The sequence below is a fragment of the Rhinoderma darwinii genome, chromosome 12 (genome assembly GCF_050947455.1).
Source record: "Rhinoderma darwinii isolate aRhiDar2 chromosome 12, aRhiDar2.hap1, whole genome shotgun sequence".
NCBI classification, from domain to species: domain Eukaryota; kingdom Metazoa; phylum Chordata; class Amphibia; order Anura; family Rhinodermatidae; genus Rhinoderma; species Rhinoderma darwinii.
Genome location: NC_134698.1, coordinates 25,092,600 through 25,164,688, shown reverse-complemented (window position 1 = coordinate 25,164,688; position 72,089 = coordinate 25,092,600).

Below are 72,089 nucleotides of genomic sequence, written 5' to 3'. Positions count from 1 at the left end.
TGAGGACTTCTTCTTGATCTGCCGAGAGAGGGAAGGATGAAAGATTTGTTACGTTGGAATTTAATAATGCTGGAACTTTCGCGACCGGAGGTGACGGGTTGGTTCTTGATAGGGTCGATTTGTGCTTCCTCCCGCCCCTCCTGCCTCGTTTTTTGACATATGTACGGTGGCTTCTTGTCTAGGGTAAGGACGGGAAGAAGTTCCAACAGGTTCTTCTTCTGATAAGCCTTCTGCAGAGTCAGGTTCCGTGGAGCTGAAGCTTACCCTGCTCGGTATATCTCTATAGCGTTTGTGTTGTTGATTGCGTTGTTTTAGAATGGGTCTAGGTCTGGAAAAATTGCGTTCCTTTCGATTCCAGTTGTATACTTCTTTGTTCATATAGTCTCGTGTATCCCGCTGGAACTTTGATTTCTTTGTTTCAGCTATGGATAGGTCTAGTTTGTCGATGTAAGAAGACGTGCGTGAATCCAGCTGTGAAAAGGCAGGTAAGCTTGAATAGACATCCAGTTCTTTTTTGATGTCAATGATTTTGATTTCCAATTCTATTAATTTTTGTTCTTCTTGTCTCGTGATGAGGTTCATTAGCTTGATGGAACAGTCAGAGAGAGTTTGGTTCCATTCTGTGTGGAAGTCTTCATTGTATATAAAGGAGGGCATCTTCTTCAAGCGTAGTCCCCTAGGAATCATATTTTTTGAGACGTAATTTTTGAGGGTAGTGAGATCCCACCATAATTTTGCCTGTTGCGCCAAATGTTTCTCCAAGTTATGAAATGAGGCTTCCAAATCCGGGTTTCTTTCAGAGGTGTTGCCACTGCTGCCAAAGACTTTTGCGGCCAGTTCAGATCTTGTTAACTGAGCCTCGTTTGACATGTTGAGCGTAGTCTCAAGAATGTATATGAGTATAATTATTGTAAAGTATATTTCTTGTGGCACATATACATTAGGTGTCTCTCCAAATGTACAGGAATTGGTGAGGAAAAGTTATAAAAACAATGAGAAAATATATTTTGAGCCAGAGTATGGTATACAAAAATGTTTTGAGAATCTTAATTTGCATAGACGATTGGTTATATCCCTGTAGACATATTATCGTGACAGACTTGCATAAAACTTCTCCTGTTGCACCAGAAATCAATGCAGGACGGTTGTACACATGTGTAGAGAAATAGATTCTTTTAGTCCTGAATAGGGCATGTGTAAGTAACAAGGGTGAGCACGTGAGGCAAGGCCGAAAGCTCAGGCAGAAGGTAAATACAGAAGGAGTCCTCCAGCTCACCTGACACTTGCTGTGTGTGTCGCGGTCATCGCACGGGCTCTCGTGTCGGCTCACGATGGGTATAGACAGGCAGAGGCAAAGGGGTTGAGTCCAGCGCTGAAGAGGATAAAACGGAAACTAGTTCCAAGTTTACTGAATAATCGATTAAAAGGTCCAATGAGTTGGAGTCCTGGTGTGCAATCGGGAGTAAATGACGATCCAGTCCTGAAGCCTACGCGTTTCAGACGTTAGGCACGTCCTTAATCATGGCTGTTGAAGTTTTTGATACTAGGGCCCCGGTTTTTATATGCGTGAGTTCCGGGTTGTGCAGCTGATTAGACTTGATTGCGTGTCAGCTTACAATGAATCATTGGAACGCACGCCAAAGCGTCTCCAAGATTCTAAGTGCAAAATTGCTATAAAGTGGAACGTTATTAAACTAAACTTGTAGGAGAATGAGGGACAAAGTCTGGGGAAACATAAGACGTGTGTTTCTAACTGCAGGTTTTTGGTTGCAATTAGGAAATGTTAGGACATCGCTTCTATGTGTTGCGTAACATTGACTTCTTTGTTTGTATACTAGAACTTATGTGTGTAATTGGCTGGCCGGATAGGCCAATGGGGAGCAAGGGAACCTGACAAGCCTCCTGGAGACAGCTGTTGATCCAAGTGCGATGTTTATCTGGTAAGTAACTGTATCGAGCTAGCTACAAACGTTCATTGTGACATTGTTTCGACTTTACGAAGTCTATAAATGTAGATTTAGATTAGATTTTTTGCTGTGGAGCAACGTGATATATTAATATATATAAAAGATGACATGTGGTTATAACGGGCGGCGTCTTTTTGAGAACTTGTGTTAGAGTTTGTCAGGATTTGATTTGCGTTACTGTGGGCCGGCAAAGATAAGTGTGAACTAGGAGTAGGTGATATCGTGGGTCTATGCAGAGGGTGCTGCTCTTGAATGTCCCAGACTAAAGATTATTATGTAATGAACGGGTTAGGTACGTATTATATTTTATTTTGTGTAAGATGTTGGTAGTCTTGTTGTCAACTAGTGAGGGAACTAAAAAAATATATTGCAGTTGGTTGATGGGAATATTAATCAATTGGGGAGGGCCCTTGGTATCTGTACGCTGGATCAAAGAATAAATGTAGAGTGCAGGGAGTGTGGGGAAAAGAAAAATAAGCAAAAAGATTTTAAAACATGTGGTGAGGGTGAGTGACTGGCTAAAAAAGAAAAAAAGTCAAAATATTGTATCGTTTGCATTACAAAAAGCACATGTTATGTATGCAGAAGAATTTGATTGACTTTAGGGACAAACGGAGAGATATCATTGGTTTGAGACTGTTGCTCATAGAATTAGTTACTGTGTAGATAGTATGATATATCCTTTGGAATACAGACTATAATATTAATACTGGAACATAAGTTCTTTCTTAAGGTTGAGTCCCTGTGGGAACCTTGTTTTTAGTCTGTATATCCAGAAAGCTTCTCGCAGGTGAGTTTTATGTTTTATGTCACCTCCTCTTTTGGGGAGATGGATTTTTTCTATGGCAAAACATCGGAAAAATTTAACTGATCGATTGTGATGATGGATAAAATGTTTGGAGGCACTAGAAATGTTTAAGATATTTGCATTTCTTATATAGCTGAGGTGTTCGAGAATTCTAATTTTAAATTTGCGGTTTGTGCAGCCTATATATTTTAGTTGGCATTCTGTGCATTCGATGATATAGATAACGGATTCAGAGTTGCAATTGATGTAATTTTGAATAGTGTAGGTCTCTGATTGTGTAGAGTCGCTGAACATTTTGGTGGGGTAAGCATATTGGCATACCTTACAGGGGTGCTGTCCGCATTTGTAGAACCCTTTAGTCTCCAGCCACGTTGATTTGGTCTCCTGGGATGTAAATAGGGATGGTGATAGTGTGCTGCCTATTGTTGGAGCCTTTCTTGCTATAATTCTACAACCTTCCTTCAGGATGGACCTTAAGTCAACGTCCTCCATGAGAACTGGTAAGTACCTATCCACTAGGTTCTTTATTTCCTCAAACTGGTTACTTTGCTGTAGAACCAGAGTTGGTTGATTGGATTCTGATTTGGTAGTTTTGTGTTGTTCTAGAAGTAGGGTTCTTGGTTTTTTGGTGATGATGTTTCGGGCTCTGTTGAGGGACCACTGTGGATAGCCTCTCTTTCTCAATCTAGTTGTGATGCATTCTTGCTCTATATTGAACTGGTTAGTTGATGTGCAATTTCTTTTAGCGCGATGAAATTCTCCTACTGGAATGGCTTTGATTGTATGTCTAGAATGATTACTTGTAGCATGCAAAATGGAGTTGGCTGAGGTGGGTTTCCGGTGCGTTTGAGTTGTAATGATTTGCCCTATTTTTCCCTCGAGTTCTAGGTCTAAAAATACTATTGACGATTTGTCATGGTTGTGGGTGAACCTGAGATTGTAGGGGTTCTGATTTAAATAGTCAACGAAGTTTGAAATATGATCAGTGGGTCCCTTCCATATTAGCAGGAGGTCGTCGATATAACGTCCATACCACTCAATGTTTGTACCATGAGGGTTGTTGATGGAAAAGATATATGATTCCTCCCACCACGCCATTACCAGGTTTGCAATTGACGGGGAGAATTTGGCTCCCATAGAGACGCCTTTCAGTTGGAGAAAAAATTTTCCATCAAATTGAAAGAAATTGTGCTTCATTAGAAACATAAGTACATTTAGGATATAAGTTTGAAAATTTCTATCATAAGTACTGTGTGTCTGAAGATGACTTTCTAGAGCACTGTGTGCTACATGATGAGGAATTGATGTATAGAGTGAAACAACGTCACAGGTTAACCAGATGTAATTCTCGTTCCAAATTTTATCTTTTAACGAGATAAGGACATTTTTGGTATCTTTTAGAAAACCTGGAGTTTGCTGGGCCAGAGGTTGTAGCAAGGTGTCGAGCCATTCTGATAGTTTTTCTAATATGGAACCTATCCCTGAGACTATAGGTCTCATCGGTGGGGGATTAGTTAGTTTGTGGGTTTTAGGTAGAGCGTGAATTATGGGAGTAATGGGTTGTTCAACATATAGATAGTTAAATTGTTTCTGATTAATGAAACCCCCTTCAAGACCTTCGTTCAGCAAACTTTTCATTAAGAATTTTATTTTGTCTGTTGGATTTGAGTCAAGTTTTTTGTAGGTGTTGACATCAGATAGCATATCGATTATTGATTGTTGATAATCTGATTTATTCATGATGGCAATTCCTCCGCCTTTGTCTGCCATTTTAATCGTGAGTTCTTTATTGTCTTTCAAGGTTTTCATTGCTTTTTTCAGGCGGTTGGGCATGTTGGGTTTTGGATGGTTAGTTTTGAGTCTGTCTGCTATACTTTGTAGTTCTTGTTCAATGATGAATTGAAATCGGTCCATAGATTCAGTTCGTGCATTAACAGGATAGAATTTGGAGTTGGAGGTTGTGAAGTTTGAAGCCATCATGACAGTTTGGTCTGTTCTCTCAGGTTGCAGACTTTCCAGGCATGCTAGAGTTCTGAGTTCTTGGAAGGAGAATTCAGACATAAGTTGGTGTTTAAGGTTGTTGGAATCCCTATTGGGTTGGCTTGTGGGAGTCGTAGCAATATTGAGGTCTTCTGTTGTGGTAGAATTTTTAAGAAAGTATTTTTTGACAGTTAAATTGCGAATAAATTTGTTTATATCTAATAATGTATTAAATAGATTGAAATTATTGTTGGGGGCGAAATTAAGACCCAAAGTGAGGACTTCTTCTTGATCTGCCGAGAGAGGGAAGGATGAAAGATTAGTTACGTTGGAATTTAATAATGCTGGAACTTTCGCGACCGGAGGTGACGGGTTGGTTCTTGATAGGGTCGATTTGTGCTTCCTCCCGCCCCTCCTGCCTCGTTTTTTGACATATGTACGGTGGCTTCTTGTCTAGGGTAAGGACGGGAAGAAGTTCCAACAGGTTCTTCTTCTGATAAGCCTTCTGCAGAGTCAGGTTTATTCAGTAAACTTGGAACTAGTTTCCGTTTTATCCTCTTCAGCGCTGGACTCAACCCCTTTGCCTCTGCCTGTTTGGAGCTCTGCAGTTATTGAGTCAGCAGAGCGTTGGTGACTTTCATGCACTATGTGCCTCAGCCCTCGGCTCTGTAACATTACGTGGTCCCCACTTCGTGGCTGATTTGCTGTGGTTCCTATAAGCTTCCACTTTACAATAATATCACTCACAGGTGATGGTGGAATAACTTGGACGGATAAAATTTCATGAACTGACTTGTTACATCGCTGACGTCCTATTGCGGGACCGCGCTGGGATTCAGTGATCTCTTTACAACGACCCGTTCTATCACAAATGTCTGTAAAGACGACTCCATGGCGAGTGCTGGATTTTATACACTTGTAGCAATGGGACCGATTTGAATTTAATTAATAAGAGGTGTGTCCCAATACTTTTGTCCATATAGTGTATCTTACGTCTTGCTGCCAGATACTACAGGACGCCTTCAGATGTATTTTTGGTGTCCATGCATGACATGCTTTGGCAGTATGAGAGGAATTACACAATATTCGGCAGGTGGTTTTAATGTTCTGGCTGATCGGCGTCTGACCCCACATGGAGCTGTAATATGAAGGTCTGAAAAGCCCTTTATCATATGTAAGGATTCATGTAATCAATAGAAAAAGGTTTGGTTTCACCGCATCTCATTCTAGATCAATATGGTAAAAGCAGATATCCAGTTGTGATCTGAAAAATAACCTGAGTGACTACCTAGGGGTAATACCCACCTGCTATATATAGATATGTTATTTATATGTATGGAGCTTCTAGCTCTCCTGGAATCCCCATAGTCACTTGGTTCTACTGGCTGCCATTCTTCCTGATGTTGAATTTCAATATTTTCCCATAGGCACACGGACATAAAAAAGCCTTCAATTATGGCCCGTAATTACGGCCCATAATTACGGGCCCATAGACTTCTATTGGCCACGGGTATGCGTACGGGAAGGTGCCCGGGCCATTGAAAAATATAGAACATGTCCTATTTCAGGCCGTAATAACGGCACGGGCAGGCCCATAGAAGTCTATGGGGCTTCCGTAATTACGTGTGACGTCAGGTGACGTCAGGGGATAGTCACTGTCCAGAGTGCTGAAAGAGTTAAACATTCGGCAGTAACTGTTTCAGCACCCTGGACAGTGACTTCCGATCCCAATATAGATCAACCTGTAAAAAAAATAGACGGTCATACTTACCCAGAACTCCCTGCTTCTTCCTGCAGTCCGGCCTCCCGGGATGACGATTCAGCTCATGTGACCGCTGCAGCCAATCACAAGCCAATTACAGGCTGCAGCGGTCACATGGTCTGCCGCGTCATCCAGGGAGGTCGGGCTGCATGTCGAAAGAGGGACGTGTCACCAAGACAACGGCCGGGTAAGTATGAATTTCTTTTACTTTTACTATGGAAAGGGCTGCCCCTTCTCTCTACCCTGCACTGCTAGAGAGAAGGGGCTGCCGATTAGTGCAATTTTGAAGCGAAAACGTGCCCATAAATACGGGTGGAAAACTGGTGTCCTTTTGTACCAGTGACGCTTCCGTCGATGAAAGGCGCTGACTGACTGACAGGGAAAGTCATCCTGCCCAGCCAATCAGCGCCTTTCATAAACGCTGCGTTCAACCCCCTGGAGACCTGTGCAGGAGAGAGCAGATCTCCATGGCTGCCGGACGGCGTGGGAGCGGGAATAAGGTGAGTTTGAAATGTTTTTTTTTTTTTTTTAATTGTAATAGAAGTGTGGCTGTATCTGTGGGGGGGGGGGGGACTTTGTCTACACAGGGGACTTTATCTACGGGGGGTGTCTATCTACAGGGGTACTATATCTACAGGGCTGGGCTATATACAGGGGGACAATATCTACAGGGCTGGGCTATATACAGGGGGACTATATCTACAGGGCTGGGCTATATACAGGGGGACTATATCTACAGGGCTGGGCTATATACAGGGGGACTATATCTACAGGGGGTGGGCTATATACAGGGGGACTATATCTACAGGGCTGGGCTATATACAGGGGGACTATATCTACAGGGGGGCTATATACTGGAGTGGGCTGTCTATAGAGCACCATATACAGGGGTGGGCTATATAGTATATAGCCCCCTGTAGATATAGCCCACCCCTGTATATGGTGCTCCATAGATAGCCCAGCCCAGTATATAGCCCCCTGTAGATATAGCCCAGCCCTGTAGATATAGCCCAGCCCTGTAGATATATTCCCCCTGTATATAGCCCACCCCTGTATATAGCCCACCCCTGTATATAGCCCCCCTGTGTATAGCCCACCCCTGTAGATATAGCCCCCCTGTGTATAGCCCACCCCTGTATATAGCCCCCCTCTGTAGATATAGCTCCCCTGTGTATAGCCCACCCCTGTAGATATAGCCCCCCTGTGTATATCCCAGCCCTGTGTATAGCCCAGCCCTGTAGATATGGTCCCCCTGTAGATATGGTCTCCCTGTAGATATGGTCCCCCTGTAGATATAGCCCACCCCTGTATATAGTCCCCCTGTAGATATAGCCCACCCCTGTATATAGTATCCCACAAATAGCTCCCCCAATAGTGCTCCACAGAAAGCCCACCCCTGTATATAGCCCCCTTGTACATATAGTCAACCACTGTATATAGTGCTCCACAGATAGCCCACCCTTGTATATAGTATATACAGGGGTGGGCTATCTGTGGAGCACTATATACAGGGGTGGACTATCTAGTGGAGCACTATATACAGGGGTGGACTATATGTACAAGGGGGGGGCTATATACAGGGGTGGGCTATCTGTGAAACACTATATACAGGGGGGGACTATATGCGGAGCACTATATACAGGGGTGGGCTATATCTACAGGGGGGCTACATACATGGTTGGGCTATCTGTAGAGCTCTATATACAGGGGTGGGCTATATCTACAGGGGGCTATATACAGGGGTGGGCTATCTGTAGAGCACTATAGGGGGAGTTATTTGTGGGACACTATATACAGGGGTGGTCTATATGGGGGCACTATCTACAGGGGGCTCTATGGCAGGCACTATCTACAGGGGGCTCTATGGCAGGCACTATCTACAGGGGGCTCTATGGCAGGCACTATCTACAGGGGGCACAGTGTGTGTGTGGGACACGGTGTATGGTGCTATTATAATTAGAGGTGCAGTGTTTGGCGCTATTATATTTAGGGGTGTAGTGTGTGGTATAATGATAACTTTATATTTATTTATAGGTGCAGAAATGTTGGAAAAGTGAGAAGCTGAAGACATGTGAGCGGCAAACTGCAGAAATGGGCTGTGACCGGGAGAAGTCATCATAGAGGTCTGGACCGGATGGAGAAAAAGAACTAGAATCTGAGACGTCACCGGTGAGTCACCTAATGTAAATGTTCACTCTGCCTCTAATCAGCACTGTAGTCACTGTATGATCTGCAGCGAGATGATGGTGGTGTGATTATGATAGGATTTATTTTTTGTGAAACAGCATCTCCCAGCATATCCTCACCATTGTTCTGGCCATGCTGGGAGCTGTAGTTTTACGCCGTACACACCTGTACGGCAGGGGTTGCACTGAATTGAGCTGTATTTGTGCTGGTGTTGTATATATGTACTGAGCTTGGTTCTGGTGTTGTGTATAGAACCATATTGCTTGTGAAATGTACAAATAATTTTATGCTTGCGTTACATAAAAAGAAATGACTCGTTGATTGGTAGAGAAAACAAACACGGCGAGGGGGAAGGAGATATCGGGAAAGAGGTTGAGGGGGGGGGGCGCCAAACTGAATCTTTGCCCCGGGTGCTTGAGAACCTAGCTACGCCTCTGCTGTATGGCACTATTCACCTGGGCAGTGTGTGTAATATGTATGTTGGGGCTATGTGATGTTATCTGACCGCTGTATCTACTGTCTGATTGCGGTATACACTTATCTGAAGGGAGCCGCTTGGGTAAGGATCTGTAACAAGCACTCTGGTGGGCGATCAGTGGCAGGCACTCTGGGGGGCGGTCTATGCCGGTGTCTGAGGAACTACATGGAGCTTTTGAGCCTGTTGTCCTGGGTGGAGATCTCCTAAAATTTGAATCACCATTCCAGGGAAATTTTAAGCCCTACCTCGATCCACCCAGGAACACCCACAGACCCTCCCATAAACGCCTATTTTGGGTCACAATTGCATAAACCCTTGAGAGCTGTTTTGTGGGATAACAGGGGTGGTATGAACATCTTCTGGGTGTGGGCCGATTTGCCTTTTAAATCTTTGCCACGGGTCCCACAAAGTTGTTAAAATGACCCTGCATGTGGCAATAGAGCCTAGTGTAACAGTAAAGTAGTACAATAACCAATTCATAATGTATCTGTAACATTTATCTATTGAATGTTGTAACGGGGCCTGTGGATAGAGAGACTGTCATAGGGCCTACAGAGGATGGTGGGAACCCACTGTGTCATCAAGGGTCACATGGGGCTAAACCAGATAGCGGAATCTAAGGGAACCCCAGGTATTCACTACATCCCAGAGAAGTCACCCTTAGCGATGGCCGTCGTTATGGTAAAGGAACAGCAGACGAATGCCGGGTTAGGTATAGCATAGACCGGCAGACGAGCACGGTTGGTAAAGCCAAAGGTCAGGGCAGGCGGCAGAGGTACGCCACGGGTCACTAGGAAGGTCAGGACAGGCAGCAGGCAAGGAGAGTCAAGGTAAAAGCTGAGGTCAGACACAGGAAAAACAAATAATTGATCAGATATCACTAGCAAGCTAGGAGGATCCAAATTGCTCAAGCAATGGTGGACAGGGGGAGGTTCCTTTTATACCCTGGGAGAATTAAGTAGTAGGTGCACGCTGGCCCTAAAGACCGGCGGAGTCAGCAAGCGCACGCAGTAGGTAGTGTATGAAACACAGAAGGAGAGAGCAGCATGGGATGCCGCAATTAGAAGAGAGTGAGGCAGGAACGTGGTCTCCACCAAGAGCTAGAGGATGCCATGGAGAGGTCAGTATATGACGACGGGGAACAGTGGGAGCGGCGGCCATTACAACTGTAATCCCCATCTACTATACATATAGATGTTAGCGTTTTACTCTTTACAAACATAAAAATCCAGCATACACTTGTATAACTTGGAGATCTTTCTCCTTATCACAGAACTATAACCTAAACCTATAACTCCTGTCCAGAAGCGGTATATGGTATTACAGCCCATTCCCATTAAAGTAAATGGAACTGAAGTGTAATACTAGATACAGACCATGAACAAAAGTGGCGCTGTTTCTGGGCTGTGTCTGGTATTACAGCTTATTCCCATCCAAAAGAACGTATTACCGGATAAAACCATTAGACAAGAGGGGCGCCGTATCTGGAAAAAATCCAGACCCTTTTTCTAATCTTGGACAGCCCCTTTAAGGGAACACTTCAGACAACACTGATAGACTGTGTTAGACTAAATCCACACCCGTCGCATATCCAGAAAATACTGGTGCGAATTTGCTACCCAAAACAGTGTGCATTAGCCGCTGCAGATTTTCCCGCAAATTTCACTTAGAAGCTAAAATAAAGTAAAACACTTTAGACTTTGTAGCTGCTCGGACCCCGTGCCATGAAGCTCCTGGGGCGTAGTGCTTGTGCAGATATTAATGCCAGAGGAGGTTTCGTACTCTGCAGTTATTGAGTCAGCAGAGCGTTGGCGACTTTTATACACTATACGCCTCAACACTCGGCGCCCGGCTCTGTAACTTTACGTGGTCTGCACTTCGTGGTTGTGTTGCTGTGGTTCCTAGAAGCTTCCACTTTACAATAATATCACTCTCAGCTGATGGTGGAATATCTAGGAGGGAAGAAATATCACGTACTGACTTGTTACATCGATGACGTCCTATTACAGGACCGCGCTGGGATTCAGTGATGTCTTTACAATGACCCATTCTATCACAGATGTCTGTAATGGCGACTGCACGGCGGGTTCTGGATTTATACACCTGAGGGACTGAAGGAAACACCGGAATTCAATGATTAAGAGCTGGGTCCCAATTTTTGTCCATATAGTGAACCTCCGATTACATATTTGATGTAGACTCAAAATATACATGTTAGAGATGAATTCCAAAAATACGATTTATTGGTAATTCGCCTTCCATTACTCACCACTGATATCATCTATATTATCCGTCATTACTTCTATGCCGAGAATCAGATTTATGATTTCATTACTTGGGATGGGAAGTAATGCTCAAAAAAAAAAGCTGTGTGAACATGTCCTAAAGGTTCCCAAACACATAACATAAAAAAGTCTGACGACTATCTAATGTGTATGGGGGTATCGACCGACAGCCATTGTATGTGTTTGGGCAGCCAGAGGTATTTTTATTTCTTTTTTGATATTCTCAACACCTATAAAATCTAGATTACTGGATTTTTCATGGTTTTGGTTTTGGATTATCAAATTGTCATGGGTCCTCCAGGGACATTTCAAGGATATTTTTCCCATGACAGACCATATTGATTATACAGGATATAAAATAAAACTGCTCAGCGGGGTCTGACCACCCGGACCTCCAACAATCTTGTTGATGGGAGTTAATGAGCGATAAGGAAACAGGTTTTGTTTGGGTTCCCAATGCCTGGAGCAACACTGGAGCGGCAATTTTTTTGGTGATAAATCGAATCAATAAGCCATAAAAGTATGTAATGGGAAAAGAGATAGATAGATAGATAGATAGATAGATAGATAGATAGATAGATAGATAGATAGATAGATAGATAGATAGATAGATAGATAGATAGACTTGTTGTTCTTGCACTCCTCCCACTCTGCCCTGGGTGATTTTAATCAGTTCAATGCTGGATCCTACCATCCCCAGGTATATATGTAGGCTTAGTCCCAGTTCTGGGTGTATGTGCAGCGTAGGTTCCCACCTTACAGAGGTCGCCTTGTCGTGGCAGGTGGGCTAACACTTTTTGATCAAAATGTGCACTAAGAACCTCCCTATTTGTAGGTAGATTTAGCTTTAGTGCATATCTATTTATATTTAGGGGTTTAGGTGGCATTAGTGTTGCAGGGTGCTGTCGCCATTTTTTTTATATCTGCTGTATATCTGCAGTCATAGGTGTTCTTGCACCTGCGTATTTTGTATCATTTAGTTGGATGTGCTGTTCAATTTTTGTTGTGTTTATGGTATCCATATATGTGGGGTTAGTGACTGCCTCCACTTGTTGTTCTTGCACTCCTCCCACTCTGCCCTGGGTGATTTTAATCAGTTCAATGCTGGATCCTACCATCCCCAGGTATATATGTAGGCTTAGTCCCAGTTCTGGGTGTATGTGCAGCGTAGGTTCCCACCTTACAGATGTCGCCTTGTCGTGGCAGGTGGGCTAACACTTTTTGATCAAAATGTGCACTAAGAACCTCCCTATTTGTAGGTAGATTTAGCTTTAGTGCATATCTATTTATATTTAGTGGTTTAGGTGGCATTAGTGTTGCAGGGTGCTGTCGCCATTTTTTTATATCTGCTAGATAGATAGATAGATAGATAGATAGATAGATAGATAGATAGATAGATAGATAGATAGATAGATAGATAGATAGATAGATAGATAGATAGATAGATAGATAGATAGATAGATAGATATGAGATATAAGATAGATAGATAGATAGATAGTTAGATACAGGGGCGTAACTAGGAAAGACTGGGCCCCATAGCAAACTTTTGACTGGGGCCCCCCCTCCCCTGGGAGTCACACAACCCCCCGCCTTGTAGATAGTGCCTTTTTTACAGCCCCCCCTGTAGATAACGCCATACAGACCCCCTGTAGATAACGCCATACAGCCCCCCCTGTAGATAACGCCATACAGCCCCCTTTGTAGATATCTACAGTGGGGACTGTATGGCGTTATCTACAGGGGGGACTGTATGGCGTTTTCTACAGGGGGGACTGTGTGGCGTTATCTACAGGGGGGACTGTGTGGCGTTATCTACAGGGGGGACTGTGTGGTGTTATCTACAGGGGGGACTGTGGCGTTATCTACAGGGGGGGCTGTGTGGCGTTATCTACAGGGGGGACTGTGTGGGGTTATCTACAGGGGGGACTGTGTGGCGTTATCTACAGGTTGGACTGTGTGGCGTTATCTACAGGGGGGACTGTATGGCGTTATCTACAGGGGGGACTGTGTGGCGTTATCTACAGGGGGAACTGTGGCGTTATCTACAGGGGGGACTGTGTGTCGTTATCTACAGGAGGGACTCTATGGCGTTATCTACAGGAGGGACTCTATGGCGTTATCTACATGGGGGGACTGTATGGCGTTATCTACAGGGGGGACTGTGTGGCGTTATGTACAGGGGGATGTGTGGCGTTATCTACAGGGAGAGGGCTGTATGGCGTTATCTACAGGGGGGTCTGTGTGACGTTATCTACAGGGGGACTGTGTGGCGTTATCTGTGTGGCGTTATCTACAGGGGGACTGTGTGGCGTTATCTACAGGGGGGACTGTGTGGCGTTATCTACAGGGGGAGTGTGTGGCGTTCTCTACAGAGGGGGCTGTATGGCGCTAACGCCATACAGCCCCCACTGTAGAGGACACCATACAGCCCCCACTGTAGAGAACGCCATACAGCCCCTCCTGCAAGGAACGCCATACAGCACCCCCCCTGCAGGGAAAGCCATACAGCGCCACCCCCCCTGCAGGAAACGCCATACAGTGCCCCCCCCCCCTGCAGGGAACGCCATACAGCGTCCTCAACCCCCCCACAAAAAATGTGTCCTACAGTGTTGTTGTGTCCTACAAATAACATGCATCCCATATCCACAGGATAGGGGATACATGTGCGATCGCTGGCATTGATAGGGAGAACGGGGGACTGAAAGTCCCCCCAAGTTCTCCATGACTAACCTCTGACTTACGGTGTCTGTGTCGGCAGCTCAATAAAAATGAAAGGAGCGCTGGTCACGCATGCGCACAAGCGCGACCGGCGCTCCATTCATTTCCACGGAGCTGCCGACACAGAACCCGGAAGTCCGAGGTTTGTGATAGAGAACTTCAGGGAACTTTCAGTCCCCCGTTCTCCCTATCAGTGCCAGCGATCACACATGTATCCCCTATCCTGTGGATAGGGGATACATGTATTTTGTTAATGGCAGAGATACCTCCCTGCTCTGCCGTAGTATTCAGTGGCGTCCCGCTGTAGCAGCCATAGCGGCTGCTAGCGGAGGCTGCGGCAATGGTGGGGGCCCGTGCCGGCGGGCGACACGGGCCCCCTCATGCCACGGGCCCTGTAGCAGCTGCTACGGCTGCTACAGCGGTAGTTACGCCACTAGATGGATGGATGGATGGATGGATAGATACAATGAAGGAAATAAGTATTTGATCCCTTGCTTATTTTGTAAGTTTGCCCACTGTCAAAGACATGAACAGTCTAGAATTTTTAGGCTAGGTTAATTTTACCAGTGAGAGATAGATTATATAAAAACAAAAAAGAAAATCACATTGTTAAAATACTAGAAAAGAAGAAAAAACACACGGCGCCACATAGTGCAATTATCCGGAGGTCAAAAAACAACAATAGATGCTAGGGTGATTTGCACTCACCTAGTTGGGTTATGCTGACCAGGCATAACACTGTTGGAGGGTGTGGAACGATCTCCAGGGAGCACACTGCTATAGAGATGCGAAGTCAGGAGACACACCCAAGGTGTGTCCAGCCAAATGCGATCTGTAGCTGCTGCCAAGGTCCAAGGGCCGGTGAACGTAGGTTCATGGCCTGATGAAGACGCAATTCCTGCGTCGAAACGCGTAGCCTACCATTTTCCCATCGTTAATAAACATCCTTATTGATATTAGCAGCGCCTTGCATCGGTCCCCTTTTTTTCTATACTTTACATTGTTAAAATGATATATATTTATTTGCATTGTGCACAGAGAAATAAGTATTTGATGCCTTTGGCAAACAAGACTTAATACTTGGTGGCAAAACCCTTTTTGGCAAGCACAGCAGTCAGACGTTTTTAGTAGTTGATGGTGAGGTTTGCACACATGTTAGATGGAATTTTGGCCCACTCCTCTTTGCAGATCATCTGTAAATCATTAAGATTTCGAGGCTGTCGCTTGGCAACTCGGATCTTCAGCTCCCTCCATAAGTTTTCGATGGGATTAAGGTCTGGAGACTGGCTAGGCCACTCCATGACCTTAATGTGCTTCTTTTTGAGCCACTCCTTTGTTGCCTTGGCTGTATGTTTCGGGTCATTGTCAAGCTGGAAGACCCAGCCACGAGCCATTTTTAATGTCCTGGTGGAGGGAAGGAGGTTGTCACTCAGGATTTGACGGTACATGGCTCCATCCATTCTCCCATTGATGCGGTGAAGTAGTCCTGTGCCCTTAGCAGAGAAACACCCCCAAAACATAATTTTTCCACCTCCTTGCTTGACAGTGGGGACGGTGTTCTTTGGGTCATAGGCAGCATTTCTCTTCCTCCAAACACGGCGAGTTGAGTTAATGCCAAAGAGCTCAATTTTAGTCTCATCTGACCACAGCACCTTCTCCCAATCACTCTCAGAATCATCCAGATGTTCATTTGCAAACTTCAGACGGGCCTGTACATGTGCCTTCTTGAGCAGGGGGACCTTTCGGGCACTGCAGGATTTTAATCAATTACGGCGTAATGTGTTACCAATGGTTTTCTTGGTGACTGTGGTCCCAGCTGCCTTGAGATCATTAACAAGTTCCCCCCGTGTAGTTTTCGGCTGAGCTCTCACCTTCCTCAGGATCAAGGATACCCCACGAGGTGAGATTTTGCATGGAGCCCCAGATCAGATTTTGTATGTCTTACATTTTCTTACTATTGCACCAACAGTTGTCTCCTTCTCACCCAGCGTCTTACTTATGGTTTTGTAGCCCATTCCAGCCTTGTGCAGGTCTATGATCTTGTCCCTGACATCCTTAGAAAGCTCTTTGATCTTGCCCATGTTGTAGAGGTTAGAGTCAGACTGATTCATTGAGTCTGTGGACAGGAGTCTTTTATACAGGTGACCATGTAAGAGCTGTCTATAATGCAGGCACCAAGTTGGTTTGGAGCGTGTAACTGATCTGGAGGAGGCTGAACTCTTAATGGTTGGTAGGGGATCAAATACTTATTTCTCTGTGCACAATGCAAATAAATATATATAATTTTGACTATGTGATTTTCTTTATTTTTTTTTATATAATCTATCTCTCACTGGTAAAATTAACCTAGCCTAAAAATTCTAGACTGTTCATGACTTTGACAGTGGGCAAACGTACAAAATCAGCAAGGGATCAAATACTTATTTCCTCCACTGTAGATAGATAGATAGATAGATAGATAGATAGATAGATAGATAGATAGATAGATAGATAGATAGATAGATAGATAGATAGATAGATAGATAGATAGACATCACTAACAATGAAAAGACCTCAAACCCCACACACCTCACTACACCCAGGAGAAAAACCCCTTTACCCAAGGTCAGACCAACAGAGGCAAAAGCCATGGAGGAAACCCCCTGCTTCACACAGAGACATGCAGGGGAGAGACATGGAGGAAACCCCCTGCCTCACACAGAGACACGCAGAGCAGAGACATGGAGGTAACCCCCTGCCTCACACAGAGACACGCAGAGCAGAGACATGGAGGAAACCCCCTGCCTCACACAGAGACACGCAGAGCAGAGACATGGAGGAGATAAAGACCCTGCTCAGCACTCTATGTAGAAAACTAATGTGACTGTACAACACGAGAACATCTACAACACATCCAGCAGTCACATCTCCAGCCCGTCCTACACAGTGCCGCTCATTACAAGGTATATGGACACACAATGACGTCCTTTATAATTAGCAGCTGGAATATTCAAGGCCTCAACGCCTCAGCCTTTGGATGCAAAACTAACGATCCCAGACTTCAACCAAAGACTGAAAAATATTGATATACAAATCCTCCTGGAAACATGGACTAGGACAGAGAATGAGTCCCTGGTGCCCACTGGATACAGGGAAATCTCTGTCCCCGCCCTGAAAAATAAAAACATCAAGCAGGGCCGGTGTTCAGGAGGAATATTAGTCTGGTACAAAGAGGAGCTCCATGAGCAGATCAAAGCCGTGAAGCGAGGAGACAGCCACATCTGGATAAGAATAGGCAGCTCCATCCTCACCTCTCAGTCTGACATATACCTCTGCGCAACGTACATCGCACCGCCAGAGTCCCCGTACTCCAACCCAGACAGCTTTGAGATTATACAAAGGGAAGCCGCCCATTTCCAGACCCTGGGCAGCATTCTCATCTACGGACTCCTCAATGCAAGAACGGGGAGAGATAAAGACTACCTGACCAATGATGGAAACATCTTGATCTTTGGAGCAGAGGCCGACTGTCATAACTCCCTACAGAAAGAGAAAAACAGCTATGACAGCACCGTCAACAAAAGCGGGAAAAACTACTGAATCTATGTCGAAGCTTAGGTTGGTTTGACCGTGAGTGCAAAGAAGTACGGAAAACCCTAAGAAATGCCTCAAATAAGAAACACTGAGACCCAAACAACACCGGTCTGAAGGAGGCCTACAGCAACATACAGAGGCAATACAAGACCATCCTCCGAAAGAAAAAACAAAGGCACATCTCCATCAAACTTACCCAACTCCAAGATGCCCTCCATGACAACTCGTTCTGGGAATTATGGAAACACATGGGCAAAAATTGCAAGAAAAACAACCTTCATATTCAAAATGGCAACATCTGGCTCCAATATTTCAAGGACCTCTACAAAGATATCCCGAAAGAAGAACAAAGCCAAGAACAAAAACAAATAATATCAAAATTGAAGGCGATGGAGGAAACACTGAAAGATTCTCAAAACCCCCTGGACGCACCAATAACACTGCAAGAAGTAACAGAGAGAACCGCAGACATAAGGTGTAAAAAATCCAGCGGCCTAGACGGAATTTCACCAGAAATTATAAAACACAGCTCGCCAGAAATACAGGCCGCAATAGTAAAACTATTTAATATGGTGCTGAATGCCGGCTACTTCCCTCAAATCTGGAACCAAGGCCTTATAACACCAATCCACAAGAGTGGGGACAGGTACGACCCAGCCAACTACCGAGTGATATGTGTCAGCAGCAACCTGGGGAAACTGTTCAACACCATCCTGAATAAGAGAATCCTCAGCTTCCTCACCCAGCACAATGTCCTCCACCAAAGCCAAACTGGGTTCATGCCAAACCACCGCACCACTGACCACATCTACATCCTGCGCAGCCTCATCAAGGGCCACGTCCACAATACAAAGCATGGGAAGATTTACGCCTGTTTTGTGGACTTTAAGAAGGCCTTCGACTCAGTGTGGCACCCGGGCCTATTCCTGAAACTGCTGGAGAGCGGAATAGGAGGTAAAACCTATGACGTCATCAGAAGCTCCTACACAGAGAACAGATGCAGCGTGAAGGTGAACGGGAGAAGAACGGCTGATTTCCAGCAGAGCCGAGGAGTCAGACAGGGCTGCAGCCTCAGCCCAACGCTCTTCAACATCTACATCAATGAACTGGCCACAGCTCTGGAATCCTCCTCAGCACCAGGTCTCACCCTCCATGACACCCAGGTGACATTTCTGTTGTATGCAGATGACCTTCTGTTGCTATCGCCAACCGAGAAAGGTCTCCAAGACAACCTGCAAATCCTTGAAAAATTCAGCTCCACGTGGGCACTACCCATCAATGCAAAGAAAACCAACATCATGGTGTTCCAGAAGAGAAACTCAAAGTCCCCCAGGAACCCGACCTTCACACTAAATAACGCCACACTCACAGCGACAGACAGGTATACCTACCTGGGCCTAGAAATCAACCAATCAGGAAGCTTTAAACAAGCCATCGAGATTCTGAAAGACAAGGCGTGCAAAACCTTCTATGCCATCAGAAGAAAACTCTATCACCTCAAACCACCAGTAACGGTCTGGCTGAAAATCTTTGACTCCATCATCTCCCCAATCCTCCTGTATGCCAGTGAAGTCTGGGGTCCGGACACATACCCAAACTGGTCAAGGTGGGATTCCAGCCCAACAGAAATTTTCCACCTAGAATTCTGTAAACACCTTCTCCAAGTCCATCGGAGCACCACAAATAGTGCCTGTCGGGCAGAACTGGGCAGATTCCCACTACACCTCACAATCCAGAAGAGGGCGCTATCATTCTGGGCCCATCTACACAGCAGCAGGCAAAGTTCCTATCACCATAAAGCCTTGCTACACCAAGGGGTCGCAGGTAAACCAGGCCCCCCAGAACATCTCACCCTGACCCGGCCTGAAGAAAATGTCACTCAGCGCGGCCTCACAAAAGCCGAAATCAAGGAGACAATAAACAAAGGCCAAGAGGAGTATATCAGTGACTGGAGGAACGACATAAATACATCCCAGAAACTGACAATATACCGGAGTCTACAGCGAGAATATAAACTGGCGCCATATCTGGAGAAACTGCCAAACCCCAGAGACAGACAGATCCTGAGCCGCTACAGACTGAGCGCCCACAACCTGCTCATCGAATCCGATCGCCACAGACAGACGTACAAGCCCAGGGAGAGCCGACTGTGCCAACAGTGCCACCAGGAGGCCGTGGAGGATGAGGCCCACTTCCTGCTGCACTGGTTCAAATACTCAGCAGTGAGGGACACTCACTTCAGGAGACTCTCTGATCTCTTACCGGACTTCAGCTCCATGGAAGAGGAAGAGAAACTCTACATCCTGCTGGGTGAAGAGGAAACCACAGTGGGCAAAGCGGCACAATATGTCACTGCATGCCATAGACTGAGAGAGACATGATATGCCATGGACTTGTATAACCCCGACCCTAGATGTGTCCCTATCCCTCAGTCCCTATCCCTCATTCCCTTACTTCTTACTTGCTTTGGCAATGCTAATATGTATTTGGTCCTGCCAATAAAGCTTCTTTGAATTGAATTGATAGATAGATAGATGAATAGATAGATAGATAGATAGATAGATAGATAGATAGATAGATAGATAGATAGATAGATAGATAGATAGATAGATAGATATGAGATAGATAGATAGATAGATAGATAGATAGATAGATAGATAGATAGATAGATAGATAGATAGATAGATAGATAGATATAATATGTGACTCCAGCGGCCGGTACATTATATATATATATTAGGATTGTACACAGATATTATCCAGTCTTATTTGTTTTGGCTTCTGTACTTTACAATTATCCCTAATAAGTGGCGTTCTGCCAAGGAGTTATCCCTGTGTGGCACCTGCCCCTTACATGCCCACTCCCTGCCCGCTGGCAATGTCCTAATTATTTAATAGACGGAGCATTATGTTGGCTCAGCCTTTTACAACAATCACTTACACGCTTCTGATCTGCCCCATCACATCACACCCCGGGATCCTCATTACATTGTTTTTTACATGTTTTTGGTACAATGTTTATATTAGGCCTCATGTAGACGACTGTAGCCATGTGCACGGCCGCGATTTTCGGGTCGGCCACGGAGTGACAGCTGCGAGCCGCCCGCATATCGCGGGCCGTGAACATGGCCGCGGCCATTATTTTTAATGAGCCCAGACCGCAGAACAGGCCGTAATAAGGCTTGCCCTTTCTCTCTGCTTTCCTTAGGCCCCATGCACACGAACGTGCTTTTGCGGCCGCAGTTCCCCTGAAAATCCTCGGGAGAATTGCGGCCCTATTCATTGCTATGGGGCCATGCACACAACCATAGTTTCCACGGTCCGTACATGGCCCAGGAGCCCGGACCGCAGAAAGAACGGGCATGTCTTATTACGGCCGTCTTCTGCGGTCCAGGCTCATAGAAAATAATGGCCGTGGCCATGTGCACGGCCGCGATTTGCGGGCGCCGCGATGCCTTATGTTTTTGTTTTTTTCTTTTTCTGGAAAAGCTGGGTGAGAACGACGCCCTCCATACGAGTTCTTACCCAACTTAACTAGACCCCTGAATGGTAAACCTACCTAATAATGCAGCAGTATAACAGCAGGGGCTGGATCACTGTATAATTAGGCAGACTTGTCATTCAGGAGACTGGGAAAGCTGGGTGACAACCAGTACAGCTGCCATTACAGCGCACATAGGACTTGTCACCCAGATTTATTATGTTCCTGAATGGTAAATCTCTCTGATCGGCAGCACAAATGTTTCTGAAGGAATTGATGGGGCCTCATAGCAAAGAGAAAAACAGCGCCCCCTACTGATGCTGGATGAGACCACAACACACCTGACCACTTAGCACAGAGGGTCTCGCTGCTTATTTGCCGCCATCCGACTTCCAATATCATTTACAATAAAATGATAGAAATAAACCAAACACTGGAATGATAAAGAGATGGAAACCCCGAGATCTGATCACCCCAAATAACCTACTCAGGAAGGGGTTAAACAGCAACGTCCATCAAACAACTGTGATTTCTGATATCAGATCCTTCATGGCACATTGATAGTTAATAATATGTCAAATTATAAAAGAAGTGTCCTGATACAGGATAGAAAATGATATAACCTCTAATCCCAATCCCAATATTAAGAGAAATATAACCCGTCCCTGCAGATTATCTCCACAGCTTCATGTTATAAGCAGAATTATAGCAAACATATCATAAATGCAGTCTCGTGAAATAAGAGTCATGTCCCTTTAAATTTACTGTTACATACATCACTGAGCAGCAGCCAATGGGATCGCTGGATTTGAAACAACAACCGCTCAGTGGTCCTCAGTGTGTTACAGGACAACGGCGAGTGAAGTTGGACGTCGGTGAGTTCCCCCATAATGTGATATAACTGACCCCCATTTATCTCATCTCCCATGATGCTTCATTCATGTTATTAGGAATTTATCATTTACCCCAAATCCCGGATTGTCTGTGAGTTTCCAGAATTAAGGGAGATCTCCTGACAGAGCAGACAAGGTCCCCACAAAGACTGCTGGAAACCACCACGAGGGGGAGCTGTCACATTGTATTTATATTACCCCAATAACTCCTATATAACCTGTATAAATATGGAAATTGTGTGCTCCCCCTAGTGGTGGCTGCAGGCTGCCAGCATTTTATCATTTATTCTTTGGCTGTGTGATGGGAAGCGTCTGCTGGAACTGGTTATATAGGACCCTCTGCTGCCAGTAATGTTTATTAGGGCCCCTCTGCTGCCAGTAATGTTTATTAGGGACCCTCTGCTGCCAGTAATGTTTATTAGGGACTCTCTGCTGCCAGTAATGTTTATTAGCGACTCTCTGCTGCCAGTAATGATTATTAGGGACTCTCTGCTGCCAGTAATGTTTATTAGGGACTCTCTGCTGCCAGTAATGTTTATTAGGGACCCTCTGCTGCCAGTAATGTTTATTAGGGACTCTCTGCTGCCAGTAATGTTTATTAGCGACTCTCTGCTGCCAGTAATGATTATTAGGGACTCTCTGCTGCCAGTAATGTTTATTAGGGACTCTCTGCTGCCAGTAATGTTTATAAGGGGCTCTCTGCTGCCAGTAATGTTTATTAGGGACTCTCTGCTGCCAGTAATGTTTATTAGGGACTCTCTGCTGCCAGTAATGTTTATTAGGGACTCTCTGCTGCCAGTAATGTTTATTAGGGACGCTCTGCTGCCAGTAATGTTTATTAGGGACTCTCTGCTGCCAGTAATGTTTATTATGGTCTCTCTGCTGCCAGTAATCTTTATTAGGGACTCTCTGCTGCCAGTAATGTTTATTAGGGACCCTCTGCTGCCAGTAATGTTTCTTAGGGACCCTCTGCTGCCAGGAATGTTTATTAGGGACTCTCTGCTGCCAGTAATGTTTCTTAGGGACCCTATGCTGCCAGTAATGTTTATTAGGGACTCTCTGCTGCCAGTAATGTTTATTAGGGACCATCTGCTGCCAGTAATGTTTATTAGGGACTCTCTGCTGCCAGTAATGCTTATTAGGGACTCTCTGCTGCCAGTAATGTTTATTAGGGACTCTCTGCTGTCAGTAATGTTTATTAGGGACTCTCTGCTGCCAGTAATGTTTATTAGGGACTCTCTGCTGTCAGTAATGTTTATTAGGGACTCTCTGCTGCCAGTAATATTTATTAGGGACTCTCTGCTGCCAGTAATGTTTATTAGGGACCTTCTGCTGCCAGTAATGTTTATTAGGGACTCTCTGCTGCCAGTAATGTTTATTAGGGACCCTCTGCTGCCAGTAACGTTTATTAGGGACCCTCTGCTGCCAGTAATGTTTATTAGTGACTCTCTGCTGCTAGTAATGTTTATAAGGGACTCTATGCTGCCAGTAATATTATTAGGGACTCTCTCCTGCCAGTAATATTTATTAGGGACCCTCTGCTGCCAGTAATATTTATTAGGGACCCTCTCCTGCCAGTAATGTTTATTAGAGACTCTCTGCTGCCAGTAATGTTTATTAGGGACTCTCTTCTGCTAGTAGTAATGTTTATTAGGGTCTCTCTGCTGCCAGTAATATTTATTAGGGACCCTCTGCTGCCAGTAATATTTATTAGGGACTCTCTGCTGCCAGAAATATTTATTAAGGACTCTCTGCTGTCAGTAATGTTTATTAGGGACGCTCTGCTGCCAGTAATGTTTATTAGGGACTCTCTGCTGTCAGTAATGTTTATTAGGGACTCTCTGCTGCCAGTAATGTTTATTAGGGACCATCTGCTGCCAGTAATGTTTATTAGGGACTCTCTGCTGCCAGTAATGCTTATTAGGGACTCTCTGCTGCCAGTAATGTTTATTAGGGACTCTCTGCTGTCAGTAATGTTTATTAGGGACTCTCTGCTGCCAGTAATGTTTATTAGGGACCCTCTGCTGCCAGTAATGTTTCTTAGGGACCCTCTGCTGCCAGGAATGTTTATTAGGGACTCTCTGCTGCCAGTAATGTTTCTTAGGGACCCTATGCTGCCAGTAATGTTTATTAGGGACTCTCTGCTGCCAGTAATGTTTATTAGGGACCATCTGCTGCCAGTAATGTTTATTAGGGACTCTCTGCTGCCAGTAATGCTTATTAGGGACTCTCTGCTGCCAGTAATGTTTATTAGGGACTCTCTGCTGTCAGTAATGTTTATTAGGGACTCTCTGCTGCCAGTAATGTTTATTAGGGACTCTCTGCTGTCAGTAATGTTTATTAGGGACTCTCTGCTGCCAGTAATATTTATTAGGGACTCTCTGCTGCCAGTAATGTTTCTTAGGGACTCTCTGCTGCCAGTAATGTTTGTTAGGGACTCTCTGCTGCCAGTAATGTTTATTAGGGACTCTCTGCTGCCAGTAATGTTTATTAGGGACTCTCTGCTGTCAGTAATGTTTATTAGGGACTCTCTGCTGCCAGTAATATTTATTAGGGACTCTCTGCTGCCAGTAATGTTTATTAGGGACCTTCTGCTGCCAGTAATGTTTATTAGGGACTCTCTGCTGCCAGTAATGTTTATTAGGGACCCTCTGCTGCCAGTAACGTTTATTAGGGACCCTCTGCTGCCAGTAATGTTTATTAGTGACTCTCTGCTGCTAGTAATGTTTATAAGGGACTCTATGCTGCCAGTAATATTATTAGGGACTCTCTCCTGCCAGTAATATTTATTAGGGACCCTCTGCTGCCAGTAATATTTATTAGGGACCCTCTCCTGCCAGTAATGTTTATTAGAGACTCTCTGCTGCCAGTAATGTTTATTAGGGACTCTCTTCTGCTAGTAGTAATGTTTATTAGGGTCTCTCTGCTGCCAGTAATATTTATTAGGGACCCTCTGCTGCCAGTAATATTTATTAGGGACTCTCTGCTGCCAGAAATATTTATTAAGGACTCTCTGCTGTCAGTAATGTTTATTAGGGACGCTCTGCTGCCAGTAATGTTTATTAGGGACTCTCTGCTGTCAGTAATGTTTATTAGGGACTCTCTGCTGCCAGTAATGTTTATTAGGGACCATCTGCTGCCAGTAATGTTTATTAGGGACTCTCTGCTGCCAGTAATGCTTATTAGGGACTCTCTGCTGCCAGTAATGTTTATTAGGGACTCTCTGCTGTCAGTAATGTTTATTAGGGACTCTCTGCTGCCAGTAATATTTATTAGGGACTCTCCGCTGCCAGTAATGTTTATTAGGGACCTTCTGCTGCCAGTAATGTTTATTAGGGACTCTCTGCTGCCAGTAATGTTTATTAGGGACCCTCTGCTGCCAGTAACGTTTATTAGGGACCCTCTGCTGCCAGTAATGTTTATTAGTGACTCTCTGCTGCTAGTAATGTTTATAAGGGACTCTATGCTGCCAGTAATATTATTAGGGACTCTCTCCTGCCAGTAATATTTATTAGGGACCCTCTGCTGCCAGTAATATTTATTAGGGACCCTCTCCTGCCAGTAATGTTTATTAGAGACTCTCTGCTGCCAGTAATGTTTATTAGGGACTCTCTTCTGCTAGTAGTAATGTTTATTAGGGTCTCTCTGCTGCCAGTAATGTTTATTAGGGACTCTCTGCTGCCAGTAATGTTTATTAGGGACCCTCTGCTGCCAGTAATGTTTATAAGGGGCTCTCTGCTGCCAGTAATGTTTATTAGGGACTTTCTGCTGCCAGTAATGTTTATTAGGGACTCTCTGCTGCCAGTAATGTTTATTAGGGACTCTCTGCTGCCAGTAATATTTATTAGGGACCCTCTGCTGCCAGTAATATTTATTAGGGACTCTCTGCTGCCAGAAATATTTATTAAGGACTCTCTGCTGTCAGTAATGTTTATTAGGGACGCTCTGCTGCCAGTAATGTTTATTAGGGACTCTCTGCTGTCAGTAATGTTGATTAGGGACTCTCTGCTACCAGTAATGTTTATGAGGGACTCTCTGCTGCCAGTAATATTTATTAGGGACCCTCTACTGCCAGTAATATTTATTAGGGACCCTCTGCTGCCAGTAATATTAATTAGGGACTCTCTGCTGTCAGTAATGTTTATTAGGGACCCTCTGCTGCCAGTAATGTTTATTAGGGACTCTCTGCTGCCAGTAATGTTTATTAGGGACTCTCTGCTACCAGTAATGTTTATTAGGGACTCTCTGCTGCCAGTAATATTTATTAGGGACTCTCTTCTGCCAGTAGTAATGTTTATTATGGTCTCTCTGCTGCCAGTAATCTTTATTAGGGACTCTCTGCTGCCAGTAATGTTTATTAGGGACCCTCTGCTGCCAGTAATGTTTATAAGGGGCTCTCTGCTGCCAGTAATGTTTATTAGGGACTTTCTGCTGCCAGTAATATTTATTAGGGACTCTCTGCTGCCAGTAATGTTTATTAGGGACTCTCTGCTGCCAGTAATGTTTATTAGGGACTCTCTGCTGCCAGTAATGTTTATTAGGGACTCTCTGCTGCCAGTAATATTTATTAGGGACCCTCTGCTGCCAGTAATATTTATTAGGGACTCTCTGCTGCCAGAAATATTTATTAGGGACTCTCTGATGTCAGTAATGTTTATTAGGGACGCTCTGCTGCCAGTAATGTTTATTAGGGACTCTCTCCTACCAGTAATGTTTATTAGGGACTCTCTGCTGTCAGTAATGTTGATTAGGGACTCTCTGCTGCCAGTAATGTTTATTATGGACTCTCTGCTGCCAGTAATGTTAATTAGGGACTCTCTGCTTCCAGTAATATTTATTAGGGATCCTCTGCTGCCAGTAATATTTATTAGGGACCCTCTGCTGCCAGTAATATTTATTAGGGACTCTCTGCTGTCAGTAATGTTTATTAGGGACCCTCTGCTGCCAGTAATGTTTATTAGGGACTCTCTGCTACCAGTAATGTTTATTAGGGACTCTCTGCTGCCAGTAATATTTATTAGGGACTCTGTGCTGCCAGTAATGCTTATTAGGGACTCTCTGCTGCCAGTAATATTTATTAGGGACCCTCTGCTGCCAGTAATATTTATTAGGGACCCTCTCCTGCCAGTAATGTTTATTAGAGACTCTCTGCTGCCAGTAATGTTTATTAGGGACTCTCTGCTGCCAGTAATGTTTATTAGGGACCCTCTGCTGCGAGTAATGTTTATGAGGGACTCTCTGCTGCCAGTAATGTTTATAAGGGGCTCTCTGCTGCCAGTAATGTTTATTAGGGACTTTCTGCTGCCAGTAATGTTTGTTAGTGACTCTCTGCTGCCAGTAATGTTTATTAGGGACTCTCTGCTGCCAGTAATACTTATTAGGGACCCTCTGCTGCCACTAATATTTATTAGGGACCCTCTGCTGCCAGAAATATTTATTAGGGACTATCTGCTGTCAGTAATGTTTATTAGGGACGCTCTGCTGCCAGTAATGTTTATTAGGGACTCTCTCCTACCAGTAATGTTTATTAGGGACTCTCTGCTGCCAGTAATATTTATTAGGGACTCTCTGCTGTCAGTAATGTTTATTAGGGACTCTCTGCTGCCAGTAAGGTTTATTAGGGACTCTCTGCTGCCAGTAATGTTTATTAGGGACTCTCTGCTGCCAGTAATGTTTATTAGGGACTCTCTGCTGCCAGTAATGTTTCTTAGGGACCCTCTGCTGCCAGGAATGTTTATTAGGGACTCTCTGCTGCCAGTAATGTTTATAAGGGACTCTCTGCTGACAGTAATGTTTATTAGGGACTCTCTGCTGCCAGTAATGTTTATTAGGGACCCTCTGCTGACAGTAATGTTTCTTAGGGACCCTCTGCTGCCAGTAATGTTTATTAGGGACTCTCTGCTGCCAGTAATATTTATTAGGGACCCTCTCCTGCCAGTAATGTTTATTAGAGACTCTCTGCTGCCAGTAATGTTTATTAGGGACTCTCTGCTGCCAGTAATATTTATTAGGGACTCTCTGCTGTCAGTAATGTTTCTTGGTGACCCTCTTCTGCCAGTAATATTTATTAGGGACCCTCTGCTGCCAGTAATATTTATTAGGGACCCTCTGCTGCCAGAAATATTTATTAGGGACTATCTGCTGTCAGTAATGTTTATTAGGGACTCTCTCCTACCAGTAATGTTTATTAGGGACTCTCTGCTGCCAGTAATATTTATTAGGGACTCTCTGCTGTCAGTAATGTTTATTAGGGACTCTCTGCTGCCAGTAATGTTTATTAGGGACTCTCTGCTGCCAGTAATGTTTATTAGGGACCCTCTGCTGCCAGTAATGTTTATTAGGGACTCTCTGCTGCCAGTAATGTTTCTAAAGGAACCCTCTGCTGCCAGGAATGTTTATTAGGGACTCTCTGCTGCCAGTAATGTTTATTAGGGACTCTCTGCTGACAGTAATGTTTATTAGGGACTCTCTGCTGCCAGTAATATTTATTAGGGACCCTCTGCTGACAGTAATGTTTCTTAGGGACCCTCTGCTGCCAGTAATGTTTATTAGGGACTCTCTGCTGCCAGTAATGTTTATTAGGGACTCTCTGCTGCCAGTAATGTTTATTAGGGACTCCCTGCTGTCAGTAATGTTTATTAGGGACTCTGCTGCCAGTAATGTTTATTAGGGACTCTCTGCTGCCAGTAACGTTTATTAGGGACTCTCTGCTGCCAGTAATGTTTATAAGGGACCCTCTCCTGCCAGTAATGTTTATTAGTGACTCTCTGCTGCTGGTAATGTTTATAAGGGACTCTATGCTGCCTGTAATATTATTAAGGACTCTCTGCTGCCAGTAATATTTATTAGGGACCCTCTGCTGCCAGTAATATTTATTAGGGACCCTCTCCTGCCAGTAATGTTTATTAGAGACTCTCTGCTGCCAGTAATGTTTATTAGGGACTTTCTGCTGCCAGTAATGTTTATTAGGGACTCTCTGCTGCCAGTAATGTTTATTAGGGACTCTCTGCTGCCAGTAATATTTATTAGGGACCCTCTGCTGCCAGTAATATTTATTAGGGACTCTCTGCTGCCAGAAATATTTATTAGGGACTCTCTGCTGTCAGTAATGTTTATTAGGGACCCTCTGCTGCCAGTAATGTTTATTAGGGACTCTCTGCTACCAGTAATGTTTATGAGGGACTCTCTGCTGCCAGTAATATTTATTAGGGACCCTCTACTGCCAGTAATATTTATTAGGGACCCTCTGCTGCCAGTAATATTTATTAGGGACTCTCTGCTGTCACTAATGTTTATTAGGGACCCTCTGCTGCCAGTAATGTTTATTAGGGACTCTCTGCTACCAGTAATATTTATTAGGGACTCTCTGCTGTCACTAAAGTTTATTAGGGACGCTCTGCTGCCAGTAATGTTTATAAGGGACTCTATGCTGCCAGTAATGTTTATTAGGGACTCTCTGCTGCCAGTAATATTTATTAGGGACCCTTTGCTGCCAGTAATATTTATTAGGGACCCTCTCCTGCCAGTAATGTTTATTAGAGTCTCTCTGCTGCCAGTATTGTTTATTAGGGACTCTCTTCTGCCAGTAGTAATGTTTATTAGGGTCTCTCTGCTGCCAGTAATGTTTATTAGGGACTCTCTGCTGCCAGTAATGTTTATTAGGGACCCTCTGCTGCCAGTAATGTTTATGAGGGACTCTCTGCTGCCAGTAATGTTTATAAGGGGCTCTCTGCTGCCAGTAATGTTTATTAGGGACTTTCTGCTGCCAGTAATATTTATTAGGGACTCTCTGCTGCCAGTAATGTTTATTAGGGACTCTCTGCTGCCAGTAATATTTATTAGGGACCCTCTGCTGCCAGTAATATTTATTAGGGACCCTCTGCTGCCAGAACTATATATTAGGGACTCTCTGCTGTCAGTAATGTTTATTAGGGATGCTCTGATGCCAGTAATGTTTATTAGCGACTCTCTCCTACCAGTAATGTTTATTAGGGACTCTCTGCTGCCAGTAATATTTATTAGGGACTCTCTGCTGTCAGTAATGTTTATTAGGGACCCTCTGCTGCCAGTAATGTTTATTAGGGACTCTCTGCTGCCAGTAATGTTTATTAGGGACTCTCTGCTACCAGTAATGTTAAGGAGGGACTCTCTGCTGCCAGTAATATTTATTAGGGACACTCTGCTGCCAGTAATATTTATTAGGGACCCTCTGCTGTCAGTAATATTTATTAGGGACTCTCTGTTGTCAGTAATGTTTATTAGGGACCCTCTGCTGCCAGTAATGTTTATTAGGGACTCTCTGCTGCCAGTAATGTTTATTAGGGACTCTCTGCTACCAGTAATGTTTATTAGGGACTCTCTGCTACCAGTAATGTTTATTAGGGACTCTCTGCTGCCAGTAATATTTATTAGGGACTCTCTGCTGTCAGAAATTTTTATTAGGGACTCTCTGTTGTCAGTAATGTTTATTATGGACCTTCTGCTGCCAGTAATGTTTATTAGGGACTCTCTGCTGCCAGTAATGTTTATTAGGGACCCTCTGCTGCCAGTAATGTTTATAAGGGACCCTCTGCTGCCAGTAACGTTTATTAGGGACTCTCTGCTGCCAGTAATGTTTATAAGGGACGCTCTGCTGCCAGTAATGTTTATTAGGGACTCTCTGCTGCCAGTAATATTTATTAGGGACCCTCTGCTGCCAGTAAAATTTATTAGGGACCCTCTCCTGCCAGTAATGTTTATTAGAGACTCTCTGCTGCCAGTATTTTTTCTTAGGGACTCTCTTCTGCCAGTAGTAATGTTTATTAGGGTCTCTCTGCTGCCAGTAATGTTTATTAGGGACTCTCTGCTGCCAGTAATGTTTATGAGGGACTCTCTGCTGCCAGTAATGTTTATTAGGGACTTTCTGCTGCCAGTAATGTTTATTAGGGACTCTCTGCTGCCAGAAATATTTATTAGGGACTCTCTGCTGTCAGTAATGTTTATTAGGGACGCTCTGATGCCACTAATGTTTATTAGGGACTCTCTCCTACCAGTAATGTTTATTAGGGACTCTCTGCTGCCAGTAATATTTATTAGGGACTCTCTGCTGTCAGTAATGTTTATTAGGGACTCTCTGCTGCCAGTAATGTTTATTAAGGACTCTCTGCTGCCAGTAATGTTTATTAGGGACTCTCTGCTTCCAGTAATATGTATTAGGGATCCTCTGCTGGCAGTAATAGTTCTTAGGGACCCTCTGCTGCCAGTAATATTTATTAGGGACTCTCTGCTGTCAGTAGTGATTATTAGGGACCCTCTGCTGCCAGTAATGTTTATAAGGGACCCTCTGCTGCCAGTAACGTTTATTAGGGACTCTCTGCTGCCAGTAATGTTTATAAGGGACCCTCTGCTGCCTGTAATGTTTATTAGGGACTCTCTGCTGCTAGTAATGTTTATAAGGGACTCTATGCTGCCAGTAATGTTTATTAGGGACTCTCTGCTGCCAGTAAAATTTATTAGGGACCCTCTGTTGCCAGTAATATTTATTAGGGACCCTCTCCTGCCAGTAATGTTTATTAGGGACTCTCTTCTGCCAGTAATGTTTATTAGGGATTCTCTGCTGCCAGTAATGTTTATTAGGGACCCTCTGCTGCCAGTAATGTTTATGAGGGACTCTCTGCTACCAGTAATGTTTATAAGGGGCTCTCTGCTGCCAGTAATGTTTATTAGGGACTCTCTGCTGCCAGTAATGTTTATGAGGGACTCTCAGCTACCAGTAATGTTTATAAGGGGCTCTCTGTTGCCAGTAATGTTTATTAGGGACTCTCTGCTTCCAATAATATTTATTAGGGATTCTCTGCTGCCAGTAATGTTTATTAGGGACTCTCTGCTGCCAATAATGTTTCTTAGGGACTCTCTGCTGCCAGTAATGTTTATAAGGGACGCTCTGCTGCCAGTAATGTTTATTAGGGACTCTCTGCTGCCAGTAATATTTATTAGGGACCCTCTGCTGCCAGTAAAATTTATTAGGGACCCTCTCCTGCCAGTAATGTTTATTAGAGACTCTCTGCTGCCAGTATTTTTTATTAGGGACTCTCTTCTGCCAGTAGTAATGTTTATTAGGGTCTCTCTGCTGCCAGTAATGTTTATTAGGGACTCTCTGCTGCCAGTAATGTTTATGAGGGACTCTCTGCTGCCAGTAATGTTTATTAGGGACTTTCTGCTGCCAGTAATGTTTATTAGGGACTCTCTGCTGCCAGAAATATTTATTAGGGACTCTCTGCTGTCAGTAATGTTTATTAGGGACGCTCTGATGCCACTAATGTTTATTAGGGACTCTCTCCTACCAGTAATGTTTATTAGGGACTCTCTGCTGCCAGTAATATTTATTAGGGACTCTCTGCTGTCAGTAATGTTTATTAGGGACTCTCTGCTGCCAGTAATGTTTATTAAGGACTCTCTGCTGCCAGTAATGTTTATTAGGGACTCTCTGCTTCCAGTAATATGTATTAGGGATCCTCTGCTGGCAGTAATAGTTCTTAGGGACCCTCTGCTGCCAGTAATATTTATTAGGGACTCTCTGCTGTCAGTAATGATTATTAGGGACCCTCTGCTGCCAGTAATGTTTATAAGGGACCCTCTGCTGCCAGTAACGTTTATTAGGGACTCTCTGCTGCCAGTAATGTTTATAAGGGACCCTCTGCTGCCTGTAATGTTTATTAGGGACTCTCTGCTGCTAGTAATGTTTATAAGGGACTCTATGCTGCCAGTAATGTTTATTAGGGACTCTCTGCTGCCAGTAAAATTTATTAGGGACCCTCTGTTGCCAGTAATATTTATTAGGGACCCTCTCCTGCCAGTAATGTTTATTAGGGACTCTCTTCTGCCAGTAATGTTTATTAGGGATTCTCTGCTGCCAGTAATGTTTATTAGGGACCCTCTGCTGCCAGTAATGTTTATGAGGGACTCTCTGCTACCAGTAATGTTTATAAGGGGCTCTCTGCTGCCAGTAATGTTTATTAGGGACTCTCTGCTGCCAGTAATGTTTATGAGGGACTCTCAGCTACCAGTAATGTTTATAAGGGGCTCTCTGTTGCCAGTAATGTTTATTAGGGACTCTCTGCTTCCAATAATATTTATTAGGGATTCTCTGCTGCCAGTAATGTTTATTAGGGACTCTCTGCTGCCAATAATGTTTCTTAGGGACTCTCTGCTGCCAGTAATGTTTATTAGGGACTCTCTGCTGCCAGTAATGTTTATTAGGGACTCTCTGCTGCCAGTAATATTTATTAGGGACTCTCTGCTGTCAGTAATGTTTATTAGGGACTCTCTGCTGCCAGTAATGTTTATTAGGGACTCTCTGCTTCCAGTAATATGTATTAGGGATCCTCTGCTGGCAGTAATAGTTATTAGGGACCCTCTGCTGCCAGTAATATTTATTAGGGACTCTCTGCTGTCAGTAATGATTATTAGGGACCCTCTGCTGCCAGTAATGTTTATTAGGGACTCTCTGCTGCCAGTAATGTTTATTAGGGACTCTCTGCTACCAGTAATGTTTAGGAGGGACCCTCTGCTGCCAGTAATATTTATTAGGGACTATCTGTTGTCAGTAATGTTTATTAGGGACCCTCTGCTGCCAGTAATGTTTATTAGGACCTCTCTGCTGCCAGTAATGTTTATTAGGGACTCTCTGCTACCAGTAATGTTTATTAGGGACTCTCTGCTACCAGTAATGTTTATTAGGGACCTTCTGCTGCCAGTAATGTTTATTAGGGACTCTCTGCTGCCAGTAATGTTTATTAGGGACCCGCTGCTGCCAGTAATGTTTATAAGGGACCCTCTGCTGCCAGTAACGTTTATTAGGGACTCTCTGCTGCCAGTAATGTGAATAAGGGACCCTCTGCTGCCAGTAATGTTTATTAGGGACTCTCTGCTGCCAGTAATGTTTATTAGGGACTCTCTGCTGCCAGTAAAATTTATTAGGGACCCTCTGCTGCCAGTAATGTTTATGAGGGACTCTCTGCTACCAGTAATGTTTATAAGGGGCTCTCTGCTGCCAGTAATGTTTATTAGGGACTCTCTGCTGCCAGTAATGTTTATGAGGGACTCTCTGCTACCAGTAATGTTTATAAGGGGCTCTCTGCTGCCAGTAATGTTTATTAGGGACCCTCTGCTGCCAGTAATGTTTATGAGGGACTCTCTGCTACCAGTAATGTTTATAAGGGGCTCTCTGCTGCCAGTAATGTTTATTAGGGACCCTCTGCTGCCAGTAATGTTTATTAGGGACATTCTGCTGCCAGTAATGTTTATGAGGGACTCTCTGCTGCCAGTAATATTTATTAGGGACCCTCTGCTGTCAGTAATGTTTATTAGGGACCCTCTGCTGCCAGTAATGTTTATTAGGGACTCTCTGCTGCCAGTAATGTTTATTAGGGACTCTCTGCTACCAGTAATGTTTAGGAGGGACTCTCTGCTGCCAGTAATATTTATTAGGGACCCTCTGCTGCCAGTAATATTTATTAGGGACCCTCTGCTGTCAGTAATATTTATTAGGGACTCTCTGTTGTCAGTAATGTTTATTAGGGAACCTCTGCTGCCAGTAATGTTTATTAGGGACTCTCTGCTGCCAGTAATGTTTATTAGGGACTCTCTGCTACCAGTAATGTTTATTAGGGACTCTCTGCTACCAGTAATGTTTATTAGGGACTCTCTGCTGCCAGTAATATTTATTAGGGACTCTCTGCTGTCAGTAATGTTTATTAGGGACTCTCTGCTGCCAGTAATGTTTATTAGGGACCTTCTGCTGCCAGTAATGTTTATTAGGGACTCTCTGCTGCCAGTAATGTTTATTAGGGACCCTCTGCTGCCAGTAATGTTTATAAGGGACCCTCTGCTGCCAGTAACGTTTATTAGGGACTCTCTGCTGCCAGTAATGTTTATAAGGGACCCTCTGCTGCCTGTAATATTTATTAGGGACTCTCTGCTGCTAGTAATGTTTATAAGGGACTCTATGCTGCCAGTAATGTTTATTAGGGACTCTCTGCTGCCAGTAATGTTTATTAGGGACCCTCTGCTGCCAGTAATGTTTATAAGGGACCCTCTGCTGCCAGTAACGTTTATTAGGGACTCTCTGCTGCCAGTAATGTTTATAAGGGACCCTCTGCTGCCTGTAATATTTATTAGGGACTCTCTGCTGCTAGTAATGTTTATAAGGGACTCTATGCTGCCAGTAATGTTTATTAGGGACTCTCTGCTGCCAGTAAAATTTATTAGGGACCCTCTGCTGCCAGTAATATTTATTAGGGACCCTCTCCTGCCAGTAATGTTTATTAGAGACTCTCTGCTGCCAGTAATGTTTATTAGGGACTCTCTTCTGCCAGTAATGTTTATTAGGGATTCTCTGCTGCCAGTAATGTTTATTAGGGACCCTCTGCTGCCAGTAATGTTTATGAGGGACTCTCTGCTACCAGTAATGTTTATAAGGGGCTCTCTGCTGCCAGTAATGTTTATTAGGGACTTTCTGCTGCCAGTAATGTTTATTAGGGACTCTCTGCTGCCAGTAATGTTTATGAGGGACTCTCTGCTGCCAGTAATGTTTATGAGGGACTCTCTGCTGCCAGTAATATTTATTAGGGACCCTCTGCTGTCAGTAATATTTATTAGGGACCCTCTGCAGCCAGTAATGTTTATTAGGGACTCTCTGCTGCCAGTATTGTTTATTAGGGACTCTCTGCTTCTAGTAATATTTATTAGGGACCCTCTGCTGCCAGTAATATTTATTAGGGACCCTCTGCTGCCAGTAATATTTATTAGGGACTCTCTGCTGTCAGTAATTTTTAATAGGGACTCTCTGCTGCCAGTAATGTTTATTAGGGACCCTCTGCTGCCAGTAATATTTATTAGGGACTCTCTGCTGTCAGTAATTTTTAATAGGGACTCTCTGCTGCCAGTAATGTTTATTAGGGGGCACTCTGCTGCCAATATTTATGAGGGTGCATTTCTGGCATTATTTTTAATGAGGCGCGGTCTGCTGGAACTGTTTATAGGGTCACTCTTATGACGCTGTAAATGGGGACACTTTGGTTGATGTTTTGGGGTGTATTCTGTACTTGTGAACGGAATTAACATAGACAATATATTCATGTCATATATCTTTATAGGGCAGCAATGAAATCCCATATACCATATGTATTTGTGTCCAGTATTACCTATATTCCTCCTCCTATAAGGCTACAAATACCAGTACAGGCCACACTCCAATGTATTATCACTGTCTGTATATATATATATATATGAGAGTACAAAGCCCAAAATACAGTAAAATCCACCGTGGAGAATGTTACATGAAGATTTCCAGAGATAAATGTTCTATGTAAGAAATAAACAGCGCAGAAGACGATGATCACACATGATAAAGAGATTCTCCCACCAGAAACATTTCTCACCTATACACCGGAGGGGCCATACATGTTTAATCACTGCCGGGACCCCACGATCAAAAGTACTGAGGTCCCCAGTATCCGTTTCTCCAGAGGCATATTGTGAAACTCCTGGGGCCCAGTGTGATATTTATAACAGGACCCCCATCTACTATGTGATGTTTGTCTTCTTTTTTAGCCTCTGGTCCCCTCAGGTATCAGGGTCTGGGTACTACTGCTACCTCTGCACCCCTACAGCTGCGCCCCTGCTCTCCTCCACAACCGGACAACCGCAGTGTGGAGGAGATTGTAAGAAGAGATGCAGCCGCACACTGACACCTCATACAAGATCTATGGGAGCTATAGGACCGCCAAGCGCTGCACTGCCCAGATTATGGCGCTGCGTGGTCTGTACTTGTGCACTGCTATTCCTTATGGGTCATAGATCATGTGACCTGAAGCACCAATCACAGGCCACAATTTTGAAGCTACCGTATGTAATTGGCGTCCCAAACAATAAATTATTCAACTCAGAATTTTGGATCTTTTTAGATTAAAAAAAATATATATAGATTTTTGGACATTCACTATTAATACATGTGGAAAGTTGCAGGATTTTGGGTCTTTATCAGATCTGGGACGACATCTCTTTTTTGTGTTTCAGATTGTGATTTGAATTCTACAGTTCAGGACGGGTACAGGATGGCAGCGGGCAGCAGATCTCTGGAGGTCAGTGGCTTCATTGTCCTGTTTTTTCCTTCCCTGTGATGGACATGTAGCAGGAGACTTGGATCCAGCAGGAGAGGTCCATGTGGTCGGCTGTCCACTCAGACAAGTAGCGGCTTATTGAGTAAGAGCCCCGGACAGGTAACAAGTCCACAAATCACCGGCTGCTCATTTGTAAAACTGACCCCTTGTCCTACTGTCCATTCCTGAGGAGGGATAAGAGGTCACTTACTGGATTCTCTTCTCTTTAGGACATCTATCGGCAGCAGGAATCCGCTTTTGGACTTAGACCCTTCATAAGTGAGTTTTTCTTAATAATTAGACTTTACCACAAGAAAGTGATTGATAGATGATCTCAAAATACAGTAAAATTCCTTTGTATCTGATAATCCCGAAAATGTGGTCATTTAGCACAGAACTGTACTATAATGTGGAAGACTGCGCAGAGAGAACCAGTAAGGAAATTGAAGATTGAAACTAAGATTTCTATACTTTTCTATGCCCGTCCAATAATCCAGAATATTTTAAAATAAAGCACCTTTCATGTCCCATTGATGACAGATTAAAGGAATATTTTTGTAATGTTATGTTATGGTTTATGGTGTCGTTTTATGACTGATCCCATTATCTGGTTGTTTCTCTCTTCAGCTTACCCCAGCACCACGGAGGAGAGAGATCTACAGCGCCTGATCTACTGCACGAAATTCTTACCATCCCCAATCTTCAAGATGGAGGTCAGTGATCATACTGGTTATTATGTTCTCTCTATAACAGATTTGTCCATATTCTTTCTATAGATGGAAAAATGTTATTGGAGCTTTTCAATAGACAATTGACTGAATATTTTATCTTCTTAGCACCTCATGCCAACGAACCGCAAAACTCAGAGGAAATATCTGCCATGGCCGTGGGATGAAGAAGAGCCCAAACCTACATCAAGCCATCTGTGTGAGGATCTGAAGGAAGAGGAGGTCAAGAAGGAGGAAGGAGAGGCAGAAGAGCGCGAGGAAGAACAAGTGCAAGAAGACCATGAGGAGGAAGACCACGAGGTGGAAGACCACGAGGTGGAAGACCATGAAGTGGAAGACATGGAGGAGGAAGACAAGGAGGAGGAAGACAATGAAGTGGAAGACATTGAGGTTGATGAGAAATCAGACAACGAGGATGAAGAAGAGAGTGTGGTTGAAGAGAAAGAGGTGGATGAAGAGAAAGAGGAGGAGGAGGAAGAGAAAACGGTTAAAGAGGCGATGAGAAGAATTCAGTGTCGGACAGGAAGAAGAAAGAAAATCCGCCAGCATTCCTTCCTCCATGATATGATGAAGAACATCAGAGGGAAGAGGAACATCATCTGGACCATCCTCCTCAGACCAATGAGAAGATGAAGACTTGTATGGAAACATCAAAACTGTTATTACATCAACAGCAACAACAGTAATATTAATAATATGATAATAATAATAATATTAATAATTGTTAGATTAAAAAGGTCAGTCATATTAATATTGGTAGCAAGAGTGCAGTAATATTAGAAATAGTATACTAATAAGAGAGTAATAACATAAATAATTATATAATAATAGCAGCAGCTTTGATCCAGGGTTCTCGGACTGATCGCCTTTTCCCGGGGTCAAGAAGGAATTTTCCCCCTGTGGCATGAATTGGCTCAAATTGTCCAGGGTTTTTCGCCTTCTTCTGGATCAACAGCTTTAGGAATAGGGACTTAGATATTAGTGATAGAAATAGTAGTATCATTATATTTTTATTAACAACACCAAAGTAATACTAACAATATAATAATTAAATTAAATTTAATTATAATTTAGGTTAATTAACTGTAATAATTAGTAAACTGTAATAGGAATTAGCGGCTTTGATCCAGGGTTCTCGAACTGATCGCCTTTTCCCGGGATCAAGAAGGAATTTTCCCCTTGTGGCATAAATTGGCCGAATGTGTCCAGGGTTTTTCGCCTTCTTCTGAATCAACAGCTTTAGGAATAGGGATCTCATAGTGTTAGGGTAATAACGATAGCAGTAATATAATTCTAGTAATATTATATTAGTAATTATAGGGTAATAATGGTAGGAAATAAATTACAATTTATAAACATAACTTTGAGTCTTCTCCTTTTTTTTCTCTTGGAAAGTACTGATTCTACTTGCTGGCAAGGAGTCTTAAAGGCAATGTTACCTGAGAAAATGTACACATAATACCGGTACTCCAGAAGGAGGAAAACGGTCTGTCTAGTGCCACCTACAGGTGAATATTCTGTAACCTAATGTTCAAAACTTTCCAGAGACTTGAAACAAGATTTGGGTTAATAGCCAAACTAGAGACACCTTATTGTAGACAGCACAATTGAGTGAGTTTCCTTTGAAGCAGCTCTGGGAAGGTACAGATACTCCTTGGTTAGACATCGACAACAGGGTAGTCACCTATAGGTGGCACTATAGAGACAGCTTGCCCTTTTTTCCCCGTAATGAATAAAAAAAGTTACCTGTGGTAGGTTAGCAATAGGTTGGGGACAGACGTTAGATAGCATAGCTGCGAGATCAGACTACATAGGGTTTACTTGTAGTCTGTTACCATGGAGACACAGGCCTGACATAAAACGACATTTTTAATCAGGACTATTTGCAAAGTTGCTTAATTTTACATTTTAGATGCTTTGGGACAGTACAAAAAAATGGTGGTGAATGTGGACATAGCCTTTAAACTCAAAATATCCGCATATTTATTATAATCCTAATATTTATTAGTTCTAGTTTTAGCTTTAAACATTTAATTTTTAGGGCATCAAACTTCTATATTGGATTATTAAATAAAATATTTTTATAGAGGATGCAGCTTTGTTTTTTTTTTATACAGAGCTCCATACATATAGTTCTAGAGGTCAATAATGCAATTCTTCAGCCACCACTAGGGTCTTACCATATACAAATGTATACACCTCCAAATAAATAAGTGCGAAATATGCTCCCTCTAGTGGTGACTTTAGGCACCTAGAATTTAATCACATTAAAGGGGTTGTCCACTACCGGACAACTGATGACCTATCCACCGTATATGATCTGTGGGGGTCTGACACCCGGGCCCCAGACCGATCAGCTGCTCCGGCTGCATGCAGGCATCAGATGTCATTGCACAGTATGCAATGTACAGTGCTGGAAGCAGTTGGCTCCATACATTGCATAGTGGCCGAGCTGCAGCTCTGCTCCTATTCACTTGAATCGGCCGCTATTTCGTGACCGGAGCCATCTGCTTCCGGCATGGACGTCCGGTGCCCGCAGGCAGCCGGAGCAGCTGATCGGTGCGGGATCTGGGTGTCAGACCCCCACAGATCATATACTGATGACCTATCCATTGGATAGGCTGTCTGGTAGTGGACAACCCCTTTAAGGGTAATTCAACAAAACAGCCCCCTTTGTAAATGTATCCCCTGGATATCCAGCTGCTAAAACTACCCACGGTCACCTGCAGTCAGTACATGAGTCAGTATAACTAGAGGTACAATTTAAAGGGGTTTTAAAGTGGCCTGATTTGGGTCTGCAATAAATTAGCGGACCACCCAGGGTTACAGTCTATAGAAGGTTCCTTTAGTAAACACTGCAGACAAAAATAAGTAAATTTGTATGGGATATAGGAGCCTGTAGATGCAAAATGCCTGGGGCCTTAAGCCTTCTCTTTAATAATCTTTTCCCACAAAGTTGGAAGCTACAATTATCATAAATGTCTTGTGTGCTGAAGGATTAAGATTTTGTTTCACAGGAACGAAGAGGCTGACACCTGAAAAACAACCCCATATCATTATCCTCCTCCACCAAACATTACAGCTGGCACAATGCAGTCAGGCGGGTAACGTTCTCCTGGCATTAACCAAACCCAAACTCGTCCATCAGACTCCAGATAGAGAAGCGTGATCCATCACTCCACAGAAAAGGTTTCCACTGCTCCAGAGTCCAGTGGCGGCGGCTTTACACCACTCCATCCGATACTTGGCATTGTGCTTGGTGATGTAAGACTGGCATGCAGCTGCTCGGCCCCCGTGCCATGAAGCTCCTGGGGCAGTTTTTGTGTTGATATTAATGCCAGAGGAGGTTTGGAGCTCTGCAGTTATTGAGTGAGCAGAGCGTTGGCGACTTTTATGCACTATGTGCCTCAGCCCTCAGCTCTGTAACTTTACGTGGTCTCCACTTCGTGGCTGATTTGCTGTGGTTCCTATAAGCTTCCACTTTGCAATAATATCGCTCACAGGTGATGGTGGAATAACTTGGACGGATGAAATTTCATGAACTGACTCGTTACATCGGTGACATCCTATTACAGGACCGCGCTGGGATTCAGTGATGTCTTTACAACGACCCGTTCTATTACAAATGGCTGTAAAGACGACTCCATGGCGAGTGCTGGATTTTATATACTTGTGGCAATGGGACCGATTTAAATTTAATTAATAAGAGGTGTGTCCCAATACTTTTGTCCATATAGTGTATCTTACGTCTTGCTGCCAGATACTACAGGACGCCTTCAGATGTCTTTTTGGTGTCCATGCATGACATGCTTTGGCAGTATAAGAGGAACTACACAATATTAGGCAGGTGGTTTTAATGTTCTGGCTGATCGGCGTCTGACCCCACATGGAGCTGTAATATGAAGGTCTGAAAAGCCCTTTATCATAGGTAAGGATTCATGTAATCAATAGAAAAAGGTTTGGTTTCACCGCATCTCATTCTAGATCAATATGGCAAAAGCAGATATCCAGTTGTGATCTTAAAAATAACCTGAGTGACTACCTAGGGGTAATACCCACCTGCTATATATAGATATGTTATTTATATGTATAGAGCTTCTACCTCTCCTGGAATCCCCATAGTCACTTGGTTCTACTGGCTGCCATTCTTCCTGATGTAGAATTTCAATAATTTTCCCTAGGCCCCATGCACACGAACGTAAAAACGGCTGCAATTACGGCCCGTAATTACGGGCCCATAGACTTCTATTGGCCACTGGTATCTCCCCGTATGCGTACGGGAATGTGCCCGTGACGTTGAAAAATATAGAACATGTCCTATTTCAGGCCGTAATAACGGCACGGGCAGGCCCATAGAAATCTATGGGGCTTCCGTAGTTATGGGTGACTACGTGTGTGCACCGGTAATTACGGGAGCGTTGCTAGGCGACGTCAGTGGATAGTCACTGTCCAGGGTGCTGAAAGAGTTCAACGATCGGCAGTAACTGTTTCAGCACCCTGGACAGTGACTTCCGATCACAATATAGATCAACCTGTAAAAAAAAAGACGTTCATACTTACTCAGAACTCCCTGCTTCTTCCTCCAGTCCGGCCTCCTGGGATGACGTTTCAGCCCATGTGACTGCTGCAACCAATCACAGGCCAATCACAGGCTGCAGCGGTCACATGGACTGCCGCATCATCCAGGGAGGTCGGGCTGCATGTCGAAAGAGGGACGCGTCACCAAGACAGTGGCCGGGTAAGTATGAATTTCTTTTACTTTTACTACGGAAAGGGCTGCCCCTTATCTTTATCCTGCACTGCTAGAGAGAAGGGGCTGCCGATTAGTGCAGTGCAATTTTGCAGCGAAACCGTGCCCGTAAATACAGGTGGAATACCGGGTGGAAAGCGGACTCTAGCCACAAAGCCTTGACTTTTTTTTTTTTAACGTATATCCTTTGCTATTGACTCTGATGCTGACCTTGGCCTTCCGGATTTCGCTTAAGTGTCATCCCTTGGATTTGTCACCTGGTACCGGTTATTCTCCTCCTGATTTTAACCTTTGGCCTGTACTCTAACTATGTCTCTGTCTCATTCTCTGGTTGTCACATTCTGACCGCTATCCTGGTGATGACCCCTGGCTATGACCCCTTCCTAAATAGGCTAAAGTTGTATCATTGCTCCTGCCGCCAATCAGTGACTATTCTCGGTATCGCAAACTGGGATCCCGACCATGAAGGTCTATATCTCCTTGTGGGGGTTAAGGGTGTAGGAACAGGAAGATACCTTGGACTCTGCACCCTAGTTTTGCCAGGTCCAAACTGATTAGAGGATCCACTTCTCTGGGGAGAAACATAGCAGTTTACAGATAATGATGACATCATCAGATAAACGGGGTAAAAAACAATCACTGTGTAAGTTCTATCATTTATTTTTACGGCATGAATGTAGGAAAAAATTGATTTTCGGCATTGTCTTTTTTGTTTATTTTTTATCCCGTTCATGTTTCACGCTAAATAACCTGTTAAATTAATCCTTCAAGTTATTACGATCGTGTAGATACCGAATATGGGTAGGATTTTTTGTTTTTCTGTAATGTATGGGCAATAAAATTTATTTTATGCAAAATAATGACTTTTTTTGGCCATTTTTTAAATATATTTATTTTTTGTTACATATTTTGTTTTAATCCCATTAAGGGATAACTTTATTTACATTTTTATTTTTTACTTGTAATGTATTAGCATATTCTTGTATGTAAAAACATGAACTTCGGTGTCACTATGACACTGGCTGTTGGGGCATCACATATGGACAGCGATGTCTGGGGCTTCCCCAGAGCTGGAGTCCCAGGCAGAGCGCTAGTATAGGCTCTGTTCCAGGACTCTGGGGAAGCCTCTGACAAAGCTGTCTATACATCGACAGTGATGTCAGGGGCTTCCACAGATCAGGAGTCCCAGTGATGTCAGGAGCACAGCTGGAGTCCCAGGAAGAGCATACTAGCGCTCTGCCCGGGACCCCAGCTCTGGGGTTGCCCCTGACATCCATATCCACCATATCCATATATGGACAGTGTTGTCAGGAGCAGAGCTGGAATCCCAAGCAGAGTGCTAGAAATGGCTCTGCTCTGGGACCCCAGCTCTGGGCAAGCCACTGACATCACTGTCCATATATGGACACTGATGTCAGTGGCTTCCCCAGAGTTCCGGCGTAGAGCGTATACTAGTGCTCTGCTCCGGGACACCGGCTCTGGGGTTTCCCTGATATCACATTCCCACCCAGGATGATCCCCTGACGTCACAGTGTATGGGCAGTGACGTCAGGGGCTCCAACAGCAGAGGAATCCCCAGCCAAAGCATCGGAAACGTTCTGGCTGGGGATTCCACTCCTAGAGGGAGCCCCAATGGAGCTATCTACTTGGGGTGTGTGTGGCATTATCTGCAGAGGGCACTGTGGCAGCATCTGCAGAGGGCACTGTGACAGCATCTGCGGAGGGCACTGTGGCAGCATCTACAGATGACACTGTGGCAGCATCTACAGAGGGCACTGTGGCAGTATCTACAGAGGGCACTGTGGTAGCATCTACAGAGGGCACTGTGGCAGCATCTACAGAGGGCACTGTGGTAGCATCTACAGAGGGCACTGTGGTAGCATCTACAGAGGGCACTGTGGCAGCATCTACAGAGGACACTGTGGCAGCATCTACAGAGGGCACTGTGGCATTAGCTACAAGTGGGTGTGTGGCTGTATCTACAGAGGACACTGTGGCATTATCTAGGGGTATGTTGCATTGTCTGCAGAGGGCACTGTGGCATTATCTACAGAGGGCACTGTGGCATTATCTACAGAGAGCACTGTGGCATTATCTACAGAGGGCACTGTGGCATTATCTACAGAGGGCACTGTGGCATTATCTACAGAGAGCACTGTGGCATTATCTAAAAAGGGGCTGCCCAATCCTGACATGTGTGTCTGCCAAACGCTACCAACTGAGCCGCCGGACTGCATTTAGCGACACTTAAACTGGAAAACTGGATTGTTGAAAAAAGCACGTGGAGAATTCTCTCAAATTTTAAACCTAGCGGTATTATTATACTAATGTATTATTATTATTATAGTAATGTAGTATTATTATTATTATAGTAATATAGTGTTATAGTAGTTCAAATAACTAATTGATTAACAATAATTTTGTATTGTATCAAATTTGAAAGTAATGCGGCCCGTCAACTTCCCATTTTTTCTATATGTGGCCCACTTACCCGGCCGAGTTTGAGATCCCTAGTATAGGGGCATAAAGGGGTGCTTACTACTATATGGGGCATCAAAGGGACCTAACTACTGTAAGGGAACACAAAGCAGGACCTAACTACTATAGAGGAGCACAAAGTGGACCTAACTACTGTATGGGGCAAAAAGGGGGACTTTGCTTCTGTGTGGGAGCACATATGGAGGAATTCCTTTGTAAGGAGTACAAAGGGACACTATTACTGTGTGAGGCCTATAGGGTGGCAAAATTGCTGTTTGGGGGCACTTATTCTGAGTGAGGCCTAAAGGGGACATTATTACTATTGGGGGGCACTGTTACTGTGTGAGGCCTAAGGAAAGCACTATTACTGTTTGGGGTGCACTATTACTGTGTGTGGCACTAAGTGGAGCACTATTACTGAATGGGGCCTAAAAGAGGGTACTATTACAGTGTGGGGCACTAAGAGGGGACATCATTTCCATCTGGGGCACTATAAATGGCAAGTTATTTTAGAGGGTGGGGAATAGGTGGGGAGGGTGCTGGAAATGTGAGGAGCCAAAGATGTTTGTGTTGCAAATTCTGCAGAGGCGATTTGTGGCTGGAATAAGTCGTCATGGCGTTCTGGGACGGATGAAGAAGAATAAGGAAGTGTATGACTCCAAACAGAGAAGACATCACCTGTGAGTTACTGGATTTCACTGTACTGTAGTCACTTATATGGTCTGCAGAGAGCCTGTGTAGGACTGGTTTCTACCTCTATATGGTCACTGTACGGTGGTAATTTGTTTTACTACACACGTTTTACTACACAATCAAGAGTTGTTGCATTATTTTTATATAGCTGAAAGGTGGGCCCCACGAATTATATCCTCTGGTGGGCCCAAGGTACTCCAGTTCGACACTGTAAGTAAATGATATGTTTTGTGCTTACATCGGTTTCAGTAAACCCTGAAGGATTCAACACATTGGGAGGCAGAACTTGGCTGGAGATACAATGCTGCTGCTCAAGTCTGCCTGGTTGGTTTCATGTCTATTGTTAAAATTCATCCCGTGATAAACAAGGGAATTGTCAACCAATTCAATGAAAGCTTATAAATTCTTGACAAAGCCATTAGCTAAGGTTATTATGTAATAAAAAATATAAGGTAGAATATCCAGGTCAATTAGACTGGGAATAGATGGAAATTCTAGATTGATAGACTGGTTTATTTAATTTCAATGAGAACTACCTGAAACATTCCTTAAAGGTGTGAAAAAAGTGTTTTATGTCTTATTTAGTCAGGCTGTAGTGACTCAACCCCCTTTTGGAAAGTCACACCCCGTCACAAAAAACTGGCGAGGGCGGTGTAAAAAAGGCAAAACTTTTGGGTGACTTTTCTACACCAGAACACTGGCATAGAAAAGTCCCCCAGTTTGTGCATCTGTAGCTGTTGTGTTGGCCGATCACTACACACAGAAATTAACATAGTTTGACATCATTTTTAAATGTACACACAGGCGTTTGTGTATCTTTAATAAGGATAATTTAAAATTCTGATGCGCATTAATCTTCTAGCACAGGACAGCAGCATAAGAGGATCTGTAGTTACAGAGCAGAGCCGTCAATCACATGGGAGCTCCTCCCACACAGAGCTGTCAATCACATGGGAGCCCCTCCCACACGGAGTTGTCAATCACACGGGAGCTCCTCCCACACGGTGCTGTTTAGTTATACCGTATATGCAGTGAGAAAAACAGCAGTGGTTAATACAGATCTCCTATTACTGATACCTCTCCCCGATCCAACGCCGATTTGCTTGCGGCAGAGGCCTTTCCGCTTTCAACCGCTTGTCAACTCCGGTTGCCTTTACAACAGTCCCCCTTTGATGATGTCAGGCCTAGTGGTATATTTAAGGAGAAATCTGATGATACACTATTGCGTAGATTAAGGTACTTTCTATTGAGCTATTTACTGTTTAACCTTGACCCTGACCTTGGCCTTACCCCTAGATTCTGCCTTCATCTTGCACCTCTGCCACCGCAGATTTCTTCGACTCCTTACCTCCGCTTAGACAGTGCCAAACCGATTGCGGTTCAAGGATCCACTTCAGTGAGAATCCTAACAATTGCTATTTGTTTTAACCCCTTGGCAAAATGTCACATACACGTACATGACAGCCACCATGGGGGAGCCCTTTCCGGATGTCACGCTCCATACTTCATACTTATCGGGTGTCAGCTGTAACATACAGCTGACACATTACTGCAGATGCTGGGATCGAAGATAGGACCTATGCCATGGTCAATAGCAACCGCAGCATCTAAGCGATCATGGGTTTCTGATAATTGCCATTGCAGCCTAGGTGCCCAATGAAGGCCTCCAGGTCTGCCATCTTTGTACGGCACGGCTTGATAGGAGCAGGTAATAAACACAATATACCGCAATACATAAGTATTGCGGTATATTGTGCAAGCAATCTAAGGGTATGTTCACACGGCAGCGTCCGTAACAGCTGAAATTACGGGGCTGTTTCCAGGAGAAAACAGCCCCGTCATTTCAGCCGTAACGGCATGTGCAGGCGCTTGAACGCCGCGTCCATTACGGACATAACTGGAGCTGGTTTTCCATGGAGTCCATGGAAAACGGCTCCATTTACGTCTGAAGAAGTGACATGACACTTCTTTGGCGCGGGCGTCTATTTACGCACCGTCTTTTGACAGCGACGCGTAAATATACGCCTCGTGTGAACAGACAAACGTCAGCCCATTGCTTTCAATGGGCAGATGTTTGTCAACGCTTTCAAGCCGTAATTTCGAACGTAATTCGGGGGTTAAAATGCCCGAATTATGTCCGTAAATAGGCCGTGTGAACATACCCTTAGGGCATGACCACACGTGGCGGATTTCCTCCGCAACTGTCCGCATCAATGCCGCACCTAATCCGGGTTGCGGATTACGGCTGCGGATCTGCCCAAAATGTGCAGTAAATTAATGCGTACTAGCTGCTGCGGACTGCGGAAAAAGTGCTTCCCTTCTCTCTATCAGTGCAGGATAGAGAGAAGGGACAGCACTTTCCCTAGTGAAAGTAAACGAATTTCATATTTACCGGCCGTTGTCTTGGTGACGCTTCCCTCTTTCGGCATCCAGCCCGACCTCCCTGGATGACGCGGCAGTCCATGTGACCGCTGCAGCCTGTGATTGGCTGCAGCCGTCACTTAGACTGAAACGTCATCCTGGGAAGCCGGACTGGAGACAGAAGCAGGGAGTTCTCGGTAAGTATGAACTTCTATTTTTTTACAGGTTGCTGTATATTGGGATCGGTAGTCACTGTCCAGGGTGCAGAAACAGTTACTGCCGATCGCTTAACTCTTTCAGCACCCTGGACAGTGACTATTTACTGACGTCTCCTAGCAACGCTCCCGTAATTCCGGGAGCCCCATTGACTTCCTCAGTCTGGCTGTAGACCTAGAAATACATAGGTCCAGCCAGAATGAAGAAATGTCATGTTAAAAAAGCAAGACGCATCCGCAGCACACATAACATGTGCATGACAGCTGCGGACTTCATTGCGGAACTTAGAATCTCCATTGAAGTCAATGGAGAAATTCCGCCATGAGTCCGCAACCAGTCCGCCACTGCTCCGCAACAGACAGAGCATGCTGCGGACACCAAATTCCGCTCCGCAGCCTATGCTCCGCAGCGGAATTTTACGCATCGTCTAAACGAACACTTCTAAATTTAAGTGGAAGTCAATGGAGAAACGGCTCCGCTGCGGATTAAAGCTGCGGAGTGTCCGCAGCGGAATTCAAGTGAAATTCCGCCACGTGTGAACCCAGCCTAACAATCGCTAGTTCAAGTTCCCCACAGGGACTAATAAAAAAAAACGTTTCCCATTTTCTCCCTAAAGTAATGTAATTTTTTTTTTAAATTAACGTAGTTGGTATCGCCGCATCTACAAGTACAAACTATTTACCATGCACAGTGAATGCTGTAGAAAAAAACAAAATCTAAAAGTTTTGGCTCTCAGAATATGTAAAAGTGGTAAAGCATAAAAAACTATATCAATTTGGTATCACTGTAATCGTATCGACCTGCAGAATAAAGTTAAAATGTATTTTTTACCGTGCTGTGAACGCTGTAAAAAAAAACAAAAAAAACAAACCTTGCCCACAAAAAGGAAACCCAAAAAATTATGGTGGAATTGCTGTTTTTCCCATTTCACCTTACAAAGGATTTTTTTCTGTTTCCCAGTACATTATATGGTACAATAAATAGTGGCAATAAAAACTACAACTCGTCCCGCAAACAATGTCGACAGAAAAATAAAAAAGTTAAGGCGAGGAGGAAAAAGTGAAAAAGAATAAGCAAAAATTTCACAAGGTCCGTTGAAACAATAGCCGTGCGAACGACCCCACTGTAATACATGCGTCCGCGTGACGGATGTTTTTTAATGGCCGTCACACGTATCGTATTCAACGTTCGTCTGAATGAGCCCTTATAATACTAGTGCCTACTTCTTTCTCTGCTACATCTATACCGTACATGGACAATTCATATTGAAAAAGTATAAAGGTGATCATGCTGAACAAAGAACAATAAGGGTATGTGCACACGATAAGTGTCTTTTACGTCTGAAAAGACAGACTGTTTTCAGGAGAAAACAGCTGCGTCGTTTTAGACGTAAAAGCTCCTCCTCGTATTATGCGAGGCGTCTTTGACGCTCGTAGTCTTGAGCTGCTCTTCATTGACTTCAATGAAAAACGGCTCAAATTACGTTGCAAAGAAGTGCCCTGCATATAATGTATATAAGTGTCCTGTACTTCTTTGCCGAGGCAGTCAATTTACGCGTCGTCGTATGACAGCTGTCAAACGACGATGCGTAAATGACAGGTCGTCGGCACAGTACGTCGGCAAACCCATTCAAATGAATGGGCAGGTGTTTGACGACGGGATGTAGCCGTATTTTCAGGCGTAAATCGTGGCATAATACGCCTCGTTTACGCCTGAAAATAGGTTGTGTGAACCCAGCCTAACAAATAGACTTAACAATAATTTAATTTATAACAAAAAGTTCTCAATCACAGTATGTCATGCCCCACTTTGGAATCTATCACTATCTGATGCCCGTACATGCAACAAGCGTGTGGTGGTAGTGTGATGTGGGGCAAAAACCTGCATAGCAAAACCATGGCAATTGGCGGCATTCAACCACTGCATGTCTGCTACGTGTACGGGCACCCTAAAATGACCCTTAGGCCCCATGCACACGACTGTATATTTCATCCGTAATTACGGACCCATTCATTTCTATTGGCCACGGACACCTTTCTGTATTTTTACTGATGGGTGTCCATGCTGAAAAAATGATAGAACCTGTCCTATTCTTGTCCGTAATTATAGCACGGACTCTCCTATAGAAGTCTATGGGTGCTTCCGTAAATACAGACGGCTACGGATGTGCATCCGTAAACCGTACGTATTTACGGAATCAATGCTATGCAACATGTAGGTGACATCATTTGCAGCCTCCCTCTTTTTTACGGATCCGTATATATGGATCAAATACAAATGCACTACGGACCATATTTGCGGATACCGTTCTGTGTATACGATTAAGTTACGGATGACTATGGATCCATATTTACGGATAGATGAAAATATGGTCGTGTGCATGGAGCCATAAAGATTATCTGCACTTTCAAAAAACTTTTGATATGTCATAAAGACATACAGATGTAGCCAAGTTTATCTTGACTCTGATAACTTGCGCAGCGTGATGTCACACAACAAAAGCCATTGAAAAAGTCAAGTTAAAGTTTCCTGACACTGTATTTAATAGGTTAAAAGTCAAGATAAAGATGGACACAACTGTATCAAAAGTTTGGATCTGTGGGGGCCCAGGTGCTGCGACCGTCACTGAAATGAAGGTGCAGAAGCGCTCAGCTGAGGACCCCCCCCTTTCGGCTGGGATCGGCGCTCCTTGTCAGGCGGAAGACGGGCTCCCGTAGATCGCTGCAGTTACAGGAGAGTATAGAGAAGTCTGATTAAATATTTGCCCTTTGCATTTAAGTAGCATACTGGATTTGAAAAATATATATAAAACTTACATGAGACAGAATTTCCATTGCGCTCAAGTCATCCGTCACACGACATGTCTACTGGTTGTCCTGTCTATAGACTTGCCACACTCTGTCATCAATGGAGATTCTGGAGAGAACCAATATGCTGACCGTTCTACCATTAACTATTCGTCTTTGCTCAATTGAGTACATTTGTCGGCGTGAATGCCCGGGAAATGGTTAATCTGAAAAGAGGTGTCCAGTTGCGTAGAGACAGTATTTGCATTGTTCTCAAGTTAATGTTCACTCACGACATGACTACTATTGTCTTGCCTATAGACATTTCACCTTCAATCATCAAGGATGCTTCTGTGAATGTTTTCGAGACCAGAGAGAACCAAATTTGCGCATTGTTCTTCCAACCACTATTCATCTTATCGCTCAATTGAGTTCATTTTTGGGAAATACCTTCTTTCTTGGTGTGAATTCTCTGGGATAAGTTCTGTACAACAGAGGTGTTAGGTGTCCAGTTGCATGGAGACAGTATTTGCATTGTTCTCATCAATGTTCACTCACGACGTGTCTAATATTTGTCCTGACTACAGACCTTTCACATTCGGTAAACAAGAACGCTTCGGTAAAAGTTTTCAAGACCAAAGAGAATCAATATGTTGACCATTGTGCTAACAATTATTGATATTATTGCTCTATCGGGTTCATTTTTAGGCAACACCTTCCTTCTTGTCGTGAATGCCCTGGAATGGGTGAAAAACAAAAACATTAACAGGTCTGATCAACTTATTTGTGGCATCAGCTTCTTCAGCTCATTATACGAAGTTCTTACATTTTGTGGATATATTTTGCGGTTACCACAGATCAATTTGGTGTTCACTTTTGAAGTCCAAAGGGTTAGCACAGTTGTGTGTCTGGCAATAATGTCTTGTAACATCTGGCTTTCCACCTGGCTATCTGTAAATTTTTGCTTCCGAATTGTGAACATCCAACACCAGTTCTACGTGTATCTCCAAAGAAGATTCCCCAAGATGATCCTATGGCTCCTACTTCCATCCGTTATTGGCTCCTTCTTATTAAGTCTTACTTTCTCATGGGACTTATCGGAGAAGAATTGGTCAAAGATGGTCCTCAATGCTTCCCGACAAAATACGTCTACCTCATTCGATCCACCAAGATGTGTTTGCTTGTATGAAGCTTTCATTGGGTTGTCTTCTGGGGTTTCTTTTGTCTTTAGCATCACTGGTGACCATTATGAAATCTATCTACGGACACATGAAGAAGATGCAAAAAGTGGTGACAGCTGCCGAAACCCTAATCTAGATGCTCATATCAAAGCCACCAAAACGATAGCTTTATTACTCATAATCAATGCATTTTTCTGCTATGGTCTTACGCTTACTGCTTTTAAAGGGAACGATTCCACGTGGATCCCTATTTATATATTTTTACTTCTGTTTGCTATGCCCTTAATTCTTTGAACATAATACTAGGTAATAGTAAACTTAAGAGAAGATTTTTTGCCAGATTTGTTCCCTGTTCTTCCTACTGAATACAGAATAATATATAAATAATGGATTTGTCTAATATTTTGGGATATTACTACACTGTCTAGTACAGCTGATGGAGCATGCTTACTGCCACGTATGTTGTGTGGCTCGGGGGACAGGGGAACGGGGTCACCTGTTCAAGTGATTATGCGGGTCCCAGCAGTCACCCCCCCCCCCACCAGTCTAAGGGTATGCTCACACGTCTCAAAATACGGAGCTGTTTTCAAGGGTAAACAGACCCTGATTTTCAGACGTTTTTTGAGCAACTTGCATTTTTTGCGAAGTTTTTCGCTGCGTTTTTTACGGCCGTTTTTGGAGCTGTTTTCATTGGAGTCTATGAGAAAACGGCTCCAAAAACGTCCCAAGAAGTGTCCAGCACTTCTTTTGACGAGGCTGTAATTTTACGAGCCGTCTTTTGACAGCAACGCGTAAATTGACGGGTCGTCGGCACAGTACATCGTAAAGCCCATTGAAAGTAATGGGCAGATGTTTGCCGACGCATTGGAGCCATTTTTTCAGACGTAGTTCGAGGCGTAAAACGCCTCCATTACGTCTGAAAATAGGTCGTGTGAACCCATCCTAACATTTACCACCTATCCAGTGGAATTAATATTTTTAGCTGGAATATCCCTTTAAGAAGAATCAATATTTGACTACAAAAATGTAAATCGAGTCATGACTGCCCATACATTGCCCTTCGGAGGTAGAGGAATGTACAAGAAGTCCTTACTGTGCCACCGCAGGGTAAATTATGCATTCCATGGTGTCCAGTGAAATCAAAGGACCATCAATGTAATACATGGACATGTTTGGTCCTCTAGAACAAGAGCCACTCTTTGAAGTCGCTCTCTATCTTGGCCGATAGGGACCCCAAATGAATGTTGAAAATAAATGGGCTGCCAAGGTCCTTCAGAGGGAGAGAGCTTTTTGTTGCCGCTCTTCACTCTGGCTGATAAATGAGGGTGCTGTTCGTGGGATTCCCTTCTATTGACTCATGGTATTATAAATTGGGTTTTCTTAACCAGACAAGTTGGTCTTTTCGGTGGGATCGGCCAAAGATCTCCTTTATATAGGACCCAACAGTTCCCTACCTACTGATGTCGGTAGAAAGAAGATGAAGCATGTAGGATTTCTACATGCCTGATCCTTTGTTTCCCCGTAAAATTGACCTTTTTTCAGACAAACGTAGAATACGTCCATGTGACAGCCGTTAAAACAACCGCTGTCCCCCGGAAGCATGTATTTCAATGGGGCCGTTCACACGGCCGTTGTTTCAACGGACCGTATGAAGGGTCCGTTGAAAAAAAGAACATGTCCTATTTTCCGTTTTCACGGATCCCTCCATAGACTCAAGTCTATGGGGATCCGTGAAAATGGGACCCACACGGGGGCAACTCAGATGTGAAAAATGGCTATTTTTCACATCCGAGTTTCCCCATGTTCGTCTGAATAAGGCCTAAAGTTCAGGATTTTATTTAAATGTAGACCCCCTTTGAAGCACTAGAGGGCACAATATGACTGGTAGGACTTGGGCTTGGTCTTGGGCTTACTGCCAGTGCAGAAAAGCGAATATTACAATAGAGCACAGCTTATTAAAGTGCCACACCAGTGAATTAATCTGTTATGTATATGAACAAACTGCAAGATTGAAACATAATAAATATTCCTATCTCAATAAAAGTGATATGTTTCCAAGTCTCAATTGAGCTGAGGGGGTCACAATTTGTAAAGGAGGAAAGACAGCCATATATATTTATTAAAAAAATGCTTTAAACGGGTTATCGCCACTCTTGACCATGGACTGTGTGCAGTCTTGCAGTTCAACTCTATTCACTTGAATGCAATACCATACACAGCCATGGACAGGAGTGGCGCTGTTTCTGGAGAATGGGAATAGAGGACTACCGATGAGCACGCCAGCGTTATAGTTGAAGAATCTGCCCAATAGAAGTACAGCCACAATTGTGTAGAGTATATAGTGTCGGGGATCATTACCATGTATATTGTTTGCAAAAATATTATCCTCACACATATGTATATACATTTCAGTTCTTTGTGTAATATACTGATATATAACAAGTTCTTTGTTCATGTCGGACACGCCTATGGAGACACCGCCCCTGGAATGAAAGAGAAATGCACAGAAGAACTTACAGCTGAGGAGCCAATGGGGCTTAAGCACGTCCCACATCTCTAGGGAGGAGACATGTGTCTTTTTGTGTTCTTTGTTCTAAAATAAAGTTCAGTTGACTTCCTGTCCTATCTGAGGAAAGCTGTGTACCAACATCTCTCTGGCTGGTTTACTTCTTTCTAGGCATGCATTCAGGTTTAAATTTACAGAGGTGGTTATTCGGTGTGAAATAACAGGGACAAGGAAGCTACCCTGACATACGGACCTGACAATAGTACCTACCCCAAATGTGACCTCCGTCCCTGCCCCCGCAGTCATAGATCATCATGGTAGCCTAACCCCTGGACACCTCACACAGCCAGCAACATCACAGATCTGTACAGGGATATACTGTATGGCACTATTCACCTGGACAGTGTATGTAATATGTATGTTGGGGCTATGTGATGTTTTCTGACCGCTGTATACACTGTCTGCGGTATACGCTTATCTAAAGGGGGGTGCTTGGGTAAGTATCTGTAACAAGCACTTTGGGGGGATCTGTGATAAGCACTCTGGTGGGCAGTCTATGCCGGTCTCTGAGGAACATTTGTGGCTGACACACCACATGGAGCTTTTGAGGCTGTTGTCCTGGGTGGAGATCTCCTAAAATTTGAATCACCCTTCCAGGGAAATTTTAAGCCCTAACTCGATCCACCCAGGAACACCCACGGACCCTCCCAAAAACACCTATTTTGGGTCACAATTGCATAAACCCTTGAGAACTGTTTTGTGGGATAACAGGGGTGGTATGAACATCTTCTGGGTGTGTGCCAATTTGCCTTTTAAATCTTTGCCACGGGCCCCACAAATTTGTTAAAATGACCCTGCATGTGGCAATAGAGCCTAGTGTAACAGTAAAGTAGTACAATAACCAATTCATAATGTATCTGTAACATTTATCTACTGAATGTTGTAACGGGGCCTGTGGATAGAGAGACTGTCATAGGGCCTACAGAGGATGGTGGGAACCCACTGGGTCATCAAGGGTCACATGGGGCTAAACCAGATAGCGGAATCTAAGGGTTCCCCAGGTATTCACTACCTCCGAGAGAAGTCTCCCTTAGCGATGGCCGTCGTTATGGTAAAGGAACAGCAGACGAATGCCAGGTTAGGTATAGTATAGGCCGGCAAACGAGCACGGTTGGTAAAGCCAAAGGTCAGGGCAGGCGGCAGAGGTACGTCACGGGTCACTAGGAAGAGGCAGCAGGCAAGGAGAGTCAAGGTAAAAGCTGAGGTCAAACACAGGAAAAACAAACAATTGATCAGATATCACTAGCAAGCTAGGAGGATCCAAATTACTCAAGCAATGGTGGACAGGGGGAGGTTCATTTTATACCTTGGGAGAGTTAAGTAGTAGGTGTGCGTGTAAGGGTGCGTCCCTGCTTACCTCTCTCCGGAGGACAGTGAGGGCCAAGCTGTCGGGCGGCTGAAGTGGCCGCAGCTCCGGACGAAGGAGCGTCTTGGGCGTCATGGCAACGCCCGCCCTGCCGCCAGCCATGACGCCTGCGCCGAAGAAGGAGGAGGGCAGACTCTCGCGCGGCGGGACTAGAGCGAGGAGGGGAAGCGCGGGAAGGGAGAGGGGCGGAGCGGTGTGTGGCGCGAAAAGGAGGGAGGAGAAGAGCAGAGAGAGTGTGGGTGAAGAAGGAGCAAGAGTGAGGAGGAGAACAGGAGAAAGGAGCAGAGAGGAGCCGAGTCTTAGGGAGAGAAGAGGAGAGGTGGTAGAGGCTGCTGGATTTGCAGCTGCAGAGAAGAGGATCGGCGGTGTGGCAGCAGGAGGAGATTGTGAGGAGGAACGTGCCTCCCTGCAGAGGAACGGACTGGCAGGAGTGCACCTAACGGAGGACTGCCTGAGCAAGAGAGTGGAGTGGAGCCTCAGCATCCACTACAGGTACCAGCCACACACACACACACGTAGCCTCACTAGGACCCTCAGACCTCCCCAGGCAAAGTCCCATTAGCCGCAGTACTACCTGACTCTCCAAGCGTAGTACGGTCCACACCTACCCTGGTTACCAAGTACGTGAAAGACTATCCTTACACTAACTTCGGCTGTTGTAGCCTGAATTAGGCCTAGAACCCTGCATGGAACTGTTACCGCTAAAACGCCGCATGTAACCCTGCATGGAACTGTTACCGCTAAAACGCCGCATGTAACCCTGCATGGAACTGTTATTGCTAAAACGCCGCATGTAACATTGCATAGAACTGTTATTGATGAAGCACCGCATGTAACCCTGCATGGAACTGTTATTTATGAGCACCGCATGTAACCTTGCATCGAACTGTTATTTATGAGCACCGCATGTAACCTTGCATCGAACTGTTATTTATGAAACTTGTTGGAGCGGGAGCAGACAGAAGGAACGGTCGGGTTGACGGGACTTTGTTGGACTATTAGCTGGACTTCGTGTAACTCGTAGCGTCAGCCCGCCAGTTCAGTTGCGTCCTAGGACGTCCACCGTTCGGACCACCGACTGAGGAGAGAGAGGGTTTGTCATGAAAGGTAGCGGATAGCTCCGCAAGGACCCGTGACGGTGCTAGTAGGTACGTTAGTGGCTGGTTCCCACGACGCGACCCGTGGACCGAGAGTGTGACTCTTACCCTAGGGTAGGCTGTCAGTAGCGGGTAGCTCCCGCCGTGACTGAAAGCGGCGTTTCCTTAGCCAAGCCGGCAACGTGGGGTCAGGCACAACCTCTCTCTGGGGGACTTCCAGCGGGATCGAAGTCCTCAACCTCAGGCTTCCTGTCTGCTCCATAGAGAAGAAGTTATTGTTAATTGCTCTCCGCAGTAAAGAAGTTGCTCAGAAGGTGTGTCTTGTTCATTGTGTACCAACCGCGGTAGTTCCTCCTACATAAATTGGCGTATTCGGCAAGATCCGGAACCTCGCCGCGATGGAACCGTCCAGCAGCGGGACCTTACCGCCGACCCCAACCGTCATGATACCCATGGGGGCCGCCTTAATGAACATCCCCAAGTTTGACGGGAAGAGTGTATCGATTGCGGACTGGACGGAACGAGTTCGCACCGCGGCCCGATTATTCCAAGTACCGGTGACCCACCAAGCCGACCTGGCCTTCAACTCACTCGAAGGGGATGCGTAACAGGCTGTCCTGGTTTTACCGCTAGAACACCGCGACACGCTAGAGGCAATCATCAGCCGATTAGAGTCTCTATATGGAGATATCGCTTCAGCCGCCGACCTAAAGGAAGAAATTTTATACCAGGGTACAGAGGAACAGGGAATCACTCCAGAAATTCGCAGTAGGATTACAAGGAATGCGGAGTCGACTAGTACGGAAGGATCCCGCGGGGTGCGCGGCCTTAACGGAGCCGGACCGAATAGTGCGAGACCAGTTTGTATCCGGGCTAGATAGCCGGACCCTGAGGCGCGCCGCGAGGGACCTCGTCCGGGTCAACCCCGCCGCCACGATGAGTGAGGTGTTACGAGAAGCACTCGAAGTTCACCAAGAAGAGCTGGGAGAGGCGAGTATGGCCCTGCAAAATGTGGGTACACCCGAACCCTCTTCAAGGGAGACCGGACGGCCAGAAGCGGTGTTCACAGAATTCGCCCGGGATGTCAAGGAGGCTATTCTGGAATTGAAGACCAATGTTGCTCAACTAAGAGTAATGGCCGATCGACCGGAACATCTTCCTCGTCCGCCCCGATCGACCCAAGGAGGGCCTCGACGCTGTTGGCAGTGTGACCAGCCGGGTCATTTTGCCAGAGATTGCAGGATGAGATGCTATCCAAGGCGAGAGCAGCCACCTTTAAACTAAGGTACCCCGCCGCTGAGGGCCAAGCTGCGGGCTTTTCATCGACGGGCCCAAAAGGAAGGGTGGAACTTTTGACAGGAAAATGCCCCGTAGTGACAGCCAAGATCGGGGGGGTTAACGTTCCTTGCCTTATTGACACTGGGTGGGAAGTAACCACCATGACTTATCAGTTGTTCCAAGAACAGTTCCACGGTGACCAGACTCTAGAAGCCCCTTGGATTGAACTTACGGCGGCTAATAGCCTGCCAATTCCCATTGCCGGTGTTACATGGTTAGTAGTAGAAGTATTTAATTGTAATTTTCCCCGTGCTGGTATTGTGGTAGTACATAATTGTGCAAGGCCAGGTATACCTGTTATTATTGGCATGAATGTGTTGCAGGAAATACATGGTATGATGTTTAACGAGACGAGCGGTGCCCGGTGGGAGGAGCTGGCAACCAACCGGACCGCCCGGCAAGCTTTGTTTCAGGTGCATCAAATCTGTCAACGACAGGCTGACTTGAAGACGCTACAGGGCAAATGCCGACTGGGCCGCCAGCAGATCAAATACTTGGGCCATATCGTGAATGCAACAGGAATTGCACCCAACCCAGATAAGATTAAAGCCATACAGGAGTGGGCCCCTCCGCAGAACACCACGGAAGTACGAGCCTACCTCGGGTTGGTCGGTTACTATCGGAGGTACATCCGAGACTTTTCCAAAATTGCAAGTCCTCTGAATCAGCTCCTCTGTGGACAACCCACCCAAAAGAAGGGGAGCCGAAGCCCCAGTGTAGTGGAACAATGGCAGGAGCCACAACAAGCGGCATTTGAAGCATTGAAGGCACGACTAGTGACCGCACCCATACGCGCTTTCGCAGACTTTGCCCAGCCATTCCGGCTGTACACTGACGCCAGCCTGAAGGGACTGGGAGCGGTACTGGCCCAGCAGCAAGGGGACGTGGAACGCGTCATCGCCTATGGTAGTTGTAGTCTGCGACCGTCAGAACACAATCCAACCAATTATAGCTCGTTCAGGCTCGAGTTATTGGCCATCGTGTGGGCTGTTACTGAACGGTTTGCCGAATACCTGGTCGGGAGTCGAGTGGAAATTTACACGGATAACAATCCCCTGGCGTACCTGGGAACAGCAAAATTGGGGGCGATAAAACAACGCTGGATAGCCCGACTGGCTAGATTCAACTATACCATTCGTTACAAGCCCGGTAAGAACCATACCAACGCCGATGCACTCTCCCGACAGCCGCGTGAGACCCCGGTCGGAGATGTGGACGAGGAGAAAGAAGAAATATAGATACCCCCACTGCGTGTGGTTCATCCCCCGATGCCACAACAGCGGGTAGTGACCGCAATACAAGGGGTTGAGGATCTTACTGAAATGTATGATAGGGCTGAGTGGAAGAAGCGGCAGCAGCAAGACCAAGACATCCAAGCCATCGATAAGTGGGTGCGACGAAAGGAAAGACCCACGGCAGCGGAGCGAAACAGGTTGTCAACACCAGCTAAAGCATTGGTTCGGCAGTTGGAGCGACTAGAACACCGTGATGGAGTATTATACAGAAGAGTGTGGGCCCCACGGGAATCTCGCGATATATGGCAGTTGGTCTTGCCCATCGCTGACGTCAAGCCCGTGTGCAAGTGGATGCACGAGAACCGAGGTCATTTTGCAGTGGAAAAGACTGTACAGAACATCAGGAATCACTTCTATGCTTCAAACCTGGAAGGAATAATGAGGGGTGTCTACCAGGAATGCCCAGAGTGTGTCTTACACAAGGCGACAGAACAGGCAGAGAGGCCCATGACCATCGTGACGGGTGAACCACTCGAACTACTGAAGGTAGACTTCTTAACAGTCCAAGAAGTCACATCGGGGCACCGATATGCGTTAGTATGCTTGGACCATTTTTAGAAATTTGCCGTGGTAATTCCTACAAGGGACCAGACGGCGACGACTACCGCGGCTGCATTGTGGAAGCATGTCATCCGTCCGTACGGGTGCCCCAGACGCATCTTGTTGGATCAAGGACCGAATTTTGAGTCGGATCTCTTCCAAGAGCTGTGTATCTTACAAGGAATGCAGAAATCCAGGACGACCCCCTATCACCCCCAAGGGAATGGGGCTTGTGAACAATTCAATCGCACCTTACTCGGCCTATTGAAAACCATCGGGGACGAACTACAAGAAAGGTGGCCCGAGTATGTGGACGACCTGGTATGGGCCTATAACAACACTGTGCATCGAGCTACCGGGTATACACCATATCAATTGATGTTCGGCCGACCAAGCCGAGTTCCGTTGGATCTTCTGTTAGAAACGCCAGAGGTGGGGGGCGATCGATCCCCGTCACAATGGATCCAGGAACATCAACGGCGGTTGAACGCAGCGAAGGACGAAATGGAGAGAGTTCGGCTCACCGAGAGCCTACCCTTCGTAAAGGAACGACAGCAAGCATTTCATACGGGAGATCGGGTGCTGGTGCGAAATCGCAGGGCAGCACGTGGCCGTAAGCTGTAGCCCCGATGGGAGAGGAAACCATATGTGGTGGTAAACCGCGTCGACCCCGGGCTTCACGTGAATGACGTGAGACCAGAAGGTGACCAGGGACCGAGTAGAAGGCTGCACCATAACCTGTTGCGGGCATGTACCTTTCTGACACCAGAACCAGTCACGTCATCAAGGCAAGAAGAACCGCAGAGTGCTTCACCGACAAATATTGACGGGGATTGGTGGTTGCTGGTTCCATCAGACAACCCTAGTGTTTCCTGGGCTTCACGACCGACCAGGACGGAGAACCAAACGGAGTGTGTGGAGACACCTGCAACGGAATTGAATCGTGTACCACGTTATCCACAGAGGTGCACTCGCAACCGACAACCGGCCTATTTACAAGACTATGAAGTTTAGTGCAGAGGACTGCACTTGTTAACAAGGGGGGAAGTGTAAGGGTGCGTCCCTGCTTACCTCTCTCCGGAGGACAGTGAGGGCCAAGCTGTCGGGCGGCTGAAGTGGCCGCAGCTCCGGACGAAGGAGCGTCTTGGGCGTCATGGCAATGGCCGCCCTGCCGCCAGCCATGACGCCTGCGCCGAAGAAGGAGGAGGGCAGACTCTCGCGCGGCGGGACTAGAGCGAGGAGGGGAAGCGCGGAAAGGGAGAGGGGCGGAGCGGTGTGTGGCGCGAAAAGGAGGGAGGAGAAGAGCAGAGAGAGTGTGGGTGAAGAAGGAGCAAGAGCGAGGAGGAGAACAGGAGAAAGGAGCAGAGAGGAGCCGAGTCTTAGGGAGAGAAGAGGAGAGGCGGTAGAGGCTGCTGGATTTGCAGCTGCAGAGAAGAGGATCGGCGGTGTGGCAGCAGGAGGAGATTGTGAGGAGGAACGTGCCTCCCTGCAGTGGAACGGACTGGCAGGAGTGCAACTAACGGAGGACTGCCTGAGCAAGAGAGTGGAGTGGAGCCTCAGCATCCACTACAAGTACCAGCCACACACACACACGTAGCCTCACTAGGACCCTCAGACCTCCCAAGGCAAAGTCCCATTAGCCGCAGTACTACCTGACTCTCCAAGCGTAGTACGGTCCGCGCCTACCCTGGTTACCAAGTACGTGAAAGACTATCCTTACACTAACTTCGGCTGTTGTAGCCTGAATTAGGCCTAGAACCCTGCATGGAACTGTTACCGCTAAAACGCTGCATGTAACCCTGAATGGAACTGTTACCGCTAAAACGCCGCATGTAACCCTGCATGGAACTGTTATTGCTAAAACGCCGCATGTAACACTGCATAGAACTGTTATTGATGAAGCACCGCATGTAACCCTGCATGGAACTGTTATTTATGAGCACCGCATGTAACCTTGCATCGAACTGTTATTTATGAGCACCGCATGTAACCTTGCATCAAACTGTTATTTATGAGCACCGCATGTAACCTTGCATCAAACTGTTATTTATGAGCACCGCATGTAACCTTGCATCGAACTGTTATTTATGAGCACCGCATGTAACCTTGCATCAAACTGTTATTTATGAAACTTGTTGGAGCGGGAGCAGACAGAAGGAACGGTCAGGTTGACGGGAATTTGTTGGACTATTAGCTGGACTTCGTGTAACTCGTAGCGTCAGCCCGCCAGTTCAGTTGCGTCCTAGGGGTTCCACCGTTCGGACCACCGACTGAGGAGAGAGAGGGTTTGTCATGAAATGTAGCGGACAGCTCCGCAGGGACCCGTGACGGTGCTAGTAGGTACGTTAGTGGCTGGTTCCCACGACGCGACCCGTGGACCGAGAGTGTGACTCTTACCCTAGGGTAGGCTGTCAGTAGCGGGTAGCTCCCGCCGTGACTGAAAGCGGCGTTTCCTTAGCCAAGCCGGCAACGTGGGGTCAGGCACAACCTCTCTCTGGGGGACTTCCAGCGGGATCGAAGTCCTCAACCTCAGGCTTCCTGTCTGCTCCATAGAGAAGAAGTTATTGTTAATTGCTCTCCGCAGTAAAGAAGTTGCTCAGAAGGTGTGTCTTGTTCATTGTGTACCAACCGCGGTAGTTCCTCCTACACGTGCTGGCCCTAAAGACCGGGTTAGTCAGCAAGCGCACGCACTAGGTAGTGTATGAAACACAGAAGGAGAGAGCAGCAAGGGACACCGCAATTAGAAAAGAGTGATGCAGTGATATTAGGCCTCATGCAGACGACAGTAGCCATGTGCATGGCCGCGATTTGCGGGCGCCGCGATGCCTTATGTTTTTGTTTTTTTCTGTTTCTGGAAAAGCTGGATGAGAACGACCACCTCCATATGGGTTGTTACCCAACTTGCCTAGACCCTGAAGGGTAAACCTACCTAATTATGCAGCAATATAACAGCAGGGGCTGGATCACTGTATAATTAGGCAGACTTCTCATTCAGGAGACTGGGAAAAATGGGTGACAACCAGTACAGCTGCCATTACAGCGCATATAGGACTTGTCACCCAGATTTATTATGTTCCTCAATGGTAAATCTCTCTCATCGGCAGCACTTCTGTTTCTGAAAGAATTTAGAGGGCCTCATAGCAAAGAGAAAAACAGTGCCCCCTTCTGATGCTGGATGAGACCACGACACCCCTGACCACTTAGCACAGAGGGTCTCGCTGCTTATTTTCCGTCATCCGACTTCCATTATCATTTACAATAAAATGATAGAAATAAACCAAACACTGGAATGATAAAGAGATGGAAACCCCGAGATCTGATCACTGAGGCCCCAAATAACCTGCTCAGGAAGGGGTTAAACTGCAACGCCCATTAAAGAACTGTGATTTCAGATATCAGATCCTTCATGGCACATTGATAGTTAATAATATGTCAAATTATAAAAGAAATGTCCTGATACAGGATAGAAAATGATATAACCTCTAATCCCAATCCCAATATTAAGAGAAATATAACCCGTCCCTGCAGATTATCTCCACAGCTTCATGTTATAAGCAGAATTATAGCAAACATATAATAAATGCAGTCTAGTGAAATAAGAGTCATGTCCCTTTAAATTTACTGTTCCATACATCACTGATCAGCAGCCAATGGGATCGCTGGATTTGAATTTGAAACAACAACCGCTCAGTGGTCCTCAGTGTGTTACAGGACAACGACGAGTGAAGTTTGACATCGGTGAATTCCCCCATAATGTGATATAACTGACCCCCATTTTTCTCATCTCCCATGTTACTGTTTACTGCTGGTAACCGTCACTAGGGGGAGCTGTCACATTGTATTTATATTACCCCTAATAACTTCTATATAACCTGTATAAATATGGAAATTGTGTGCTCCCCCTAGTGGTGGCTGCAGGCAACCAGCATTTTATCATTTACTCTATGGCTGTGTGATGGGAAGCGTCTCCTGGAACTGGTTATATAGGACCCTCTGCTGCCAGTAATGTTTATTAGGGACTCTCTGCTGCCAGTAATGTTTATTAGGGACTCTCTGCTGCCAGTAATATTTATTAGGGACTCTCTGCTGCCAGTAATGTTTATTAGGGACTCTCTGCTGCCAGTAATGTTTATTAGGGACTCTCTGCTGCCAGTAATGTTTATTAGGGACTCTCTGCTGCCAGTAATGTTTATTAGGGACCCTCTGCTGCCAGTAATATTTATTAGGGACTCTCTGCTGCCAGTAATGTTTATTAGGGACTCTCTGCTGCCAGCAATATTTATTAGGGACCCTCTGCTGCCAGTAATGTTTATTAGGGACCCTCTGCTGCCAGTAATGTTTATTAGGGAGTCTCTGCTGACAGTAATGTTTATTAGGGACTCTCTGCTGCCAATAATGTTTATTAGGGACTCTCTGCTGCCAGTAGTGTTTATTAGGGACTCTCTGCTGTCAGTAATGTTTATTAGGGACTCTCTGCTGCCAGTAATGTTTATTAGGGTCTCTGCTAGCCAGTAATGTTTATTAGGGACTCTCTGCTGCCAGTAATGTTTATTAGGGACTCTCTGCTGCCAGTAATGTTTATTAGGGACTCTTCTACTGCCAGAAATTTTTATTAGGGACTCTCTGCTGCCAGTAATGTTTATTAGGGACTCTCTGCTGCCAGTAATGTTTATAAGGGGCTCTCTTCTGCCAGTGATGTTTATTGGGGGCTCTCTGCTGCCAGTAATGTTTATTAGGGTCTCTGCTGCCAGTAATGTTTCTTAGGGACTCTCTGCTGCCAGTAATGTTTCTTAGGGACTTTCTGCTGCCAGTAATGTTTATTAGGGACTCTCTGCTGCCAATAATGTTTCTTAGGGACTCTCTGCTGCCAGTAATGTTTATTAGGGACTCTCTGCTGTCAGTAATGTTTATTAGGGACTCTCTGCTGCCAGTAATGTTTCTTAGGGACTCTCTGCTGCCAGTAATGTTTCTTAGGGACTCTCTGCTGCCAGTAATGTTTGTTAGGGACTCTCTGCTGCCAGTAATGTTTATTAGGGACTCTCTGCTGCCAGTAATGTTTATTAGGGACTCTCTGCTACCAGTAATGTTTATTAGGGACTCTCTGCTGCCAGTAATGTTTATTAGGGGCTCTCTGCTGCCAGTAATGTTTATTAGGGACTCTCTGCTGCCAGTAATGTTTATTAGGGACACTCTGCTGGCATTATGTGGGGGCATTGCTGGCAATATTTTTAATGAGGGCGGTCTGCTGGAACTGTTTATAGGGTCACTCTTATGACGCTGTAAATGGGGACACTGTGGTTGATGTTTTGGGGTGTATTCTGTACTTGTGAATGGAATTAACATAGACAAAATATTCATGTCATATATCTTTATAGGGCAGCAATGAAATCCCATATACCATATGTATTTGTGACCAGTATTACCTATATTCCTCCTCCTATACGGCTACAAATACCAGTACAGGCCACACTCCAATGTATTATCACTGTCTGTATATATATATATATATATGAGAGCACAAAGCCCAAAATACAGTAAAATCCACCATGGAGAATGTTACATGAAGATTTCCAGAGATAAATGTTCTATAATGTCAAGATGTAAGAAATAAACAGCGCAGAAGACTATGATCACACATGATAAAGAGATTCTCCCACCAGAAACATTTCTCACCTATACACCGGAGGGGCCATACATGTTTAATCACTGCCGGGACCCCCACGATCAATAGTACTGGGGTCCCCAGTATACATTTCTCCAGAGGAATATTGTGAAACTCCTGGGGCCCAGTGTGATATTTATAACAGGGCCCCCATCTACTATGTGATGTTTGTCATACTGGTGTCTTCTTTTTTAGCCTCTGGTCCCCTCAGGTATCAGGGTCTGGGTACTACTGCTACCTCTGCACCCCTTTAGCTACGCCCCTGCTCTCCTCCACAACCGGACGAACGCAGTGTGGAGGAGATTGTAAGAAGAGATGCAGCCGCACACTGACACCTCATACAAGATCTATGGGAGCTATAGGACCGCCAAGCGCTGCACTGTCCAGATTATGGTGCTGCGTGGTCTGTACTTGTGCATTGCTGTTTCTTATGGGTCATAGATCATGTGACCTGAGGCACCAATCACAGGCCACAAACTTGAAGGTATCGTATGCAATTGGCGTCCCGAACAATTAATTATTCAACTCAGAATTTTAGATCTCTTTAGATTTAAAAAATATACATATTTTTGGACATTCACTATTAATACATGTGGAAAGTTGCAGGATTTTGGGTCTTTATCAGATCTGGGACTACATCTCTTTTTTGTGTTTCAGATTGTGATTTGGATTCTACAGTTCAGGACGGGTACAGGATGGCAGCGGGCAGCAGATCTCTGGAGGTCAGTGGCTTCATTGTCTTGTTTTTTCCTTCCCTGTGATGGACATGTAGCAGGAGACTTGGATCCAGCAGGAGAGGTCCATGTGGCCGGATGTCCACTCAGACAAGTAGCGGCTTATTGAGTAAGAGCCCCGGACAGGTAACAAGTCCACAAATCACCGGCTGCTCTTTTGTAAAACTGACCCCTTGTCCTACTGTCCATTCCTGAGGAGGGATAAGTGGTCACTTACTGGATTCTCTTCTCTTTAGGACATCTATCGGCAGCAGGAATCCGCTTTTGGACTTAGACCCTTCATAAGTGAGTTTTTTTTAAATAATTAGACTTTACCACAAGAAAGTGATTGATAGATGAACTCAAAATACAGTAAAATTCTTTTGTATCTGATAATCCCGAAAATTTGGTAATTTAGCACAAAACTGTACTATAATGTGGAAGACTGAGCAGAGAGAACCAGTAAGGAAATTGAAGATTGAAACTAAGATTTCTATACTTTGCTGTGCCCGTCCAATGATCCAGAATATTTTAAAATAAAGCACCTTTCATGTCCCATTGATGACAGATTAAAGGAATATTTTTGTAATGTTATGTTATGGTTTATGGTGTCGTTTTATGACTGATCCCATTATCTGGTTGTTTTCTCTCTTCAGCTTACCCCAGCACCACGGAGGAGAGAGATCTACAGCGCCTGATCTACTGCACGAAATTCTTACCATCCCCAATCTTCAAGATGGAGGTCAGTGATCATACTGGTTATTATGTTCTCTCTATAACAGATTTGTCCATATTCTTTCTATAGATGGAAAAATGTTATTGGAGCGTTTCAATAGACAATTGACTGAATATTTTATCTTCTTAGCGCCTCATGCCAACGAACCGCGAAGCTCAGCGGAAATATCTGCCATGGCCGTGGGATGAAGAAGAGCCTAAACCTACATCAAGCCATCTGTGTGAGGATCTAAAGGAAGAGGAGGTCAAGAAGGAGGAAAGAGAGGCAGAAGAGCGCGAGGAGGAACAAGTGCAAGAAGACCATGAGGAGGAAGACAAAGAGGAGGAAGACAAGGAGGAGGAAGACAATGAAGTGGAAGACATGGAGGAGGAAGACAAGGAGGAGGAAGACAATGAAGTGGAAGACATGGAGGTTGATGAGAAATCAGACAACGAGGATGAAGAAGAAGAGAATGTGGTTGAAGAGAAAGAGGAGGATGAAGAGAAAGAGGAGGAGGAGGAAGAGAAAACGGTTAAAGAGGCGATGAGAAGAATTCAGTGTCGGACAGGAAGAAGAAAGAAAATCCGCCAGCATTCCTTCCTCCATGATATGATGAAGAACATCAGAGGGAAGAGGAACATCATCTGGACCATCCTCCTCAGACCAATGAGAAGATGAAGACTTGTATGGAAACATCTTAACTGTTATTACATCAACAGCAACGACAGTAATATTAATAATATGATAATAATATTAATAATTGTTAGATTAAAAAGGTCAGTCATATTAATATTGGTAGCAAGAGTGCAGTAATATTAGAAATAGTATAATAATAAGAGAGTAATAACAAAAATAATTATATCATAATAGCAGCAGCTTTGATCCAGGGTTCTCGGACTGATCGCCTTTTCCCGGGGTCAAGAAGGAATTTTCCCCTTGTGGCACGAATTGGCTGAATGTGCCCAGGGTTTTGCCTTCTTCTGGACCAACAGCTTTAGGAATAGGGACTTAGATATTAGTGATAGCAATAGTAGTATCATTATATTATTATTAACAACACCAAAGTAATACTAACAATATAATAATTAAATTAAATGTCATTATAATTTAGGTTAATTACCTATAATAATTAGTAAACTGTAATAGGAATTAGCAGCTTTGATCCAGGGTTCTCGGACTGATCACCTTTTCCCGGGGTCAAGAAGGAATTTTCCCCTTGTGACATGAATTGGCTCAAATTGTCCAGGGTTTTTCGCCTTCTTCTGGATCAACAGCTTTAGGAATAGGGATATAATAAATATAAATAAGAAAATAACAATAAAAATGTTAGTAATATTAGTAGTTATATAGTAGTAATAAGATGATATAAAAAATAGAATAATCTCAATAAACTAATAATTATAGTATAGTCTTATTAAAAATGTGCAATAGAAATATCACAATAATAATAATAATAATAATAATAATAATCTAATAATAAAAAATTAATATAATAATAACATATTTAGGTAAATTAACTATAAAATATAGTAAACTATAATATTTAGCAGCGAGTTTGATCCAGGGTTCTCGAACTGATCGCCTTTTGCCGGGGTCAAGAAGGAATTTTCCCCTTGTGACATGAATTGGCTCAAATTGTCCAGGGTTTTTCGCCTTCTTCTGAATCAACAGCTTTAGGAATAGGGATCTCATAGTGTTAGGGTAATAATGATAGCAGTAATATAATTCTAGTAATATTATATTAATAATTATAGGGTAATAATGGTAGGAAATAAATAAAAATTTATAAACATAACTTTGAGTCTTCTCCTTTTTTTTCTCTTGGAAAGTACTGATTCTACTTGCTGACAGGGAGTCTTAAAGGCAATGTTACCTGGGAAAATGTATACAAAATACCGGTACTCCAGAAGGAGGAAAACGGTCTGTCTAGTGCCACCTATAGGTGACTATTCTGTAACCTAATGCCCGAAACTTTCTAGAGACTTGAAACAAGATTTGGGTTAATAGCCAAACTAGAGATACCCTATTGTAGACAGCACAATTGAGTGAGATTCCTTTAAAGCAGATCTGGGAAGGTACAGATACTCCTTGGTTAGACATTGACTTACAGGGTAGTCACCTATAGGTGGTTCTATAGAGACAGCTTGCTCTTCCCCCCCCCCCCCCGTAATGAATAAAGAAAAGTTATCTGTGATAGGTTAGCAATAGGTTGGGGACAGATGTTAGATAGCATAGCTGCGAGATCAGACTACATAGGGTTTACTTGTAGTCTGTTACCATGGAGACACAGGCCTGACATAAAACTACATTTTTAATCAGGACTATTTGCAAAGTTCCTTCACTTTACATTTTAGATGCTTTGGGACAGTACGAAAAATGGTGGTGAAGGTGTACATAGCCTTCAAACTCAAAATATCCGCATATTTATTATAATCCTAATATTCATTAGTTCTAGTTTTAGCTTTAAACATTTAATTTTTAGGGCATCAAACTTCTATAAAGAATTATGAAATAAAATATTTTTTGGGAGGATGCAGCTTTGTTTTTTTTGATACAGAGCTCCATACATATAGTTCTAGAGGTCAATAATTCAATTCTTCAGCCACCACTAGGGTCTTACCATATACAAATGTATACACCTCCAAATAAATAAGTGCGAAATATGCTCCCTCTAGTGGTGACTTTAGGCAGCTAGAATTTAATTACATTAAAGGGGTTGTCCACTACCGGACAACTGATGACCTATCCACCGGATAGGTCATCAGTATATGATCTGTGGGGGTCTGACACCCGGGCCCCGGACCGATCAGCTGCTCAGTCTGCCTGCAGGCATCAGATGTCATTGCACAGTATGCAATGTACGGGGCTGGAAGCAGTTGGCTCCATACATTGCATAGCGGCTGAGCTGCAGCTCTGCTCCTATTCACCGCTATTTCATGACCGGAGCCATCTGCTTCCGGCATGGACGTCCGGTGCCCGCAAGCCGGAGCAGCTGATCGGTGCGGGGTCTGGGTGTCAGACCCCCACTGATCATATACTGATGACCTAGCCATTGGATAGGCTGTCTGGTAGTGGACAACCACTTTAAGGGTAATTCAACAAAACAGCCCCTTTTGTAAATGTATCCCCTGGATATCCAGCTCCTAAAACTACCCACGGTCACCTGCAGTCAGTACATGAGTCAGTATAACTAGAGGTACAATTTAAAGGGGCTTTAAAGTGGCCTGATTTGGGTCTGCAATAAATTAGCGGACCACCCAGGGTTAAAGTCTATAGAAGGTTCCTTTAGTAAACTCTGCAGACAAAAAGAAGTAACTTTGTATGGGATATAGGAGCCTGTAGGTGCAAAATGCCTGGGGCCTTAAGCCTTCTCTTTAATAATCTTTTCCCACAAAGTTGGAAGCTACAATTATCATAAATGTCTTGTGTGCTGAAGGATTAAGATTTCCTTTCACAGGAACGAAGAGGCCGACACCTGAAAAACAACCCAATAGCATTATCCTCCTCCACCAAACATTACAGCTGGCACAATGCAGTCATGCGGGTAACGTTCTCCTGGCATTAACCAAACCCAGACTCGTCCATCAGACTCCAGATAGAGAATCGTGATCCATCACTCCACAGAACACGTTTCCACTGCTCCAGAGTCCAGTGGCGGCGGCTTTACACCACTCCATCTGGCACTTGGCATTGTGCTTGATGATGTAAGACTGGCATGCAGCTGCTCGGCCCCCGTGCCATGAAGCTCCCGTGGCAGTTTTTGTGTGGATATTAATGCCAGAGGAGGTTTGGAGCTCTGCAGTTATTGAGTCAGCAGAGCGTTGGTGACTTTTATGCACTATGTGCCTCAGCCCTCGGCTCTGTAACTTTACGTGGTCCCCACTTCGTGGCTGAGTTGCTGTGGTTCCTATACGCTTCCACTTTACAATAATATCACTCACAGGTGATGGTGGAATAACTTGGACGGATGAAATTTCATGAACTGACTTGTTACAACGGTGGCGTCCTATTACAGGACCGCGCTGGGATTCAGTGATGTCTTTACAACGACCCGTTCTATCACAAAAGGCTGTAAAGACGACTCCATGGCGAGTGCTGGATTTTATACACTTGTAGCAATGGGACCGATTTACATTTAATTAATAAGAGGTGTGTCCCAATACTTTTGTCCATATAGTGTATCTTACGTCTTGCTGCCAGATACTACAGGACGCCTTCAGATGTCTTTTTGGTGTCCATGCATGACATGCTTTGACAGTATGAGAGGAACTACACAATATTAGGCAGGAGGTTTTAATGTTCTGGCTGATCGGTGTCTGACCCCACATGGA